The sequence below is a fragment of the Dasypus novemcinctus genome, chromosome 16, assembly GCF_030445035.2.
Source record: "Dasypus novemcinctus isolate mDasNov1 chromosome 16, mDasNov1.1.hap2, whole genome shotgun sequence".
Taxonomy (NCBI): Eukaryota; Metazoa; Chordata; class Mammalia; order Cingulata; family Dasypodidae; genus Dasypus; species Dasypus novemcinctus.
Genome location: NC_080688.1, coordinates 70,748,754 through 70,817,433, shown reverse-complemented (window position 1 = coordinate 70,817,433; position 68,680 = coordinate 70,748,754). Strand labels below are relative to the sequence as shown.

Genomic DNA, 68,680 nt, shown 5'->3' with positions numbered 1-68,680 from the left:
TAGACACTGGCTCAGAAGTGACATTAATTTCAGACCAAAAACATCATTGTCATCCACCAGTCAGAGTAGGTGCTTATGAAGATCAGGTAAATGATGGAATTTTAGCTCAGGTCCATCTCACAGTGGGTCCGGTCAGTCCCCAGACCCATTCTGTGGTTATTTCCCCAGTTACAGAACACATAATTGGAATACACATATTCAGGAACTGGCAGAATCTCCACAACGAATACCTGACTTGTGGAGTGAGGGCTATTATGGTAGGAAAGGCCAAGAGGAAGCTGCTAGAATTGTCCCTACCTACCAAAATAGTAAATCAAAAGCATTACCATTTTGTGTGATTTATGTATCTTTTAAAAATAATTTTTTTTTTTAAAAAGCAATACCAGTTTGGCAGTTTCTCAAAAAAACAGTTTGGTGGTTTCTCAAAAAACTAGCCATAGATTTGCCATATGACCCAGCAATACCACTGCTGGGTATATACCCAGCAGAACTGAAAACAAGGACACAAACCGATATATGTACACCAATGTTCATAGCAGCATTGTTCACTATTGCCAAAAGTTGGAATCAATCCAAATGTCCATCAACAGACGAGTGGATCAATAAAATGTGGTATATACAACAAAATGGAATACTACTCGGCTGTAAGAACAAATACATTACAATCACACGTGATAACATGGATGAACCTTGAGAATCTTATGTTGAGTGAAGCAACCCAGGCATTGAAGGACAAATACTACATGACCTCAATGATATGAAATAAGCAAACTGCCTAAGAAAGCTAGAGTCTGGAAAAGAGGCTTACAGGAAATCGGGAGGTGGAGGAAGGATGTGAGTTAACGTCTGCAGGGGTGGAATCTGTGATGAGTTGGCGGTAAGTATGAGCACAAAGAAGGGACAAAATGGGGGCAAGGGGTTGCCTTTGGGTGGGGCTTTGTGGGTTTGAGGGGGGCTGGGGATTGGCAGAGGGGTAATATTGTCCAAAAATTGGGGGGAGGGAGGGGCAACATACGAACATGGGAGAGTGTCAGGTGTTCGTTGAGAAAATCGTATCAAAGTATAAGTAGGAGGGTTACCTGTTTAGGATGCTCAGGGGATACGGTCTGGTGCAGGACGGACTCCAGGGGAATAGCTGAAGGCTCATTTTGCCAAGGTGGGTTGTACCATTGGGAAGAGACCCAAGAAGTGAGAGTTGGGGTGGACCCACATCCTGGGGAGGACTAATGCCATCAAATAGAGAGAACTGTATCTCTCGTGAGAAAGGATGGCTCCCAGGGCATTAGGGCAGTTGAGAAAATCAGGCCCTGAATACTGCTGCAAGTATCTCTGGACATGGCTTCTTGGGAAATGGAGAGTGGCTGGCATTGTGGGCCCCAAGGGGAGGGGAAAATGGATGTGGAATGGATGGAACCAAGGTAAATGTGGGGGCAAGAGAGGAGTTTTGTGAGAGTACACGAGGATGAATATAAAACATGTAATATTACGCCAAAAACATATAGGGGACGACAGACTAATAATGTAAACCATAAGGCAAAACATAGGATAACTAAAAAATTAGAAAACTGTACAACCTAAAGTATGGACAACATAGTAAGCACAGATGTCACCTTGTTTGAAAGCTATTGTTTCAGAATCTGTACATCAGTTTCAGGAAATATGATATCAATAAGTTAAAAGATTATCGCTGTGGAAGGGAAAAGGTTTTATGGTGGATCTGGGGAAGTACTGTATATTGTATATATGAATTTCTGTGAGCTAAGACTCTTGTGAAGCTGACATTATGTTGGGATTGACTTTACAGGAAGTTTTGTATCACAGAGTGGTTCAACAATGGCAGCAGAGGAATACTGATATAGGATGTTATTGACAGGATATATATGGTTGACAGGGAGTTATACAGGGTATATGCCCAGGGTATATAGTAATGTCTAGATATACTCATAGTGGAAACAATTAAAAACAACAGCTGGGGGGGGGTACTGGGCTCCTGGCCAGGGGGTCACTGTCATGGACCCTGGGGGAGCAGCGCAGTCCCCCAGGTGCAACGGCAAGAACCAGGAAGGAAGGAGGGCCCAACAGTGGGTTCCTGATACTAATGGCTATGCTTTTGAGCCTATACACCTGCAATAAGAACAAGGCCTAGAGTAGCACTGTGCCTGGGAGTTTCCTCCTGACAGCCTTCATGTTACTCAAATGTGGCCACTCTCACAGCCAAACTCAGCATGTAGATGCAGTGCTTTCCCCCCAGCGTGGGACATGACACCCGGGGATAAGCCTCCCTGGCACTGAGGGATCACTACCACATACCAGCTGAAGATGCAACTAGAAAATGACCTTGAATTAAAGGTTCAATACGGATCAGCAGAATATCCCTGTCTACATATAATAACATGACTTCAAAATGCTGTTTGCCCTAATGTAAGGGGGAAATGGAAAGCAGAAATGAGATTATAAGGTTATGAGTCTCTAAAAAAGAGTCGAGGTTGTCAGAAGGAATGCCCTTATGCACAACTGAGCAGAGTCTAAGAGACAGATAAAGTAGATACAACCCCAGTTATTGGTATTTTTGAGGGATAAAGAGACCCACGGGTTTTATGGTCATGGCAGATGGGGTTCACTGCCATGGCAGATGGCCCTTCTTTGGAGCTGGTGTTTCTGCGTGATGGAATTGGACTCAGAGGGGATCTCTTTTCACAAGACTCGCATGCTACTTTACTGGAATTGTAGTTGGTGCTGGGGTTTAAGATATATTTAGGGGATTTGAATCTCTAGACTGATAATATGACACCCAGGCCCAGAGCCTCAACAGACTTCAGCTCCTACACTTTGATTTATTGGACTTACCCCACTCAGCTAACATGGAGTTGAAGAAGGTCAACCACCACACCATGGAGCCTAGAGTGTCTACAACTGAAAGCAGGAGGAGTGCATCCAGTATCCATGTGGAATCTAAGCCCCCACTTGACATAGATGTGCAATGGACACAACCAATCCAACGTCCACAGAGAAAATGTGGAATGGGTGTGGGAAGGGTAGCCATGGTGGCTGCTGGGTTTGGGGAATGGGAGGAAGAGATGCGATGTGGATGCGTTTTTGGGACGTGGAGTTGTCCTGGGTGGTGCTTCACGGACAATTACGGGACATCGTAGATCCCCCCAGGGCCCACTGGATGGAACGTGGGAGAGTGTGGGCTACGATGTGGACCATTGACTATGGGGTGCAGTGATGCTCAGAGATGTACTTACCAGGTGCAATGGATGTGTCACGATGATGGGAGAGAGTGTTGCTGTGGGGGGAGTGGGGGGTGGGGGCGGTGGGGTTGAATGGGACCTCATATTTTTTGAATGTAATTTTTAAAAATAAATAAATAATTTTTTTAAAAAAAAGCAATACCAGATTCCTAGAGGGATTGCAAAGATCAGTGCCACCGTCAAGGATTTGAAGGATGCAGGGATGGTGATTCTCACCACATCCCCATTCAATCCTCCTATTTATCCTTTGTAAAAACCAGATGGATCTTGGAGGATGACAGTAGATTATCAAAAACTTAACTGGGTGGTGACTGCAACTGCAGCTGCTGTTTCAGATGTGGTGTCATTGCTTGAGCAAATCAACACATCCCCTGGTACCTGGTATGCAGCTATTAATCTGACAAATGCTTTTTTCTCAAAATCGCCATTTCTAAGTACCAGTTTGCTTTCAGAAGGCAAGGCCAGAAATATACCTTCACTGTCCTACCTCAGGTGTATGTCAACTCTCCAGTCTATGTCATAATATTGTCTACAGGGACCATGATGTTCTTTCCCTCCCACAAGATATCACACTGGTCCATTATGTTGATTATATCATACTGATTGGACCTAGTGAGAAGTAGCAATTATTCTAGACTTATTGGTAAGGCATTTTCATGAGAGAGAATGGGAGATAAATCCAACAAAAATACAGGGGTCTTCCACTAAGTGAATCTTCAATGTGTCCAATGGTGTGGGGCATGTTGAGATATTCCTTCTAAAGTGAAGGATAAACTGTTGCATCTGGCCCCTCCTATGATCAAAAAAGAAGCACAATGCTTAGTTGGTCTCTTCAGATTTTGGAGATAACATATTCCTCATTTGGGTGTGCTACTCCAGCCCATTTACCAAGTGATCAGAAAAGCTGTTAGTTTTCATTGGGGACTGGAACAAGAGGAGGCTTTGTGACAGGTCCAGGCTGCTGTGCAAGCTGCACTGCCACTTGGACCATATGATCCAACAGATCCAATGGTGCTTGCAAATAGATGCCAACTGGCATCTTTGGCAGGTCCCTATAGGAGAATCACAACATAGAACCTTAGAATTTTGGAGCTAACCCCTTCCATCCTCTGCAGATAACTACACTCCTTTTGAGAAACAGCTTTTGCCTTGCTACTAGGCCTTAGTAGAGAATGGACACTTAACCATGGGCTGCCAAGTTACCATGAGACTTGAGTTGCCTATCATGATCTAGGTATTTTCTGACCCACAAAACCATAACATTGGGTATGCAGAGAGGCACTCCATATAAAGTGGAAGTGGTATATAAGAGATAAGGCTTAAAGTAGATATGACCCCAAATAGCAGGGCTCCTGAAGGCTCTGAAGACACCTAGACACTATAGTCAGGGCAGATAGCTCGGGAGTTTGGTGCCTTGCCAGTTGGTCCTATTTTGGAATTTATGTTCCCCAGTGTAACAGAGTTTGACTCAGGTGAGATTTCCCTACACATGGCTCTTCTGTCCTTCTTTTTGAACCTGTAATTTGTACTAGAGTTGTTACGTGTACATCCAAGAGACTTAAATCTTTGGACTGTCCATGTGCTAAGTGGGCCCTAAATCTCAACTGAGTTGCAACACCTACTCTCTAGTTCATTGGTCTTACCCAGGACAACTAACAAGTAGGTGATGGTGGACAACTACTGTACCAAGGAACAGAGGGAGTCTACAACTGCAAGCAAGACAGTACCATCCATTGGCCCCATGGGATCGCAGCCCCCTCTCAATTAGGGGTGGACTGGACATCACCATCTCAGGATCCTCAGGATTAGGGATTGAACTGTAGACTAAAGTAGACTTACTGGTATCCTACTATAGATTTATTGTGATTCTAGCAATGGAAGAAATTATATCAGTGAGGAGGAGGCAGTGGCCACTGGAGGTTCTGAGGGCAGGGAGAGGGAAAACAGGTGTAATACAGGGGAATTTTCAGGACTTGAGAATTGTTCTGAATGACATTGCAATGACAGATGCAGGCCATTATATATCTGGCCATAACCAACAGAACTGTGTGGGACAGAGGGTAAACCACAATGTAAACTATAATCCATGCTTAGTAGCAATGCTCCAAAAGGTGTTCATCAATTGCAATGAATGTACCACACTAATGAAGGTGTTGTTAATGAGAGAAAATGTGGGAGGTGTGAGGAGTGGGGCATATGGGAATTCCCTATTTTTTTATGTGACATTTGTGTAATCTAAGTATCTTTTTTAAAATAAATTATTTACTTGTTTAAAAAAAGATATAGGGCTTGAGCAAGTCCTGAAGCCACAAGTAAGTTACATTGGGAAGTGGTACAAATGCCCATGGTGACCACTCTTGCCATGTTACCTTCTCTTTCTTAGCCCAAAGCTATAGCATCTTGGGGGAGTTCCTTACAATTAGTTGACTGAGGAAGAGAAAACTTGGGCCTAGTTTACAGATGGATCTGCATGATAGGCAGGTACCACCCAAAAGTGGATAGCTGCATCACTGCAGTCTTCTGGGAAATTCCAGAGGGCAGAACTTTGAGCAGTGCACTGAGTTGTTCATTTTGCTTGTAAGAAGAAATGGCCAGAGGTGCATTTGTACACTGTTACATGGACTCTTACAAATGGTTTGGCTGAATGGTCAGTGACTTGGAAAGAACATGATCAGGGACTTGGAAGGAACATGATTGTGAGATTGATGAGAAAGAAGTCTGGGGAAGAGCTATATAGATAGACCTTTCTGAGTAGGCAAAAAACATGAAAATATTTGTGTCCCACATGCATGCTCACCAGAGGTTGACTTTAGCAGAGGAAGAATTTAATAACCAAGTGGATAAGATGACTTAATCTGTGGCTAGCACTCAGCCTCTTTCCCCAACCACTCCTGTCATTGCCCAATGGACTCATGATAAAAGCGGCCATAGTGGTAGGGATGGAGGTTATACATGGGCTCAGCAACATAGACTTCCCCTCAGCAAGGCCAGCTTAGCTAAAGCCACTGCTGAGTGCCCAATTTGCCAGCAGCAGATACCCACATTCAGCCCCAATATGGACCACTTCCATCATGGAGGGGCAGTGATTTGTTCTAATTGGATAGCATGTGCCATAAATGGGTTTGCCTTCTTTGCTTGCAATGCTTCTTCCAAAACTACCATCCATGGACTTACCAAATGTTTTATCCACCACCATGGCATTCTGCACAGCATTGCTTCTGATCCAGGAACCCATTTCACAGGAAATGATGTGCAAGAATGGGCACCTGCTCATAGAATTCCCTGATTTTGCCATGTTTCCCATCACCCTGAAGCAGCTGGATTGATAGAATGGTGGAACACTCAATTACAGCACCAACTAGGCAGCAATACCTTGTAGGGCTGGGGCATTGCTCTCCAGGAGGCTGTGTATTACCTAAATAAGTGTCCACTCTATGCTGCTGTTTCTTCCATAGCCAGGAATCGAGGGATGGAAATGGGAGTGGCACAACTCACTTTTTTTTTTTTAAGATTTATTTATTTATTTATTTCTCTCCCCTTCCCCCTCCCCACCCCGGTTGTCTGTTCTCTGTGTCTATTTGCTGCATCTTCTTCTTTGTTCACTTCTATTGTTCTCAGTGGCACAGGAATCTGTGTTTCTTTTTGTTGCATCATCTTGTGTCAGCTCTCTGTGTGTGTGGCGCCATTCTTGGGCAGGCTGCACTTTCTTTCATGCTGGGTGGCTCTCCTTATGGGGCTCACTCAATTGCACATGGGGCTTCCCTACGTGGGGGACACCCCTGCATGGCAGGGCACTCCTTGCGCACATCAGCACTGCACATGGGCCAGCTCCACACGGGTCAAGGAGGCCTGGGGTATGAAACACGGACCTCCAATGTGGTAGACGGACACCCTAACCACTGGGCCAAGTCCACCGCCCACAACTCACTATTAACCCTAGTGATCCATGAGGAAAATGTTTGCTTCCTGTCCCTGCAACCTTAAGCTCTGCTTGTCTACAGGTCTTACTTCCAAAGAAGGAATTCTTCCACCAGCAATACAATAATGATTCCATGGAACTGGAAGTTAGGATTGCCACCTGGCCACTTTGGGCTCCTTGTGCCTCTGAATCAACAAGCCAGAAGGGAATTACTGTAGTGACTGGGGTGATTGATCCTGACCATCAAGGGGAAATAGGACTGCACCTACACAACTGAGACAAAGAAGAGTTTGCCTAGAATGCAGGGGATCCTCTAGGGCATATCTTAGTACTGCCATGCCCTGTGATTTAAATCAATGGGAAATTGCAAGAACCCAATCCAGGCAGGATTAACAATGTCCAAAATCTTCAGGAATGAAAGTTTGTTTCACCCCACTAGGCTAAGATCCATGGTCAGCTGAGGTGCTTGCTGAGGGTAAAGGGAACATGGAATGGATAGTGGAAGAAGGTAGTAATAAATATGAGCTTCAACCACATGACCAGTTATATTTCTTCCTTATTTTGTTATGAGTATGTTTGAATATGTACATAAAATGATATCTTTTTCTTCCCTAAAATTTTCCCTATCATATGATATAAGTTGAATTAGTTTCATGTCATAGTATTTAAGGAAGTCAAGTTTAAAAGTGAATATTACCCAGGGAAGTGGACTTGGCCCAGTGGTTAGGGCGTCTGTCTACCACATGGGAGGTCCATGGTTCAAACCCTGGGCCTCCTTGATCTATATGGAGCTGGCCCACATGCAGTGCTGATGTATGCAAGGAATGCCGTGCCACTCAGGGGTGTGCCCCACACAGGGGAGCCCCACGCTCAAGGAGTGCGCCCCATAAGGAGAGCCATCCAGCATGAAAGAGTGCAGCCTGCCCAAGAATGGTGCCGCACACATGGAGAGCTGACACAAAAAGAAGCACAGATTCCCATGCCTCTGACAACAACAGAAGCGGACAAAGACGATGATGCAACAAATAGACACAGAGAACAGGTTGACAACCGGGGTCGGGGTGGGGGGGAATAAATAAATAAATAAATCTTTTTTTTTTAAAGTGAATATTACCCAAAGACTTGCACCCTATTCTGGAGGAGTTTAGTAGATTTCTGGTTGTACACAGGATAGTTGAATATTGCCTAACTATATATATGTGTATGTGTGTATATGTATATGTGTGTGTATATGTGTTATTTTTTTAAATTAGAGACTAAATTTGGTTTAAAGTGATGTGTATGGCTGCCAAGTTGATAAGGAGTGGACTGTGATGGTTAGATAAATGTGTCAACTCAACCAGGTAATGGTGCCCCATTGTTGGGTCAAGCAATCACTGAGCTAATTATAATACAAGGGCATTTCACAGACTTTAATCATCAATGAGTTGATTGCATATTGACTGGTTATATCTAAAATCAACTAAGGAGATTGCCATTAGCAATGAGTGACATCTAATCCAATCAGTTAAAGGCCTTAAAAGGGGAAGTGATTTCAGCATTCAGAGAGAGAATTCCCCCATCTCTATTTCAGACAGCCAGAGTCTCCTGGAAACCCATCAAGGACCTTCATTGGAGCTCCTGGTTTGCAACCTAATCTACAGAATTTGGACTTGTGCATCCCCATGGTCATATGAGACAACTTTATAAAATCTCATACTATTTACAGATATCTCTTTTCGGTTCTGTTTTCCTAGAGAACCCTGACTAAAACAGAGGGCAACTTATAGGACTAAACACCTATGTTAGAAGATCTCAGCTTATATATGAAAAAACTAGAAAAATCAAGGCAATATTAAATTCAAAGTAACCAGAAAGGAGGCAATAAAGATCAGAGTAAAAAAACAATGAAATAGATAAAAAGTAGAGAAAATCAATGAAGTGTAAATCTAATTGTGTGAGAAGATCAAATTGAGAAAACTTTAAGCAGACTGGGAATAAAAAAAAAAGAAGAGAAAAATTACCATTATCAATGGACCCACCACTTTTGTTTATTATAATGCATAATAAATACCTATAGGACTTCCACTAAGATGGAAGACTAGAAAGACATGGGACTCTCTTCTCCTCCAGAAAAATAGTTAGAGGACAAACTGAAACAGTTTCAAAAAAGATCTTCTAAGGGTTAGGACACCAGGCAAAGGCCGAACACCACCCAGAGGAGAGAGAGACAAAGGAGGGAAATTGCAACTACAGAACTGTGAGTTGAAACCAGTGGCTGCCGATGCCAGCACAATCTTCACATTACCACACTAAAGACACTTTATTTTTATTTATTTATTTTTATTTATTTCCCTCGCCCCCCAGTTGTCTGTTCTCTGTGTCCATTTGCTACGTGTTCTTTTTTTTTTTTTTTTTGTCCACCTCTGCTGTTGTTAGCGGCATGGGAATCTGTGTCTCTTTTAGTTGCATCATCTTGCTGTGTCAGTTCTCCATGTGTGCGGCACCATTCCTGGGCAGGCTGCACTTTCTTTTGCACTGGGTGGCTCTCCTTATGGGGTGCACTCCTTGCGCGCATCAGCACTGAGCATGGGCCAGCTCCACATGGGTCAAGGAGGCCCAGGGTTTGAACCATGGACCTTCCATGTGGTAGGCAGATGCCCTAACCACTGGGCCAAGTCCACTTCCCTAAAGACACTTTAGAACTCTTGAAACTCTGGAACTGCAACTACAGACAAAGGTGGCTCCAGGGATCTCCCATCCCAGGAAAGGGGAGAGAGAGGGACACAGCCTAAGGCTGACTTGGCTTCTGACCCACAAATTTGGATTGCTATGTCCCAGAAGCCCTTCCAGGCTAGGTGGTACTGCACCATTGTTTGCTTTGGGAGCTGGCAAGGGGCTAAAGATACACAACCCTCCCAATCTCCTCCTCTACTAACAGGGATTGATTGTTGAGGACTTAGAGAGGAGTGGAAATATTTCCAACCTGGGAAAAGGGAGGGGGCTGCCAGAGAAAGCTGGGAACTGTCTCAAAGAAAGTTTGAATTACAAGGCTCATAGTCTCCAGACAGGAAGCTCTATCACATTGATCCTGTTTGTGTTGCAACAAATACACTCTGACCAGGCATTGAACTGAGAACTGCCAAAGAGCACCATCTGCTGGCAGTCCAAGGAAGTCCATTCAAAAAATTTGACAAGAAGTAGGAGAGGCCTTTTCTAGACCCTATAGCCTCCCTCTCCAAGGCCCTAAGAAAGTGACTCTACAGCCAACCACTGGGTCCAGTGCCCAGTTTTGAGCAACCAGCAGCGCAATCTTAAAATCCAGGTTGAGCCAAGAATCAAAGAAGCTCCTGCCACTAAATCCCTACAAAAGAGAAAGAAATTGAGCATCTGAGTAAACTACATCTTAATCAGATGCCTAGATATCAGCAAAAAATCATGAGCCATACTAAGAAAAGAGAAGACATGGCCCAAGAAAAGGAATATGTCAAAGCCACAGAAGAGAGGCAGAATTTGAGTGAAATAATTAGTGAGATGCACACAAATTTCCAAAATCAAATTAATGAGTTGAAAGACATATGGTTAAGAGATAAAGGACATCAAGAAGACATGGAGCAAGTGCAAAGAATTTGAAATCCTAAACAGAAAAGTAACAGAGATTTTGGGAATGAAAGACAGAGTACGTGAGATTAAAACTAAATTTGAGGCATACAAGAGCAGACTCAAAATGAGAGAAGAAAAAATAAGTGATACCAAAGACAGAAGAGCTAAAATTGCAGAGGAAAAAGAAGAAAAAGAATGAAGAATGGAAAAAATTGAGCAGAGGCTCAGAGAGTTGAATGACAACATGAAATGCAACAACATACATGTCATGGGAGTTCCAGAAGGAGAAGAGGAGGGAAAAGGGGCAGAAAAAGTATTAGAGGAAACAATAGCTGAACATTTCCCAATTCTCAAGAAAGAAATGAACTTACTGTCCAAGAAGCACACCATACCCCAATCAGAATAAATCCAAATAGACATACTCCAAAACACATACTATTCAGAATGTCAGATGTCAAAGATAAAGGGACAACCAGCAAGATGATGGTGGACTAAGGAGCTCCTACAGTCAGCTCCTGCTACCAGGCAGTTAGTAAACACCCAGAGCTATAAGGAACTAGCTGAAATACCTGTTTGGGGGCTCTGAGAGACCAGAAGAGCATCCTGAAACATCCTTGAAGGAATGGAAGAAAGAGACTGCCCATCAGCAGAGAAGACTTGTAAACAAAGCACTCCACACCACTGAGGCCAGTGCCATCCTCCTCTGGAGGCCCAAGCCACATTGGGAGCTGTTCCACAGCTGGAATTGAAAGCTGTATTTCCCAAAAATGGGGAAGGAAGAGATGGTTGGGCACCAACTTCAGTTACTGATGAGTAAACTCAGCAAGCTAAAGTATAATCCTGAGAACAGTTAAAGTTTGAGACTGTCCAAGTCAGAAAAAGGCTGGTAACTACCACCTTAATACTGCGCCTGGCACAAGGGGAAGTAGGGTGGACTGAAAATTCATAGTGCTGGTAGGGACCATCTTTTTTCCATTCAGATCAGATTGCAGCTCTAGCCTAGGCCCAGCCCCATCTCTGGCAGAGAGGAACCTGGGGGAACTGGCACCAGCCTCTCTGGGATATTTCTGGCCAAATCACGGAGGCTGGTGATTATCCTACTCTGGCAGCACAGGCCACCCCAGGATCTGTTCTGTGGCTGGAATTGGAGGTTCCACTTCCCAAAAACAGGGGAGGAAGAGATGGTTGGCCACTGATTTCAGCTACTGATTAGTAGACTCGACTGGCTAAGGTATATTCCTAGGAATAGCTGGAGTGTGAATCTGCACAAGTTGGAAAGGGACTAGTGGCCACCATTTTAACTCTGCCCCCAGCATGAGGGAAGCTGGGCTTACTGAAAATCACAGTGGTGGTAAGAACTGGTTTCTTTCACCCAGATCACCCTGCAGCCCTAGACTAGGCTTCAGCTCCACCTCTGGCAGGGAGAGGCTGGTGGGCTGCACCAACCTATATATGTAACTGCAGGTAACTTTGACTGGTACAGACTGAATAATCAGAAGTCTACTGGAGCAAACACGGTCATCTTGGACTCTCACTGTGCTGCCCATACCTGGAGCTCCATCCCCACCCCAGGTGGGGGAGAAAGGGATGTGAAGCTTCATCAGCCTCTCTGGGCAACTACAGTCTAGGCCTGCATGACTTGGATTATTCCTCACAGCTATGACTCTGTCCCTACCCCTGGCAAAGGAAAGAGTTGGGAAAAGTTTCATTTGGCCCTGGGGCAATGAGGGCAGCTTGAGCCTCCACAGCTTATAATACCAATTACATCCTTGGCTCCTATTGTACAACCAGCAAGGGAGAGAGGGCAGGAAGCACTAAACTAAAGAGAAAAACTGCACCCAGAATAAATACTCTAGTAAGCCAGATGCCAAGACACCAACAAATTACAATCCACACCAAGAAATAGGAAGTTATGGCCCAGTTAAAGGAATAAGATAAGCCTCCAGATGACATAAAGGAATTGAGACAACTAATCATAGATGTTCAAACAAATTTCCTTAATAAATTCAATGAGATGGCTAGAGAGATTAAGGATATTAAGAAGACACTGGATGAGCATGAAGAAGAATTTGCAAGCATACATAGAGAAAGCAGATCTTTTGGGAATGAAAGGTGCGATAAATGAAATTTAAAAAACGTTGGAATCATATAATAGCAGATTTGAAGAGGCAGAAGAAAGGATTGGTGAGCTTGAAGAAATGGCCTCGGAAAGTGAACATATAAAAGAACAGATGAAGAAAGAATGAAAAAAATTGAACAAAGTCTCAGGAAATAAATGACAGCAAAAGACATGCAAACATACATGCCATGGGTGTCCTAGAAGGAGAAGAGAGGAAAAAGGGACAGAAGGAATATTTGAAGAAATAATGGTAGAAAATTTCCCAACCCTATTGTCCAAGAAGCACAATGTATTCCTATCCGAAAAAATCTGAATAGACCAACTCTGAGACACATACTAATCAGAATGTCAAATGCCAAAGACAAAAATTGAATTCTGAGAATGGCAAGAGAAAAGCAATGAATAACATATAAAGGATACCCAATAAGACTAAGTGCTGATTTCTCACCAGAAACTCCAGCCAAGAATCTTATCTCCAGCAAGACTGTCTTTCAAAAATGAGGGCAAGATTAGAATATTTACAGATAAATAGAAACTGAGAGAATTTCTAAGCAAGACATAAGATTTTCAGGAAATGCTAAAGGGTGTTCTAGAGCCTGAAAAGAAAAGACAGAGAGTGGCCTGGAAGAGAATCTAGAAATGAAGATTATATCAATAAAAATAAAGTGTCAAGAGTGGTGAAAATAAAATATGACAGATAAAACTCAAATAGTCAGGAATAAACTTAACCAATGATGTAAAGCCATTGTATTCAGAAAACTGCAACCCAATGTTAAAAGAAAACAAAAAAGACCTAAATTACTGGAAGAACATTCTATGTTCATGAATTGGAAGACTAAATATCATTATGCCAATTCTACTCAAATTGATATACAGATTCAATGCAATCCCAATAAAAATTCCACCAACATTTTAAAAATAAATGAAAACACGATTATCAAATTTATTTGATAAAATTTGATAATTGCCAGAAAATCATACAACTTGATAATTGCCAGAAAATCAAACAAAGGAAACCAAATGTATACTATGGACATGGTAACAATCAGATGATATTATCTTATCTGTAACAAATGTTCCACCACAGTGTGGTGTGTTGATAGATGGATGTTGTTAGGGAATTCTGCACATGTGCATGATTATTTTATAAGTTTACAAAATCTGTCATAAAAAATATATTTAAAAAATAATAGGGTGGGTTAGGGGAAAAACACACCAAATGTAAGATAAGGACTACAATTAGTAGTAAGATTTTGACAATATTCTTTCATAATTTGTAACCAATATCTCACAACAATGCAAGGTGTTGGTGGACTGATATATGGGACCCCTGTATTATGTTATGCATGTTTGCTTTGTAAGTTCACAACTTTTTCTCTACACATAATTGTTTATGTGTGTGCATATATAAATGATATAAAGATAATAATAGGGTGGGTTGGGGAAAATAGTAGTAATATTTTGACAATGTTCTTTAATCGTTAGTTAAAATGGTTTATCAACACTAGAAGCTATTGGTGGTAGGGTGAGTTATGAGAGTCTTGTATGATGTTATATATGTTTGTTTTGTAAATTCACAACTATTACTGTACCCTTTTTGTTTGTGTATGCTTATGTATCAGTGATATACTTCAATAAATTAATTTTTTGAAAAAGATAAAGAGAAAATTCTCAGAGCAGCAAGGGAGAAACAAGCCATCACAAGGGAAGTTCAGTAAGAGTGCAGATTTCTCTTCGGAAACCATGGAGGTGAGAAGATAGTGGTACTATACAATTAGAATACCAAAAGAGAAAAACTGCCAGCTGAGAATTCTTTATCCAGCAAAATTGTCCTTCAAATATGAAGGTGAGTATGAAATATTCACAAACAAACAGAAACTGAGAGAGTTTGCAGGAAAGGATCTACTGTTGCAGGAAATATTCAAGGATGCCTTAGAACCTGAAAAAAAAAAAAAGACAGGAGAGACAGGCTTGGAGGAGAGTATAAAAGAAAGAATAGCAGAAAGGATAACCAAAAGAATAAAAAGACAGACAAAAATAAGATACGACATATGAAAATCAGAGAATAAAATGGAGGAAGTAAATAGTGCATTTACAGTAATATCACTGAATGTGAACAGATTAAATTCCCAAATAAAAAGATACAGGCTGACAGAATGGATTAAAAAACATGAGCAATTCCATGTGCTGCTTACAAGAAACTCACCTTACACCCAGGGATACAAACTGGCTGAAAGTGAAAGGTTGGCAAAAGATACTCCACAGGAATAGTAATCAGAAAAGAGCAGGTTTCAGCAATACAATTATCAGGCAAAATAGACTTGAAATGCAAAAAAGTTATGAGATACAGAAGACAATCATATATTAATAAAAGGGACAATCCGACAGGAAGATATAAGTCATAAATGTCTATTCACTTAACCAGGGTGCCCCAAAACACATTAGACAAACTCTGGGAAAACTGAAGAGAGAAACAGACATCTCTACAATAATTGTTGGAGACTTCAACACCCCACTCACATCATTAGACAGAGCAACTAGACAGAAGATCAAAAAGGAAACAGAAAACTTGAACAATATGATAAACGAGTTAGACCTAACAGACATATACAGAACACTGCATCCAAACTCATTGGGTTATACATTCTTCTCAAGTGCCCATGGACCTTTCTCCAGGATAGGTTACATGTTAAGGCAAAATGCAGTTCCCAATAAATATAAAAAGATTGAAATTATACAAAGCACCTTCTCAGATCCTAATGGAATGAAACTGGAAATAATTAATAGAAAAAAAGTAAATTTTCAAATGTGTGGAGGGTGAACAATACACTCCTAAATAATCAGTGGGTCAAAGAAGAAAGTGCAAGTGAAATCAGTAAAATATTGAGACAAATGAAAATGAGAATATATTTTATCAAAACTTAAGATGGAAATTTATTGCCCTAAATGCCTGTATTGAAAAAGAAGAAAGGGAAAACGGACTTGGCCCAGTGGTTAGGGCGTCCGTCTACCACATGGGAGGTCCGCAGTTCAAACCCTGGGCCTCCATGACTTATGTGGAGCTTGCCCATGTGCAGTGCTGATGCACACAAGGAGTGCCGCACCATGCAGGGGTGTCCCCCGCATAGGGAAGCCCCAGGCACAAGGAGTGCACCCGTAAGGAGAGCCGCCCAGTGCAAAGAAAGTGCAGCCTGCCCAAGAATGGCGCCGCCCACACTTCCCATGCCGCTGACAACAACAGAAGTGGACGAAGAAACAAGACGCAGCAAATAGACAGAGAACAGACAACCAGGGGAGCGGGGGGGGGGGGGGGGATTAAATAAATAAATAAATCTTTTAAAAAAAGAGAAAGAAGAAAGAGCTAAGCTCAAAGATTTAGCTGAACAACTGGAGAAACTAGAAAAAGAACAGCAAACCAATCCCAAAGCAAAGAGAAGGAAAGAAATAATAAAGATTAGAGGAGAAATAAATGAAATTGAGAACAAAAACAATAGGAAAATCAACAAAACCAAAAGCTGGTTCTTTGAGAAGATTAATAAACTTGACAAACCCCTAGCTAGACTAACAAAAGAAAAAAGAGAGAAGATGCAAATAAATACAATCAGAAATGAAAGGGGGGAAGTTACAAGTGACCCCAGAGAAATAAAAAGAATCATAGGTGGATATTATGAGAAACTGTATGCCAACAAACTAGACAACCTAGATGAAATGTACAAATTCATAGAAATGCAACCAACCTACACTGACACTACAAGAAATACAAGAACTTAATAAACCAATCACATTTAAGGAGATTGAATCCATCATCAAAAATCTCCCAGCAAAGAAAAGTCCAGGACCAGATAGCTTCACAGGTAAATTCTACCAAGCATTTTGAAAAGAATTAACACAATTCTGTTTAAACTCTTCCAAAAAATTGAAGAGGAAGGAGAATTACTCAATACATTTTATGAAGCCAACATCACCCTAATACCAAAACCAGATAAAGATACTACAAAAAAAAAAAAAAAAAGAAAGAAAGAAATTTACAGACCAATCTCTCTAATGAACATAGATGCAAAAATTCTCAACAAAATACTTGCAAATCAAATCTAACAGCATATCAAAAGACTTATACATCATGACCAAATGGGATTTATTCCTGGTATGCAAGGCTGATTTAACATAAGAAAATCAATCAACATAATAAACCACATTAACAAATTGAAAGGAAAAAAACACCACAAAACCATCTCAATTGAAGCAGAAAGGCATTTGACAAAATCCAGCATACTTTTTGATAAAAGCACTTCAAAACATAGGAATAAAAGGAAAATTCCTCACTATGATAAAAGACATATATGAAAAACCCACAGCCAACATCATTCTCAATGGGGAAAGGTTGAAATCTTTCCTCTAAGATTGGAAACAAGACAAGGATGTCCACTGTCACCATTGTTTTTCAATATTGTACTAGAACTTCCAGTTAGGGCAATTAGACAAGAAAAAAAATTAAAGTCATCCAAATAGAAAAGAGGAACTAAAACTCTCACTGTTTGCAGATGACATGATCCTGTACTTAGAAAATTCTGAAGTATCCATGACAAAACTACTAGAGTTAACAAATGAGTTCAGCAAAGTGGCAGGATACAAGATCAACATGCAAAAGTCAGTAATGTTTTTGTACATTATTACTGAACAATCTGTGGAGGAAATCAGGGGGGAAATTCCATTTTCAATAGCACCAAATAGACTCAAATACCTAGGAATTAATTTAACCAAAGAAGTACAGGACTTATATGCAGAAAACTACAAAACAGTGCTAAAAGAAATTTTAGAAGACCTAAACAAATGGAAGACATTCCATGTTATGAATTGAAAGAATAAATAACATGAAGATGTCAATCTTACCCAAACTGATTTATAGATTCAATGCAATACCAATCAGCTTACTTTACAGAATTAGAAAAGGCAATTACCAGATTCAGAAGGGAAAGTGAACCTGAATAGCCAAAAGCACTCTAAAAAACAAAAGTGACATAGAAGGAATTTCATTGCCTGACCTTGAAACATATTACAAAGCTACAGTAGCCAAAACATCATGGTACTGGCATAAAGACAGACACATTGATCAGTGGAACAGAGTTGAGAACCCAGAAATAAACCCTCACTTATACAGTCAACTGGTTTTTGACAAATCTAGCAAGTCAATGTTAATGGGACAAAACAGTCTTTTCAACAAATGGTGCAGGGACAACTGGATATCTATAACCAAAAGAATGAAAGATGACCCCTGTCTCACTCCCTAAACACAAATCAACTCAAAATTGGATCAAAGACATAAATATAAAAGCCAGGACCATAAAATTATTAGAAGAAAATGTAAGGAAACTTCTTCAAGACCTGGTAGTAGGTGGTGGTTTCTTGGACCTTACACCCAAAACATGTGTAACAAAAGAAAAAATAGATAAATGGGACCACCTCAAAATTAAACAATTTTGCACCTTCCAGGACTTTGTCAAAAGGGTGAAAAGGCAGTGCACTCAATAGGAGAAAATATTTGGAAATCACATGTCAGATAAGGGTTTAATATCTAGGATATATGAAGAAATGTTTCAACTCAATAAAAAGATAAAAGACCCAATTAAAAACTGTGCAAAAGACTTAATAGACATTTGTCCAAAGAAGAAATACAAATGACAAAAAAAACCACGAAGAAGTACTCAACATCAATGATGATTAAGGAAATGCAAATCAAAACTACAATGAGATATCTTTTCACATCTGTCAGATTGGACACTATTGAAAAGAAAGAGAACTACAAATGTTAGAGAGGATGTGGAGAGATAGGAACACTTATTCACTGTTCTGGGAATGCAAAATGGTACAGCCACTGTGGAGGACTGTTTGGCAATTCCTAAAGAAGCTGAATACAGATTTGCCATGTAACCCTGCAATACCACTACCGGGGATATACCCATAAGAGCTGAGAGCAGTGACATGAACAGACATCTGCACACCAATGTTCACAGTGATATTATTCACAATTGCCAAAAGTTGGAAATAACCCAGGTGTCTATCAGCAGAGGAATGGATATACAAACTGTGGTCTATTCACACGATAGAATATGATACAGCTATAAGAGGAAATGAGGTCATAACTCATATGAAACATGGATGAACCTAGAGGATATTATGTTGAGCGAAGCAAGCCAGACACAGAAGGACAAATACTGTATGATTGTGTTACTATCAACCACATACATTGTGTAACATTGTATGATTCAAAAAAATTTATATGTATCTAGTACATTTAAAAGAGAAATGTATGTTTTTATTCAACTGTTTTCTTTTTAGTTTTTAATTGTTTATATTTTCAATTATTAAATGTACAAAATAAAGTAAAACAAAACAAAACAAAATATATGCTTGTACATGCATAGAATATCTTTGGAAATATATACAACAATTGGCAAGAACTGTCCTCTGGTAAGAAGAACTTGGTGGCTGGGATAAAACTATGTAAGGTAGATCTACTTTTCATTAATTACTCTTTGGTTTCTTTTGAATTTTTTGACACAGTATGCCTTACCTAGTCAAAAAATTTGTAGACTGAAATAAATTTTTTAAATTAATAGAGCATGTAACTGGATCTGATTTTACTGTTAGGGACTTAATCTGTAAATACATATGTATACGGGCAAAATGATATATGCCCAGTTATTCATTGAAGCATTGTTTGTAATCATAACTTAAGACTGAAAATCACCTAAAAATCTATCAGAGTATCTGGTTAAATAAATTAAAAGCACCAATATAATATGTGAAAGAATGAAGACACCCCCTATAGTCTATGGTTTCATATAAACATTTAAGTTAAAAAAGAAACAAACAAAAAAACCAGCAATGGGCAGAAAAGTACATATCATATTACCATTTGTACAAAGAGGAAGAAAATAGAAATATATATACAATTTTACTTTTATACTAATGCAATATTTCTGAAAGGATTCCTAAGAATTTGACAGCACTGGTCAAATGTGGGAAGGGAAATGGTTGGAGGAGGACGAGGTAGGAAGGAAACTTTCACTTTATAACCTTTTATATTTTTTCAATTAGGAAATGAATGTTGAAAACTATAATTTCAAAAAATTAAAATTAAATATTTAGAACCTATAACAAGTCTACTGAATCAGAATCCCAGGAAAACAGGCCCAAGCCTAATAATGCTTTGAAAGTTCATACAACTGAATTCTTCCTGGTGTGGCAATCCCTGCCTACACGTTTCCCAATATTTACCAATATATATTAGCAAAGTTTTGCAATTATTTTAATGTGTTCACTTTATTTAAATGTATTTGATGATTCCTTCCTCAGTCAAATTTTATATTTATTCTTCTGGAATATCTGTGGAATCAGGTATTTGTTACCAGTATGAAGGCAGTTAAGGGGAGGTTGGGGTGGGGCATTGAGAAAATTCTCATTCCTTTGCAAAATAGCTACTTCAGGTTAGACATTACAGAATCTCCAAGTAAGGCAGATCCAGCGTCATCAGATATTAAGAGCAAGAGTTCCTTCTTCCAGTAAGACAGGCTTAACAGAGCTTAGAATTTCAGACTACCAAGATTCATCCAAATCCACCTAAATATTTTCATTCCAATGCTCAGAATTATCTTTCCCAAAATTCCATAACTCTTCTCTAAGAGAGCTGGCAGAGTTGTGAATTCAAACAATGTCATAATTCAGCACTCACCAGCCAAATTCTCCATCTAGATTTTGGCTATGTCAAACCAGCAACTATAGGAGACAACAGATTCTTTAAGGGTTGCCATGGAAGCTTCCTGATCCTCTAATCATGCTTTGAACTGAATTGAAAACTCTCATTTTCTTTCCTTAAACTTTCCAGTGCAGTCAAAAACCTGTCAGTCCTGCAATCTCTGTATTCTTAAATATCAGGATAAAGAGTAGATGAGAGGTTATCTAGAGCTAGGACTGGAGGTTGGTCCTAACTAGAAAGGTGCACAAAGAAATTTTTTGGTGTGATGGAAATGTTCTATATCTTGATTTTGGTACACTGATTTAGTACAACTGATTGTAGTTACACTGGAGTATACCTTTGTCAAATCTCATCTAACTGTTCACTTAAAATGTGTATTTTTATTATATGTAAATTATACTTCAATAAAGTTGATTTAACAAATGGAAAGTTGACAAAATAGTAAGGAATACTAGGATGAATTTGAAAGGAAAATAAGAATATAAAGGGGCAAGAGAACACATAAATGGTTTTGACCAGGGTGCATTTGTCAATCCCAGCAAATTTAAAATTTTATTTATATGGCTTCAAAAGATGAGAGACCAAAATCAGCCTAAAGAATGCACAAGGTAGGGAGTGTTACAGAACCTTCTCTAAAAAAGTTAGGGGATCAACGGAATCAGAAGTAAGCCATTCCTTCTCCAGGTTTGCTGCCCAGACTTGCATTGCCTGAATGGTCCAGGGACTTTAAGTCTTGAAGTTGGATTAAGGTGGTTATGACTTTAAAAGTTAAATAAAATAAATAAAATAAAATAACTCAGAAAAATGCAAAAGCCAATAAAAATCCTTACTAGAGGACGATAGCTTCATCTTAAGCATCAAATTATTCCTACAAATAATTTTTCACATACAATGACAAGCATGCATAGATAAGACACAGAAGACAGACATTATTAGCAAGGGAAACTGCAGATGTAAGACAACAGGAACACTCAAAAAGATTCTAGATATTGGAATTCTCAGACAGTCTTTATAACAGCTTTATTCACTACATTCAAATGGATTTGATAAAAGACAAAATTGAGTAATTCAGCAAAGAACTAAAAACTACAAAAAAATCAAAACAGATTTAACAAACAACTCAAAAGAAATTTTAGCGGCCAACAATATAGCAACCAAACTATGAACTCAGGATGGATTTAAAGTCAGATTAGATATAGCTGAATATAAAATTATCAACCAAAATACTGGATAGAGTTTACAAAATAAGGCAAATAAAGTAAATCAACAGTATAAAATATAAGAAAGAGAATAAATGACATAGAAGATACAGTGAAACGGCCTAATATATTTAAGTAGAGTGCTAAGAGAGAAAATGTCACAACCGATATCTGAAATTGCTACAGAATGTTCCAGAATTGATGAAAGAAAGCAATGCATACATTAAGATGCTCAATCAATCCTAAATTATATAAACAAAAACAAAAACAAACCAAGATTTCTCACAGTTAAACAGGACACTGGAGACAAAAATTAAATCTTAAACACAGCCAGAGGGAGAAAATAAAAAGACTGTCTTAAAAGGAGCATTGACTACATTAACAGCTGATGTCTCCACAACAGTGGAAGGCAAAAGACAGAATATTTTCAATGATCTGAAAGAGAATAACTACCAATGAAAAATTCTGTGTCTAGTAAAAATCATTTAAAAATGGATGAAAAATATTTTTACACACATAAAAAGAAAAATTGATTTTACCATCAGTAGACCTACACAAAAGGAAATTCTAAAGAATGAAAAGCAAAGGAAGTGATGTGGGGAAGTGGATTTGGCTCAACTGATAGAGCATCCACCGACCATATGGGAGGTCCAGGGTTCAAACTGAGGGCCTCCTGACCTGTGTGGTACGCTGGCCCACACACAGTGCTGATGTGTGCAAGGAGTGCCATGCTACACAGGGGTGTCCCCCACATAGGGGAGCCCCACATGCAAGGAGTGCACCCTGCAAGGAGAGCCACCCCATGTGAAAAAAGCACAGCCTGCCCAGGAGTGGTGCCACACACACGGAGAGCTGACACAGCAAAATGATGCAATGAAAAGAGACACAGATCCCCAGTGCTGCTGACAAGAATGCAAGCGGACACAGAAGAACACACAGCAAATGGACACAGAGTGCAGACAACAGGGTGGGGTGGGAAGGGGAGATAGATAAAAATAAATAAATCTTTAAAAAAAAAAAGTGATGTGTATGTAGGTAAAAAAAAAAAGTCCAGTAAATAAAAGAAAAAAATGTCTAATAGAGTTTTTAAAATAAAAAATTAAAACAATGTAACCATTGTATAATATCAAGAGGAAGTAAACTGAGATAACCTATTTTAAGGTCCTTGAATTAAGAAGGTAAAGGCAAAAATTAACTATAGACATGGGTAAGTTAATTTTGCATATTGTAATTGCTAGGGTAGCCTCTGAAAAAAATTTTGAAAAAAAGTGTACAGTTTCCAAAATCAGTGAAGAGGAGAAGAAAATGATAAAAATGTTGTCAATAAAAAAGAATAAAAGAAAATTTAAAAAATAATCTTAGAATAGATGGGACTATAGAAAACAAAAAAGAGATGGTTGATTTAACCCCAAATATGTCAGTAATTACATTAAATTTAAATTGACTAAATGTCCAAATGAATAGGAGAAAAAAAATCTAATTTTACCTTTTATATAAGACACAAAACAATAATAAAGAAGAATTTAAAAGAAAAAAAGAGATAGGCAAATACTGTTACCATGCAGGAGAGGGACTCCATAAAATTCAATATCCATGCAAGATTAAAAACTCTAAGCAAACTAGTAATAGAACTTCATTTATTAGATTAAATAAATGGTGTCTAAAAGAAATCAGTAAATCTGGTAACAGTGAGACATAGAAAGCATTCCTTCTGAGATTAAGTACAAGACAAAGATGACTGTTATTATTTCTTTTGTCAGTTCTGGTCAGTAAAACAAGGCAAGGTTAAAAATAAAAGATAGGTGGATTGAAAAGGAAGAAACTAAATCATCTTTTATAGGCTATTCTTGAATTCATAGGAAACACCAAAAGATGTTTAGCAAGATTACATTTTAGAATATAAGTTTAGCAAGATTACATGACACAAAATTAATATTGAAAAACAATTTTATTTCTAAATGCCAAACATGAATGGCTATAAATGAAATAAAACTATATATAATTTACAATTGATTTAGAAAGGTCTAGCACTTAGAAATAAATCTTTAAAAAATGTGCTGTTTCAATAAGGAAAAGTATTATACCTTACTGAGATTTTTTTTAAAAAGGGTAATTAGATAAATCATGTTACCGAATTTTAAGATTTCTATAAGGTAAGAGATATCAATTCTTTCCAAGTTATTTCCAAGATTTTTTGCAACCTCAAACAAATCTTAACATACACTTGTGTACATATTCATGTCTAACTTGGAAATACAAAAAGTAAAAGAAGAGAACAAATCTTAGGGGAATAAAAAAATAAAATGTGAGAAATATTATCAGACTTCAGGACTTATGATAAAGCTATGGCAATTAAACAGAGTGGTGTTTGCTTAGGGATGGACAATTAAGACCAATAGAGGGAGACAAAAAACCCAGAAACAGACCCACACTTGATAAATGACAGAAGTGGCTATGCAAACAGTGAGAAAATAGTTACTTGTCAATAAATAGTGATAAAACATTTAAAATGTCTGTACGGAGAAAAAATAAAATTGAACCACTACCTCTTACCATTTTAAACATATAAAACTAAGAACTTTTCTCATAAAAAATACCATAAAGAATGTGAAATAGAATATAACTCCATTAAATTGTGGCTATATAAACAACTCATCTAAAGTAGTAAGGCAAAGACAGACAACAAATATAAATGTGGGAAAAATATCTGAATAGGCATTCCATAAGAGAGGAAATTCATATTGCTGATATACATATGAAAAAGTGATTGAACTCATTGGAAATCAGGGGATTGCAAATTAAAACTAAAATCAGCAAATACCATATACCCATCAGATTCCAAAAATCACAGTTTCTGATAATGTAAAGTGTTGGCAAGAATGGAGCGTAAATGGAATTCTTATACATTCTTGGTACAACCGTTTTGGTAAAAGGTTTGGTGTTATCTAGTAAAGTAGAAGATAAGCATTACCTCACAATTCAAAGAGTAATTCCACTCCTTAGGTGGAAAAATGTGTGCACTCATGAAAGAAATATTTAGAGAAGCATGGTTTCTAATTTTGGACTATTATGAATCCAAGTGTCCATCAACAAAAGAAGAGATACATTAATTTTCATATACTCTTATAATGGAATATTCTATAGCAATGAAAATGAATGAATTATGTCTATATGCAACAAAATGGATGAATCTTATACAATGTTAAATGAAAGAAGACACAAAAGAATACATTAAGTATGATTCTATTTGTATGAATTTCAAAAACCAGCAAAACTAACCTATATGGTTTAGAGAAATATAGTAAAACAATAAAGCAAACAAAAGGAAATAAGTATCAAACCCCAGAAAGTGACTACATTTCAGGGAAAGTATGGACATCTTGATTACTTGATATATTTTATTTCTTGACCTGGAAAAATGGTTGAATTTTTGTTACTTATAATTACTTATTAACATTTTAATTTCTATTTATACATTTTCCAATGTGTATATATCACAATAGAAAACTTAATATTGAAGTGAATTCATAATTGATGAAGATATAAATTTGCAGATTCAGAAAGCACCTAAATTCCAAACACTATACAAAGAAATCTATAGCCACTAATGCCCCTCCCACACCCTATGAGCAGACAATTTTGAATTCTCCGGCTTTGGGCCAGGGGCTACAGATGAAAGGGGATGCAAGGATCCACCTCCCCAGGAAAGGGGTCTGGAAATTACATGAGAAAAGCTGCTTTTAGGACTCTCTTAACCTGAACTCTGGGAGAAAATCTGCACCCCCATTAGTGAGTCCCTGGCCTGACTTTGATAATTTAAACTGGGCAATTTTAAAGACTGAGAATAAGTTGAACCAAATATCAAAGAAGAGCTGTGAAACAAGCAAACAAACCTATAGGCAAGAGAGAGAAATTGGCCATCAGAGTAAATCACCAACATATTCAGATGTCTAGGTATCAGCAAAAAATTACAGGTCATATTAGTAGGTCAACAAGGAAACAAAGAACTTCAATATGATAAATGAGCTAGACCTAACATGTACACAGAATGTCACATCCCAAATCAGCCAGAGATGTGAGAGGAATAAAATATAAACATGTAGGCAAATTTAAGCAAACACTGAACTATACAGAATATTAATAATATCCAATTTGGAGGTTAAAGAATTAGAGGAATTAGGTTAACATTAGTATATTTTAACATCCCTGTGTAGTTTGGAAAGAGGGTGTGGATATTTAACACTTTTAAATTTAATGCATGTTAAATTTTAAGGGTAATCATAAAATATCTGTTATAAAATATTTAATTTTTAAATCAGTAGAGGAAAAATATATATTACATAGAAAAGTCAATCAAAAAAGAAGACAGGATGGGAAACGGACTTTGGCCCAGTGGTTAGGGCATCCGTCTACCATATGGGAGGTCCGCGGTTCAAACCCCGGGCCTCCTTGACCCGTGTGGAGCTGGCCATGCGCAGCGCTGATGCGCGCAAGGAGTGCCGTGCCACGCAAGGGTGTCCCCCGCGTAGGGGAGCCCCCACGCGCAAGGAGTGCGCCCGTGAGGAAAGCCGCCCAGCGTGAAAAGAAAGAGCAGCCTGCCCAGGAATGGCACCACCCACACTTCCCGTGCCGCTGACGACAACAGAAGCGGACAAAGAAACAAGACGCAACAAATAGACACCAAGAACAGACAACCAGGGGAGGGGGGGGGGAAATAAATAAATAAATAAATCTTTAAAAAAAAAAAAAGAAGACAGGAAGGATATCAGGTAGGAAAGAAGCAAAGCATAGAAAAAAGTAGAGGGTATATACAAGATGGCAAAAATAAATCCAAAACAGACCCCCACTTAGTATAGTGGGATAGATAACTTGAAGGGTTCTCCCACTACAAAACACCATCTTAGAGAAAACAAACTTTCATTCACTATTGGTGTGACAGTTTGAAGTTAATTTTTAATGAATCCCAAAAAGAAAATGATTATGTTCTTGAACTAATCTATTCCTGTAGGTGTGACAGTCTTTTGGACTATGTCAGTGAGGTGTGACTCAAGTTAAGTCTTCCCCCTCTTGTTGGGTCTTATATAAATGGAGATACAGGAAGACAGACACAGGGAAAGAAACCTACCATTTTTCATCCTGCCATGGGAGAGAAAGGAGAAAGTAGAGAAAGGACTCTAGGTTCACCTACAGCTGCAGAAAGGCAGAAAAACCCTGAAAGACTGAGAGAGGAGGCCTGGAAGGAGAGAAGCCCTATGACTAGTATCCACAGCAGAGTTCTGGGAGATGGCAGAGCCTGGAGGGGATGTCAAGAGCCTCAGAAGAAATCAACCACCATCTTGCTTCACCATATGGCTGGACAACAGGATCACCAGTATTTTGGTGAAAAAGCATCTCTGACTTTGGTGAGAAAGCATCTCTGATGGTGCCCTGATTTGGACATTTCAAAGCTTCAGAACTGTAACATTTTACTCCAAATAAAATTCCCATTATAAAGTCAACCCATTTCTGGTACTTTGCATCAGCAACCTGATAATATCAAATTAACAAATGAAAATCCATAAAAGAGCTCTATTCAAATTGTTAAAAATTAATTATGCAGTTATATATGTGAATAAATATTCCTAGAGCCCAAATTAGACTAAGCAGGATAGAAAGGTCATATAGAAATCTGATTGTAGGGACTATTGGGAAAGGGCCTTCTCTTTGCAAGAGCTTTGAGGGCGGGACTAGGTGTGGCAGATAAAATTAAGAATCAATTAGTTTGCCCCGTAATTTCCCAGTTAAATTTTTTAACAGCATTAAAAGGAGTGGTTAGTGGTTCTGTGGCCAAATTTCAGTAAGTAAAGAAAAGTCCATAAAAGCTATGGAGAGATCTTTCCTGGATTATGTGATTATAATGTGTTTTGGAACCTGGTAGTCAGTATGCTTTTAAAAATTACTGTTTCAGAACATAAACAAAGAAAAGAAGTTTTAGCTTCCTGTAAAGAAAAGAGAACTGCATAAACTATAATGGTTTCAATTTTATTTAGCTTGAGTGTAATCTCCCTTAGTTTATAAATTACCCATTAAGTAAATTAAAATTATATGTACAAAATCTTTGGAGTAATGAAAATTTTAAGTTCATGTTAATGAAATTAAGCTAAAGAAGAAAAATTGTGGATATGTTCTCTTAAATAAATAAACATCTTTGGTTAGGAATTGTATTTTAATGAGTTTATTTAAATATAAAGTAACTAGTCTATGTGGTTATGGTCAACTATAAAAAGGTTGTAAAAACATTTTCCAAACTAAAAACGTTTAAATGGTTCTAGTTCTAAAAGTCATTAACTAAAAACCTGGATTAATATTGGTAGCAAAGAATTTTGTGATAATAAAACTTGTCTGAAGGCGACTGCAAAGTGCATATTTAAGTAAATAGCAATGAAAAGTTATCTTAATTCTACTAGGAATCTTGTGTTTTCATTTTAACAATGAAAAATCGTTTTTTTCCCTCTATTACTAAAGTAAAATACTATTATCTCTGTGGTTAAAAAAAAAAGATTGTATAAGTAAACAAAGTCACTTGATATATGATGCGTTGAATTACAATGTTTAAAAATATATAAAAATAAGAAATAAACTTTAACATTGTTGAACTCTCTTGTGCATTCAAACCAGGTCTTGAATACATTACAGGATGCCTCTCCATGTGACTTATTGGCTAGGCTGGTCACTGACCCCTCAAATAGAAATATTTGCTGTATCAGTCTTTGGTTATGCTCCTGAAGTAGACGGAAACTACGTTGTAATTTCAAGCTCCTGCAGCAGCCAATGATGACTCAGTACAGTCAAGCGTACAATGGATATCGCCTCCAGACTGGCACTGTTCCATAGTGCCAGACAGCACTATGCACCAGACTGGTAGAATACTGGAAATTCTCTCTAGGATCAGTGATGCTGCAACTTGCTCACTGTGTGAAGAACATGCTAACTGGAGCCATGATTACCAGGATACTATAAGTAAAACTTAAACGCAATTGGCATTATGGCCTGCTCCCATGGAGAGATAACATGGAAAGAATTACAAACCTATTAAGTTTTAATACAAACTTAAAACTATTAATTGCAACTCTGAATCCTTATGCATTAAGTAATACATAAATTAAGTGCTGTACTTTTATCCTGTACTAAATATATGCCTAATAATTATAACATTATCTTTTCTATTTTGAATCAGGTACAAAAGTATATTAGACATGTTAAATTCCTGGTAAATTCATTTTATAAACAGTTAATATAAACATGTCTATAGAATAAGGTGGCGGTCTCAGCCAGGCTCAGTCAACTTACTATTCTACTGTACTCTACTGTGTAGCAAAAATGAGGCTTGCTTGCTACTAATGGGTTACCTATTGAACAGTCAAAATTATCAGAAATTGTACAATTAAAACCAAAATGTAAAAAACCTTTATTCTGTAGTTCTGATCTCTCCCACAGCTAAAAACTAAGAAATTTTCCAACTTGGTGCACCAATCCTGAATGAAACCAACTGCCCAAAGGGTGCCAGTTCACCAGGAGCATCTGACAGAGCACATGAGTGCCAATCATTAAACAGCCTGAAATGCATCTTCAAAACAAAGCTAAGTATCTGTTCCAATCCCTCTCCGAAAATAATATATATATATATATATATTCCTACCAGCTTTTAAAAGAGGTGCCATCTTTATAGGCACCTAACCTTGTATACCTCTATAATCCAATGTCCTCTTTTAAAATGGGTATTCCAAAATTTTGATTGTTTCTTTCAAAATGAACATCTCATTAACCATATGAAAACTTCACCCAGCTTCACACAGAATGCCAGATCCATCTTCCTCCAGTTAAAATAAGTTTTATACCTTGTTAGGCAATGACTATAACCCATGGCCAGCAGGAAGCAATTACAGAAAAGAGATCATCTCCCTTCAGCACCCCTTTAAGATTAAAGGTGTAAACTCTTTAAGGGTAAAATAAAATAGATGAATGTGGAGCCTGACTGGAAATCTGCATGAGCGCCAGTTTCCCCAGGATAACTGCAGGGGGGCCCCACCCCAGGATTCTGCTGTCCAGAATGAGAACTTCTAAACTTCTAAAAACAGGATCCTGGATGCTACACTGAAAATTGATAAGTAATCAATCAAAACAACAAACAACCACCCACCTCATAGCTCCAACAATAATTATGCCAAAGTTTAGTAAGTTAAGCTTTGGCATAAGGGGGGAAAATGATGTGAGCTATGGGTGGGAGGCTGTTTGTCCCTTCGTAGATAACCTAAGCAGTCTATGTCCTGATTTGTGGGTGTGGGACAATAAGAGGCTGCAGTCCTGCCTTTGGTGACCATGGCAACGACTCCAGTTCTGGGAGGCAACTTAGCAGTGCAAACTCTATATACATACCAGTCAGTCCAGGGAAACTCTGATGGTGGTGATGCTGAAGCTTAAGGGAACTTGGACTTGGCCTCAAATGGGAAATATAGTCTGTGCATAAATTCAAAATCATCTAATTCTGTATCCAAGTGACCCTAGTCTCTAGAAATCCAGTTAAGTGATATGGGCTTTGAATGTTCAGAAAAGATGTAAGACTAAATGTGTATTCAAAGTTGCATCCAGATAGAATGTGGGCAAGATGCTAATTTAAGCTCACCTGAAATGTGGGCGATATGTTCATTCAAAACCTACCTGGTACTCAGGGAAACACTTAACTAACAAAGAAGTAATTTTCTTTGATAAAAGCACCATTTGCCTCCCCACCCTGTATAAAAGAACTTGAAAATCTTGTTCAAGGCTGGGTTTGAAACAGAAAGCTCCTGAGTCCAGCTGGCTGTCAATAAATCATTTTTCCTTCTCAAAATCATTCTTGAGTCCTGGCCTTTCTATACACAAATAATTGAACCTCTCTGAACCTCAACAATAGCCCTGTGGCAAACTAAGACAGTTGGATTTGTATTAAATAAGGGAAATATCCAAGGCCTTCCTACCCTTTTCGTTCACATAGAAAACAGACAAACAACAACAATGAAATTTAAAAAAACAAAAACAAAAACAAAAAACAGCTGTAAGAAAAGCAGGAAAGGAGCAGAAGTATTATGTTAGAAACAAACTTGAAAGGTGGGGACTCAACGGAGGCAGATGCTGACAGTTGGCTGTGGGAGCTGTGGAAACCAAGACAACAACATTTGGTCTGAACCCGTAAAACAGGCTATAGTGATGCCAAGGCGCTGGTACAAATAACTCAAAGAAGCAAATGTCAATCAAATCTGAAGGGAACCATCCACAATTTAGGTCCCTTGTCTTCCCACAGAACAAAATCAACCACAAACTCAAGGAAACAAGTCACATTAGTACACAATAACAACAAATTTAGACTTAACATATTAAACTTATCAGAAATAGAATATACATTATCTGAGTTATTTTTTTTAATTAGAAACGAACTTATAAGAGACTGTAATAAATAGGAAGATTAGAAAAAGAATCAAAACATATATTGAAAATAAAGCCATCATTTACTTTTTAAATCGCAGATGAGACATTGCTGAAAAACTGAATTAGTAAACAGATATAGCTGATGAATTTACCCAAAATACATCACAGAGAAACAAGATAATTAAAAAATTATGAGACTCAAACTGTGGGCAGGAAAAACTGGTTTGTGGAGATAATGCAACCAGATTTACTTATTGTAAAATTTAACTATAAAATGTATAACATTGTTATAAGCAGATGCCTTCCTTGCCCCACTTAGAACCAAATTTTAGTTATTTCCATTCCTTTACTTATGTTAACTGAGCAATTTGTAACATTGCTGTAAACAAATGCTTGGTCCCTTATTTACAGCCCTTCACAGCCCATTTGCTTATCTTCATTCCCTTGTTTTATCTTAGGCTAAATGAACAACTTACAACACTGCTAAAATCAAATGCTTACTTTTCTTTACATCCCATTTAACTTACTTCCATTCCTTTGTTATCTTACTTTAGGTGAGCAGTTTACAACTTTGTTGTAACCTATAACCAAAAGCTTACCCTCATGTACAGCTATTTAAGTTTACCCCAGCTAGCTTTTATCAGTTTTCAAGGGCTTCTCTGGCCTGCCTTTGCAAACTTCCTATTAACTATACTGAAACATAACCAATCAATATCTGCCAACATAAATAACCCTAACCCTAACCCAAGTGTCCATCAATCAATGAATGGATAAACAAATTGTGGCATATACATACAATGGAACACTATGCTGCAGTAAGAAATGAATTTCTACCTCCCTTTGTTTAAATTCCATAAAACCCCTAAGTGCTTTAGATTCAGAGACAGATTTGAGTCATGGGGGCTCCTGTTTCCATGCTGGTCGACTTCGCAGTAAAGCTCTTTCTTGTCTCCAAATCCCAATGTCATGGCACTGTCTTATGTGCGCATGGGTCAAAGAGGCCTTGCTAAGTTAACAAGGTAAGGGACATGAAGGGCAGGGCAAGACAGACTGTCATTTGTGCAATCAGAGTTCTGGAAGAATAAAAGAGAAGCAATATTTGAAGAACTAATGGCTGAGAAATTTACAGAATTTATATGAATTGAAAAGAGCCAGTATATGCCAAGAATAAAAATCCACACCTTCAAACATTACAGTAAATATGCCCAACACCAAAGAAAAAAAAGAAATTATCTTAAAAGCAAGCAGAGTTAAAGGAACCTAAAAAGTTAGATTCTGAGGCATAATGAGGTTGAAAAAAATAAATCTAAGGCCACAGAGTAAAACAGCACAGATGTGATCTACCCCAGGCATTCTTACTACAGAAACTTTACTTTTAACCACTCACTTTCTATATTATCTTTTCTCTTCAAACTGGTCAAAACCATTAACTTTTTCTTTTTTTTTAAGTGTTGAACAAAGCATGTATCTTACTTTTCAATACAGTTGAGTATGGATTTTCACAGTTCACAAAATGAGATCTGTGTTTAAATTGCAAGCCAATATGCATACATAGCAGAGAATAAAGCATAAATATTTTACTTAATTTTCAAAACTAAACATAATACATTTTTCAGTTTAATTTCCAAAATATAGAGAATGTAGGAACATCTAATCCATTGCCTTCAGATAGTACAAACTGGCTAGAATAAAATGGATTTCTTCTTTTATTCAGCATTTTTATAGGCCCATCATTACCTTGCATTTCTGGTGTCCACACTTCCCTTTATCTCCTTCCATGGAGAGCTCCTTTTAACATGTGTTCTCTACAACATATGCAGTCTCCCCAACCCTTCATCTGGCCAATGACCCACAATTCATTCTTTCAATTTTTTACTGATTGCCCTTCATGAGCCGGCACTGGGGGAAGTACTATGTGTAGTAATTACTATTATCTGAATATACATTGCTTTAGTATGTTAAAAAAAAAAACTACTTAGTAAATGGTATATTGTACTTTAATCAAAGATATCTATACTATTAATAGGTTAGTTGGCAGTAGGATTTATTTGGCTGCCTCATAAAAGACAAAATTCCATGTTTCAAAATTGTTCTTTGCTAATGCAGCAATGATTTGGCTAGTCTACTTTCTTATATGCAGGCATATACATCTTTACCCCAATTTATGAAAAATATCTAATGTCAACCATGATATTTTTTATTGAAAAGGAATATAAAACAGCTTTAAAAATAAGAGGAAGATAATATTTTACATTATTTCTTCTGCTAGGAATATTTTTATGCTTCGCACAGGACTCTACTTCCCCCTAACTATTCTTGTTTCATTGGGAACATTTTACATTAGACTTCTACATTATTGCACATATAATAATGTTTAATTTAGAAGAGCTTAATAAACTGCTAATTGTTTCCATTGTTCTGGAAAGAACAATGTTATTTTCCTTGCTTTTTAGACCTTTCTTTTTTCTGAACAAGGCTATTTATGTGAAATTTGGAAATAAGATCCTGTTCTCTTCCACTCAGTCAACAGTTCCTTTTGTACTTCTTCTGGTAACTCATAGAATACTTCAGGATCAATGTCAGAAGGAAGGGTGATTTTCTCTTCTGCAGAATTTTGCTCTCTGTTTTCAGTAAGAGCTTCATGATGACAGCCTGTTGCTATGGGCTGTTTATGGCTATTAGTAGTGTTTTTGGAAAAAAGCTGCTCACTCTGCAAATCTGAAAATGAATGGAAAACGGACAAAGCAGAATTTGTATTTGAAAAATGGAGTGTTTGAGATTCTTTAGGTCCTTGACTCATTCCTTCACCGTTTAATCCACTGTCTAAATAATATGGATAATCCTTGTGGCCAGACAGATAAGAGGACCTATTGCTATTTAAACCTGATGTACCTGGTTCACAATGAGATACAGAGGATACCTGTTTGCTATTGGGTAAATGATCTCTAGAATTTGAGGGACTATCTTGCATTTGTTTTGTAGAAAAGAAAGACAATATTCCTCTGGAGGCATGTAATGGACAACTCAAACTTCCTTTCCCTTGAAATTTTTCTCTAGAATTTCCAGAAAGAATTTCTTCTTGAATATCTCCTGGAAGCTGTTTAAAAACTTCTGGGTCAATTCCCTCAGGAAGTGAGTATAGTGAGAATTCATCAATGTCTTTTTCTTTAGAAAAATTTGCAGTATCTAGTGGAGACTCCCCTGTTCTTGTACTTTCAATTCTTCTACCTGGTAGAAAATCCCGGCTTGTTTCTTTGTCTTTTGAATACTCTTCCATATGAGTGTCTTTCATTTTCTAGAACAGAGAATAAACAGAATAATTCAGATATCCGGTATTCTGTTTTTTTTTAAGGAAGTACCAGGGATTGAATCCAAGACCTCATACACAGAAAGCAGGCATGTTGTCAACCACTGAGCTACATCCGCTCCCCACTCGGTATCTTTTATCTGACATCATGTTTCTCTCCTATTCAACAACTTCAGTCTTTTGTGGCCAGTTCCAAACAATGAGAGATGATTAAGCCACCACAATCAGTCACACTACTGTGTGTGTGGCTCTTTACTCAGCAGAAGTTTCCTTCCTTGATAGCACTGAGCCAGAAAGTAAGGAAGCATCTGGAGACCTGGAAAGGATCTTAACAATTATGTGTTCAAAGTTCTAATTCTGTGAATAAAGAATGTTGACCCAGAAAGAGTAAGTGATTGACCTAAGGGCATTTTTTAAAAACACAAGCACAGAGGAGCACATGTAGCTCAAATGGTTACGCACCGGCTTCCCATGTATGAGGTTCCAGGTTCAATCTCTGGTACCTCCTAAAAAAAAAAAAACCATGCACAACACAAGGCTGGTTTTCTAAGACTTGCTATTCTGAAGTATAACATTAAACAGAAAGAAAAAAATCCACTTCCATAACACTATATCATATTTACATAAAAATTTAAAAACACCTTCAATTATAATTTGTATAATTTTTCTATGCAAGGTTTTTCACTTAATTTTTCTTCTAGTTCTAAGTTAGATAAAAAATCTATATGCAGCCAAATATAACTCAGTAAAAACAACACAATAGTAACTTAGAAAAAATAAAAAGAGAACTAGAGAATGGGACCTTTACATTTACTGAGCATCTACTGTGTGCCAAACATGGACAAGATACAGTTCTCCAACACCTCCATAAGCTAGGGACCTTGATTTCCATTCTACAGATAAAATGAAAAATAAAAAGGAAATGCCTTTTAAAATTTCATTTAATAAAAGGAATTAAAAGAATCACAGAAAATGTAATTTGAAGAGGGCACTAATTCATTATTTCCAAAACAATATTCCTTTCTCATGTTAAATTAAATTAAATTATATAGAATGGCTAAACAATGAAATATGAAATTATTTTAAATTAAAAGTTAATTATAGGCATGAACAATTTAGTAAAAGGTAATTATTCTATAAAGAATCCTATGCTTACTAAAAACTGTAGTAATGAGAGGTTTGCCGAACTATCATATCTAGGGAATTTCATTTAGTCATTTGAAAAACGTGAATGGCCTTTGCCTCTTCACTGCCATGATCTTAATTTCTACAACTGCAAAGTCAGTAGTCATATTCTAGCAATGTTACCGCTAGAATTCAGTATCATTTCAAATCCAAGAAAATTTAAATATATTTAACAGAAGAAAATTGGGCTTGGAGGGCTTACAATTAATGTAAAAAACACAGATAAAAAAATTTGATTTCCAGTATCTGGAAATATTTTTATATTTATTAATCTATCATATTCCTGTGTACTGTTATACAATGTGTTAATAATTCCAAAACAGGGGACTTCCATAATGGTTTTCTCTTATCCAGGGATGCTTTGTGGGTATATTTAAGGGCAGTAACCATAATATTTGATAGGTACTGTAAACTACTAAATTATCCAAACAATATCACCAAAAAGAATCTCTAAATTACAACAGTTAAACATACACATGGCTTTGTAATCTAACCCCACAATTCCAATAACAATATACTTAGAAAACTTACCAAAACAAAAAGTATACTTACAAAACTGCGCTTGCCAGAGCATGAAGTTATTGATAATGATGGTGTTAAGTAATAATCAATAGGTCCTTTCTTATTAGTATTAAGTGCTTTAAGATTGCAGAAACACACACTTAGCAGGGTCAGATGAAATGGCATCTTCACATTCACCATATTTCGAAAAAGTTTCATAAGTATATCAACTATTGGGGTCATCACATCATAATTTCCTAAATAAAGTGATTTAAAAAGAAAATAAGCACATTATATAATAATTAATACTATAAGCTTAATTCTGACTTAATATTGCTGATTAGAATTAGGTAAGAATAAGGGCTTAAGATCTTAAATAGATATCACTGGGCCATCTCAACATTATAGACTAAACCGGTATATTTCAACATTGATACTAAATACCAAATGAGCTGCAATATTCAAAAGATCCGAGAAATGGGACTTCTGGCTATGATGAATGAAGAGCTTGGAAAATCTCCCCAGAAAACTCTAAAACTAGACAAAATTAGCAAAAACAACTATTTTAAGGAATTTGGAAATAAGCCAAAGGCAAAAAAAGTGAAAAGTATTTAAAAGTGTTGATTTATGAAAAGCTGCTAGAACTTAGAGAAGAACAATGCGAGAGCACAACCCTATTAGCTGGTACTAGTCATATCCCCCTAGACCCCAGTACCTCAGATGTCAGGGGACAGGCTTGATTTCGGACAGAGGGCAAAAAAACCCACATCCAGCAGTGTTGTCAATAAAATTAGCAAACTTTAGGAAAAAAATAGGGAAATCCCACAGGACTGCTAGCTGAGGCTGCCTTTGTGGACAGGGTGGCAAAAGATCAGTAGAAATTTAACCAGTTCTGAAAATGTGAGAGCTATAAAGGGACTAGATAATCTCCTCACAATGCCAGATGACTAGGAGGCTGCAACCACATGGAGGAAAAACCAGGCCAGAGAAGGCTCAAGCTCTCGGCACATCACTGACAAGGGTGGTTATGTTCACCACAGGGGAGATGGAGAGGCAAGAGAGCCCAGTGGAAAGTAAAAGCCAAGGCAGACTTGATAATGGCCTGAATTTTAGAAGTGCTTTGGAATGCACACACAGATTCCATCAGCAGAGGCTGGAAGCCTTGTAGATTCTGGGTATTTGAGCAACTCCTTTGACCATCATGGGTTGATCACTAAGCTACACAGACAAAGAAGACAAATGAAAAATAAAAATAAGAATTTTTTAAAACTGGGCAGAAAAATCAGTGCCTACATATCACAGGTAAGGTAGATTAAATCCAGACAAGTTAAAAAAAAGCAAAACAAATCAAACACCCACATAAAAAAAATCCAAATCCAGAACTGCCATAGTATGTTATCTAAATTTTCCAACAAAATATTAGAATATATGCAAAGAAACAGTAAAGTGTGATCCTAATTCGTGGGGGAAAAGGAGTCTACACTGGTAATTCTGAGTGGGCACATACGCTGGATTGAGCAAAGACTTCAAAGTCAATATTAATTCAAAGAATTAAAGAAAACCATGTTTAAAGAAGTAAAATAGGACAACATTTGTTCACCATGTGCAATAAGTGTGCCACAAAGATAGAAGAGATTGTTGGTGTGGGAGGAGTGGGGTGGGATGGGGTGGGGGGTATACGGGAACCTCTTTTATTTTTAATGTAACTTTTTTTTGGTGATGTATATATATATCTTCAAAAAATATAATTTACAAAAATGATGGGGTACAGGGGTAGAGAGTGGGGTATACGGGAACTTCATGGTTTTTTAAAAATGTTTTTTAATGTAATGTTCTTTGTGATCTATTAGCTCAAATTTAAAAAGTGTAAAAAAAATAAAGGAATCTCTTTTTTATTAGAGAAGTTATAGGTTTACAGAAAAATAATGCATAAAATACAGAGTTTCCAAATATCACTCTATTATTAATAAACACCTATGGTATACTTGTTAAAAATAACAAAAGAACATTTTTTATAATTGTACTATTAACTATAGTCCATGGTTTACGTTAGGATTCATGGTGTTGTACAGTCCTATGTTGTTGGTTTTTAAAAAAATTTTTATTCTAGTAACATATATACAATCCAAAATTTCCCATTTTTAACCATATTTACATATATAATTCAGTGCTGTTAATTACGTCCACAATGTTGTGCTACCATCACATCTATCCATTACCAGAACCCTTCCATCACCCTCAATAGAAAATATACAATTTAAGCATTAACTACCCATTCCCTGCCCCCACAAAAGGGAATCTTAATAAAGAAATAGAACTAAACATATAAACAAAAAACATACAGAAATTCTAGAGTTAAAAAGTACAGTAACCAAAATGGAAACTAAAAATGACTAGATGTACAACAGGAGTTTTTAGATAACATAAGAAAGAATTAGTGTCTTGAAGATATTTCATCAATAGAAATTACGCAATCTGAAAAACAAAGAGAAAAAGGACTGACGAGAAACAAAGCTGCAGAAGCCAATGGGACAATACCAGGCATTCCAACATACATGCAATGGGAGTCCTAGAAGGAGAAGAAAGAAAGACTATTTGAAAAGATAGCCAAAAGCACTGTCAAGTTTTATTTAAAAACAACATTAATCTACAGGAAAAAAAAACTTAAGGGAAGATCAACAATGGGGATAATCACAAAGAGATTCCACACTTAGACATATCATAGTCACAATGCTAAAAGCCAAAGAGAAAAAGACAAATGACTCATCACATATAGAAGCAAAATAATACAACTTGGAATGTTAACAATTTATTGCTTTTCAGCTCCAAATGCATCCTTCAGTACTAGCTCTGTGATAATGGGATGGACTCTAAAATATTTTTCACTGTGAACATAATATTAAGATTTGTTCGTAGAGAAAACTAGAAAAGCACTGCAGGAAGAAGGGGGCTTTTCTTCATGGTTCCAATATATTGCCATTAACTTTTTCTTGGTTCTAGTACACAGTCTGTTCACAGTGCACATGTGTGGGGGAAATCCACAGAATTCATATCTGAAGTCCACAGTTCACAGGCAACCTCACAGTCCCAGCCCAAGCCTAGTAACTACTTACTATGACCCTACCAACTGAAATACCACATGCTCCAGGCTAGGGAGCACAACCCCCTAAACACCTTGACTTGCCCACAGCCTAGAGTGTTGTTTCCTCTAGCCCTTTAGATGTAAACACTATGCCCTCCACTTTTGCACTGGCAGCAGAATACAGATTCTTTCTGCACAATCGCCCACCAGCTCAGCCTTGCTTGCATCCAGGAGAGCTGTTTCCAGAAGTCCTCAAACATGAATACTGCAAGCCCCAGCTCATGCACTCCTTTGCCAGCAAGCAAGCTCCCAACATCCTGACTCCTTCTGCACACCCACTCACCAGCCTTAGCTCACTCAGAGATCAGGTGGTAGTTTTCTCTTTGTTCAGCAACTTTGGACCAGCTCTAAGACAGGTAACTCAAAGGACTTCTCCACCATCCAGTGTTCTGCAAGCACACCTTCTCCTTAGAGAAGGGGGAAAGAGTATCTTTCAAAGTTTGTCCTTCCTTGGGCACTTCTCCTCAGCCCTAATGTACTCTCAAAAGTTCTCTTTATGCCTTTAGAGTCATTCCCCTCTAGAAATTTTTTATCTGAAATTCCCTTGCTCAAATTACTGTGTAGTTATTGTCTCCTGAGTGGAATGAGACTCACAAAACTATTAACAGCAGACACTTCATCAGAAGCAATGGAAATGAGAAGGCACTGAAATGACATATTCAAAGTGTGGAAGCTATGTCAAAGAAGAATTATATATGCAGCTAAATTATGATTCAAAAATGCTGTGGTTGGGGGGAGTGTTCTATAAATTTAAGTTAAGTAGAACTGTTTGGCAGTGTTGTTCAACTTTTCAAGCTCAGATGAAACATTCTCCAGACAGACCACATATGCTAGGTCATAAAATAAGTCTCAAGAAATTTAAAAGGATTTAAATCATTCAAAGTATTTTCTCCAATCAAAATGGAATTAAATTGGAAACCAAAGCAGAAAGAAATTTGGGAAATCCAGAAATATTTGAAAATTATACAATAAATTTCCAAATAATTTTAGGAGCCAAAGAAGAAATCAAGGGAAATTAAAAATTATTTTGACCTTAATGAAAAAGAAAATACAACATAAAAATTTATGGGGCGGGGGAAGTAGATGTGGCTCAGTGATTAGGCTTCCATCTACCACATGGAGGGTCCCAAGTTCGATTCCTGTGGCATCCTGGTGAGAAGCAAGCTGGCCATGGGGCACGGAGAGCTGGCTCGCCTGCACAGCACAAAGAGCTGGCTGGCATGTATGGTGTGGAGAGCTGGCACAACAAGATGATGTAACCGAAAGAGACACAGAAGAGAGACAGTGAAAGACACAACAACAACAAAAAGAATCTAAGGTTGCTCAAGTGATTAAGTGCCTCTCTTCCACATCAGAAAGTCCTGGGATCAGTTCCCAGTGCCTCCTAAAGAGCAGACAAGAAGAGAAGACAAGCAGACACAGAAGAATGTGCAGTGAACAGACACAGAGAACAGATAGAGCAAGTGGTGGGGAGTGGAGGAGAGAGGGTGGGATAAATTTTTTTTTAATTTATGGAATGTATTGCTTAAAAGAAAATGTATAATTTAAACTTCACTTATTAGGAGAGGTAGGCCTAAAATAAATAGTCTAAGCTTCCATTTAAGAAAAGAATAAGGATCAGAGAAAAATCAGTGAAATGGAAAGCAGAAATACAATAGAGAAATCAATGAAACCAAAAGTTAGATATTGGAAAAGATCAACAAACTAATAAACCTTTAGTTAGAATGACCAAAAAAGGCAAAGAGGAAATACACGAATTACCAAAATCCAGAATGAAAGAGGAACCAACACTACAGACCCCACAAAAATTAAAAGGATTATAAGGAAATATTAATAACTTCATGTCAACAAAATAGACAACTTGGATGAAATGCACAAATTCCTAGAAAGACATCAATTAACAAAACTAACACAAAAAATAGAAAATCTGCATAGCTGTTCTAAAGAAATCAAATTATTGTTATTTAAAAATGTTCCCACAAACCAAGGCCCAGGACCATTTGGCCTCACTGGTGAATTCTACCAAATATTTAAAAAGAAATAATACCAATCCTACATAAATTCTTTCAGAAAATAGAGAAGGGAGCATTTCCTAACTAATCTTCTGAAGCCAATATTATGCTGGTATCAAAGCCAGATGAGGACATTAGGAAAAATTAAAATTAGATGAATATTCCTCATCAACACAGATAAAAAATTCTTAACAGAATATAAGCAAAATACATTAGCAATATTTGAATAGTATACACTGTAAAAAAGTGGGACTTATCCCCAAAATTAAGGTTGGTCTAATAACTGAAAGCCAATTTATAATATATTGGCTTAAACAGGATAAAGAACAAAAACCACATAATCATCTCAAAAGACACACCATGAAAAAGCATTTCACAAAATTCAGTTTGCTCTCAGAGTAAAAACTCTCAACAAACTAGGAAAACAAAGGAACATCTTCAATGGTATGATAAAGGGCAGCTACAAAAATCCCTACGACTAACATCATACTTAATGCTGAAAGACAGAATGCTTTTTTCTAAGACTGGGAACAACCCAAGGACAGCCACTCTCACCTAACATCATACTTAATGCTGAAAGATAGAATGCTTTTTTCTAAGATTGGGAACAACCCAACAACAGCCACTCTCACCACTTCTACTCAACTTTGCACTGGAGATGTAGCCAGTGCAAGAAGAGAAGAAAAAGAAATTGAAGATGCAGAAATTTAAAAGTAAGAAGTAAAACTCTCTTCGGTCACAGATGCCAAGATTCTCTCTACAGAAAATCCTTATGGAATCTAAAACAATAACTCACTAGGAAAAAGAATTTAGCAAAGTATCAGAGTAAAGGATCCATTCACAAAAATCAATTTTACTTCTACATCCTAAAAATGACCTATGAATTAAATTAAGAAAAGTTTTCATTCACGATAGCATAAAAAAGAATAAAACACTTATGAATACATTAACAAAAAGAAGTGTGAGCCCTGTGCACTGAAAACTACAAAAAGATTGTTGAGAAAACTTAAAAGTCTACATAAAAAGATATGTGGGAAAACCCAATATTGTTTAAGAAAGCAATTCTCCTCAAGATTGAGGAATTAACAAACATAAGATGGAACTGCAACTATGGACTAAAGTAGATATTATTATTCTAGAGATGGAAGAAGTCGTAACACTGACATAAAGACATTGGTCACCAGAGGTTCTAAGGGCAGGGAGAGAGAAGAAAAAGTGTAACATGGGACACTGAAATTGTTCTGCATGACACAGCAATGACAGATACTATTATACATTTTGTCAAAACCTATAAAATTGTGCAGTGCAAAGTGCAAACCATGATGCAAACTACAGATCATTCTTACTGGCAATGCTTCAATATGTGTTCATCAATTGTAACATATGTATCACACTAATAAAAAAGATGTTAATGAGGAAAAGTACAGGAGGGGGGAGGGGTTTATGGGAATCCCTTATAATTTTGATATAACATTTATGTAATCCAAAGCTTCTTTAAAAACAAAGAAAAAAAATCTTTAAGAGAAATTCTTCCTAAATTGAGCTTTAGATTCAACTCAATCCCTACTAAAATTCCAGCAGCTTTCTTACATAAATTGACAAGCTGACCCTAAAATTTATAGTAAAATGCAAAGGACCCAGAATAACCAAAACAATTTTGAAAAAAAAGATAGAAGTTGGAGAACATATACCACCTAATTTCAAATTTTACCATACAGGTACAGTATTTAAGACAGGGTGGAATTGGAATATGGATAAATATATAAACTAATGGAACAGGATGTCAAGAAATAAATCCTTATATCACGGTAAATTGATTTTCAACAGAACTGCCGTAGCAACATGGCAATGCAATGGAAAATGAATAATCTTTTCAATAAATACTGCCGGAATAACTAGATAACCTCATGCAACAGAATGATTCAAGACCCTTACCTTATACCATACATAAAAATTCAAAATGAACCAAATGTAAAACCAAAAATTAAAAAACTTCTAAAAATAAAACACAGGAGAAAATACTTAGGCAAAGAGTTTTTTGATATGCACCAAAATTACTATCCATAAAAGAAAAAAAACTACAATGAAATATATCACTACACACCCACTGGAATGAAAATAATCAGAGATTGACAATAGAAATGTTGCTAAGGATATGGAAAAGCTGGGACCCTCATGTATTTTTTGAAAAGTTTGGCAGTTTCTTAAATTCAACTTACTAAATGACCCATTCAAATCCACTCATGTAATCTACCCAAGATAAATTAAAACATATGTTCATCAAATGATTTACATGTGAATGCTCACAGGAACATTTTTTATAACAGCCAGAAAGTGGAAATAATCTAAATGCCCATAAAAAATTACCTTCTACTGCCTAGTTAATGATCATAGTTTCATTCTCTTTAAATTTGGGAAACATTTTTAACTAACTATTTTTATGGAAAGGAACAAGAAGGGGAAAGAGGGAGAAAGGAAGGGAGGAATGACAGGAAGGAAGAAGGGAGGATGAAGGAAGGGAGGAAGAAAGGAAGAAAGAAAAGAAAGTTTGCAGTGAAAATTCCTGATGGACTGAAGATCCTTAATTGCTTGATAACTCTCCGTGAAGATTTTCCATATTTAGTGATTATTTCTAACTCAAAGTTCTTTTTTTTAAGAGTTCAATTTGCCAATTGACTCCTAAGAAAATTAGCTCATACCTTTCCCTAATTTCTGAATTACGTGGGATGGAATAGGACACTGACGACTCTCACGACTACAGTGCTTTTCAGATGAATATCTACGGATTATTAATCTTATAGTATGTGGCTTCCTTCCATCTTGGCGTACTCTAAAAATAAAGAAAAAGTAGAAACAAAGAATTATAAAACGTATTACTTAACGATTTTTTAAATGGTGTAGTACTTCAGTTATCTAAAGTTGCCGGATTTTGTAACTATAACAATTATAAATATAGTAGATAACTAAGTCATAAGCAATAAGAACTCCTAAATGGACCAAATAAATATCACAAAGTCTATCCAATAAAGTGCTAACATTTTAAATGTGAAGATCTCAGGCCTCACTCAGTACTGAGTGCTGTCAGAAGTAGAAGAGAAATAAGACAGAATTATAACAGTTATTTTATAATCCAAGTCCAGGGCCTAACTAGAAGCACCATACTAAAATCTAGAGGGAAGTTAAGAAACTGAGAGAAGCATTCACTATCAGAAGCAAATAAATAAAAATGAAAGAAGAAAATTTTTTACAAAATGAGATTACAAAAAGAAAAAAAAATTTTACAAAGGAAGATCACTACTATCAAAGTAAAGAGCACTGCCCAAACAGATACAGTACGGCATATTACAACAGTAACTTGAAAGTTCAATTATATACTGTAATCAGGTAGGTGAGTAAATGCCCATCCATCTTAAAAAGAATTCCATCCAAATGGTGTTAGATTTTGGTATTAAAAACAAAAGTTTTAATGATATGGAAAATTCATTAAAAAAGTATAAAATCGAATTACTGGAGAAGATAAATGTCATTAAAGGACAACATTTTTCTTTTAATATGTATGGCAATGTATATAAAATCAAATCACAAACATAAAATGCAAATAGTGTACACTGTTAAGCATATTCAAATTGAAGACTGTAAAGTAGAAAAATTATATTTTTGTTGTAAATATTTTTCTCTATTTCTTATTGCTTTATCACAAAACTTCTTGATTGCTTTTACTAGGGTAATAAAATGCCTTAAATGGTTTCTATAAATATCTTACCAATTTAAATATCTTCCAGTTAAACTTTCTACTAAGTAATTAATCAATTCCCAAAACATGATTTAGTTCATAAAACTAATTAAGACATGCTAGAAAAACATTACATTCTAAGCAATATTAAAGCGGTTCCTGCTTAGTACTAAAAATTGTATGCCTATACTCTTAACCTTCATAAACTATAGATGGAAAAATACCTTAAGCAAATAAATCATACATATATGGTTATTTTTTTGACAGTCACTTAGAGATATTAAACCTCAGTCATGAAAGTAAAAGGCCATGGTTGGAGGAAGCAGATTTGGCTTAAGCAACTGAGCTACTGCCTATGATACGGGAGGTCCCAGGTTCAGTTCCCAGTACCTCCTAAAGAAGATGAGCAAGACAGTGAGCTGGCGTGGTGAGTTGACCAACAAGATGATACAGCAAGAGACACAATGAGGAAAACAGAATGAGAGACACAACAAAGCAGGGAGCGGAGGTAAATCAAGCAATTAGGTGTCTCCCTACCACATTGGAAAACCTGGGTTCAGTTCCTCTTAAAAGGAAGATGACCACATAATGGAACACACAGCGAGCACAAACAATAAGGGAGTGGGGAGAAATAAATAAAATAAATCTTAGGGGAAAAAAGGCCATGGTGGGAGGAAAGGGAGAAAAAGAGAATAGCAAGCAGGGGTATGGATCAATGTTTAGTTAATATCTAGTATTTCACAGATTCTGCATATATAGTCTTATTTTGGGGTTGCTTCTTAAAAGAGAAACTATAAAACTTGTATTTCTTGTGGTTTTCCCTGTGTGTAGAACTGTTTCCAATGACCATACATTTCATAGTAGTCTCATATTTAGCTGAAGCAGAGTAGAATGACCCAGGTCCCACTGGCACAATTACAATATCAGCCAGCATAATATCACTGGACATAGGTCCTATTAATTACACTTGGCTGCACGCAGCAAGAGATAAGCTTCATGGCTCTACTCGAGACATGCTGCATGTGACAGCAATTTACAATTTAGTAAAAAATTCCACTTCATCTGAGTCTTATAGAGTCATCCAAAAGTAGCTAGCCCTGCTAGCATCATTATAGAAATATTCCTACCCTAAACTGTTAGCCCCTGACAGCCCATTAGAGAAGAAAAGGAGCACAAGAACACTAAATGTACTGTTCAGCTTATACTATGCTAGTCATATATTTATAATCTTAGTTGACACTCTTAATGGACTTAGAATCAGTAACCCTGCATACATCTGCAATCACTCACACTGCTCACACATAACCCCATTTAGCTATTCCTTCCTTTGTCCTGACTCTATTTTCTTTCATGTTGAGACAAAGGTGATAAAAGATTCTTCTGCTTCTTCCATCATTATTGCTCTTAATAATGTTCTATCCTTAACTGCCACAAATATATATACCTGTAAGGAAATTTAAAATTGTGGCAAAATTACTCCTTTCTGCCTTTTTTCTTCTTTTTGAAAAGAAAATTACTATTAGGTTCAGGGCAAAGACTCTGCAAGTGCCACAGGGAAATATTCTTTCTTCTTGCTAAGGACTAGAACAGGTTTAGGAATCCCAGAGATAACCATAAACCCCATTTAGATAACTGTCAGCAACTTAAGACCAAAGGAAGTAAATGGATTAAATTTAGTTAAGAGCCCTATTCTATCTTTGCAATAGTGTATAATTTAGAGAAATCCAATGAAAAATGATCTATCTTCACATTGTTTGTTTAGTGTCCAGTTAACCTGAAAATTCCAAGATGGAACATCGAGTTTTCTTTCCATATACTATATGTAGAATGGACATATAGATGACTTGGTAAAATGGAAATTCACCTGTTCAAAAGACTAACAAGTAGTTCTTCAATCTTTTTTTTAGCTTCGACTTCTGATGAACACTTTTTAAATGAATCTTCTTCACTAAAGGACTACCAAAGAAGCACAAATAAGGATTATTATAAACCCAAATAAGAATATAGAATTATCAGCATATAGGTCAAGTAAATATTCAACACATTCTTCACCAACTTACCTCTTGGTGCTTAGTTTGAGCCATTAAGTTCACTTTTATATTAACTCTTTATCTGCAAGTTATTGTATTCCACTAGAAAGTGCACTGGAAGTTAAGAAAATTGTAAAGTTCTAATACCAACTCCAAGCTTTACTATATCATTACAATGAGGCTCTTAATTTCCTGGGAACTGAATGTGAATTCAACCTTGGACGAGTTACTTAATCTTTCTATAGTACAGTATCCTACCGCAAAAGGAATGGATAGGCTAGGGATAAGTAAAGAAGAAGACTACCTACCTCAAATGTTTGCTGTGAAGATTAAATAGGCTAATGTATATAAAGCACTTAGTAAAGTGCTTGTTACATAGGAAGAAAGAAATCAGTGTTAACTGGGCAGTTATACCTTTTCGCATTTCCTAAATCACTGAACTACTCTGAAAACAAATTTTTTAAAAAAAGTAAAGTATTTTGCCTCATATATAATATAGGCTATTAAAGTAATTTGTATTCAATCCAAGTGGCTAGTTTGAAACTTTAAAATATATTAATGTCTAGATTCAATTTAAGAATATTAATCTAATCTAATTAATCAGACTCCCCATAAGAAAGGGATTATGTACGAACCTAATAAGCAAAGCAAACTATAACAGTAAGAACATGGTATTAAAACTAGAAATCGTCATCTCAAAAAATGTGATACCAGTACTTAACTAAAATAAATATTATCATGTACCTGAGGTGGTCCTGAGGGCGTCACAGGAGAGTTATCCTCTCCAAAACTGAGCTTCTGGATATGCTGAGCAACTGAAATTCCTAATTCCTTTTCTAATATCTTGGATGAAAATGTTTGGAGATCATGCACACTACTGATACCCAGCGCTTCAAGACGTTTGGCAGTTTTATAGCCAATACCTAAACAGAAAAAAATGTATACAGTGTTACAATAACTTTTCTCCTTAAAATATATATATAAGTTAATTAAAATATAAATACTTCAACCTCACATTTAAATTCGATAATTAATATTTTGCTAAGATCAAACTTTATTGCAAATTGTATAGTTCTGCTCAGGGCTCTGAGTTATATGAACCACTCTGAAGCCCTCGTAACATCTAGTATAATATAATGAATATACAGACAGCCAATATATCTGGTCATGATAAAATGACAATTTTACCACCTGTTACATAACATTATGGAAGTATTCGGCAATCATGGTTATTATTCATGCAAAGAAAGATTGTAATTAAAGCAATTGAAATTAAATAGCATAGTTTTATTAGCTAAGCTAAGTGATTCCCATACACATTTACCTACAAGTCATATTTGGCTTCAAAAATACCCAGAATAAAATCATCCAGGACAAAACTAAGAACCAGAAAATGACAAAAAATGTCAGTAATAGAACTGCTATCATAAAAGTTCTTGTACTAAAACTCAGTCATACTATATTCACAGGAGATATACTCAGGCCATTTAAGTGCCCCCTTACACCTCTCTCTCTTTTTTAAAAATTAACTATAATTTTCTGATATAATTAACTATAAATTATCTGATTTCATTGCACAGTAAAAGCAGTAAATCAAAGGAGATAGGTATATAGAGGTGAATTATTAGAGTGGCAGATATTTTCACAGCTGAAATAAATGACAGCTGACAAAATGGCATAAGGGAGAGAAAATAAAGCCTGTATAAATCCGACAGTAACTCAGAAAGTAGAGGTAAGAATGTTTTGTATCAGCATACAGTCTTTATTGCAACCTGACATAGTAACTGTTGTTCTAAACACAGACTCTCAGTTATTAAAAAAAAAAAAACCTTCAAATTAGCCCTCTCTCAATTAGAGGTAGAGTGGCATTACCATCTCAGAATCCTCAGGTTGGGGAATGAACTATCGACTAAAGTAGACTTACTGGTATTCTACTACAGACTTATTGTGATGCTACCAATGGAAGAAATTATATCATTGATGTGGAGGCTATGACCACTGGAGGTTCTAAGAGAAAGGAGAGGGAGAAACGTGTAATACAGGGATATTTTCGGGACTTGAGAATTGTCCTGAATGACATTGGAATGGCAGATAAAGGCCGTTACATATCTTGATATAACCTATAGAATTGTGTGGGAGAGAATGTAAACTATAATATAAACTATAATCCATGCTTAGTGGCAATGCTCCAAAAGGTGTTCATCAATTGCAATGAAATGTACCACACTAAGGAAGGATCTTGCTAATATGGGAAATATGGGAAGTGTGGGATGTGGGGCATATGGGAATCCCCTATAATTTTTTTTTCTTTTTTTTCCCTCCTATAATTTTTATACAACATTTATGTAATCTAAGTATCTTTTATATATATACATTTTAAGCTAAAAAACCATACTACGGTTTTCTATATTAAAGAATACAAGGCAGACTATAATACATTTTGGAATCATGCGAACATGAGTTAAAAATTTGAAGTTAAGACAACTACAGAGTTAAGTTTTAGTTGTCTTGGCAATTCACTTCCACAGAATTCTTTTATTATAATATCATATTCCCCAGCTATGCCACAGAAATGAAGTTCCCATATACATTATTGATGTTCTCTAAAACAATAAGTATTTGATCTTCAAAGATACACTTGCCCATGACCTGACTAGGTCAAGGAAATCAGTTTCCTTATCTTTAAAATGAGCACTTGACTTAGATGACTTGGAAGATCCCTTCCACCAATAATATTTTAAATATAATCCCAAAACAGAATAAGTGAAAAAACAACTCCTCTCTCTACATGCAATGAATAGGGTAAAAATATGAGCTAGGGACGGGAAATGAATAAAGTATCTTATGTTTCCAGGTTATAATTTTTATGATAACTATATAAAAGTATGTAAAACTATAAAAATACTTTCATGTATTTCCTAACATAGTCACTCCAGAATATATGAGGTTATTTTGTTTTCTTTTTTTTAATTATTTATTTTTAAAAATTACATTAAAAAAATATGAGGTCCCATTCAACCCCACCACCCCCACCCCCCTATTTTGTTTTCTTGAAGAACCAAATATACACTCTAAGAATTAATTACATTGCATCCATACTTTTTAAAATTAAAGAAACACAATAAAACCAACATATATTTTCTAAATATATGCATCTTACCAGGCATTTCCTTTATGTGGTTCAAACTATGAATGAGATCTTGACAACTTTCAGGTAATAAGACTGTTTGTTGATTTGGTTTAAAGACGCCAGAAACTAATTTTGCCATTAGTTTATTAGAAGCCACTCCAGCACAGCCGGTGAGACCCAACTGATTATATATGGCCTCCCGCATTTCTGCTGCAATCTGAGATCCAATAAGTAGTCTGATGTGTAAAATATCATGCAGGTTTATAGCTATAAAAATAGTTGATATCATTAAATGTTACAACAAAACATTTTAATTTGCTTTTTCACAAGAGCCTGTATCCATACCACTACCACCACCATACTACTCCCACTTGACTAATCTTTCATTTTTCACAGGAATACTGTAAACAAATACTAGTGAATTCCATTGGCCTATGATAATAGTATATACAGATTATGAAAAGTGATCTCTCATAATATATTCCTACTGGCAATAGTACAACCTTTACCCACATTTACCTGCCAGTAAGCATAAAAGTATTATTATATAATACGAAAACTTAACAGCTTAAAAGACATAAATCTAAACTTTATACACTAGCTGTATATAAATACTAAAAACATTTTTTGATCTATACGTATTTAAGAGATATTTTATGAGAAGTAGAATTGGAATTGAGAAATTATATAGAAATAAATTTTTGAGGGGCGTGCCAGGGTACTAGAATTATAAAAGACACTCATTATAAGACTCATATTAGAAATATTTCCTGATGAATAATCACAATGTCTGCAATTTACTACTAAATGGCTGATAGATCAATCAGTAGGTAGTAATATAAAGTAAATGTGGCAAAATGATAAAAACTGGTATATCTACAGGCAGGGCATAATGAATATATTCAATATACTATTGCCACCTTCTCCAGGTTTGAAAAAAACACTTTAAATAAAATCTTACAGGGAGGAGTGAAATTTATAGCTCTCAAAGCTACATTAAAAAAGAGGAGGGGAAACGGACTTGGCCCAGTGGTTAGGGCATCCATCTACTACATGGGAGGTCCGCAGTTCAAACCCTGGGCCTCCTTGACCCGTGTGGAGCTGGCCCACGTGCAGTGCTGATGCGTGCAAAGAGTGCCCGGCCACGCAGGGGTGTCCCCCACGTAGGGGAGCCCCACATGCAAGGAGTGTGCCCCGTAAGGAGAGCCGCCCAGTGCGAAAGAAAGTGCAGCCTGCCCAGGAATGGCGCCGCCCACACTTCCCCTGCTGCTGATGACAACAGAAGCGGACAAAGAAACAAGACGCAGCAGATGGACACAGAGAGCAGACACCGGGTGGGGGGGGCGTTAAATAAATAAATAAATAAATAAATATTTTTAAAAAAAGGAAGAAGAGCTAAAATCAATGACCTGACTACACAGTTGAAGAAACTAGAAAAAGAACAGTAAACTATTCCCAAAGCAAGCAGAAGGAATGAAATAACTAAGAATGGAACAGAAATAAATGAAATTGAGAACAAAAAACAACAGAGAGAATTAACAAAATAAAGAATCGGTAATATGAGAAGATTACCAAAACTGACAAACCCTTAGCTAGGTTAACAAAATAAAAAAAAGAGAAAGAAAAGAAAAGACGCAAATAAATAAAATCAGAAATGAATACAAGGCCATTACTAATGACTGCACAGAAATAAGAGCGCATAAAAGGACACTATGAACAACTGTATGCCAACAAACTAGTCAATGTAGATGAAATGGAAAAATTCTTAGGAAAATACAAATGACCTATACTGACCATAGAAGAAATAGAAGATTTCAACAAGCCAATCTCAAGCAAACAGACTGAATCAGTCATCAAAAAGCAAAGAAAAGTCCAAGACCAGATGGCCTGTGTGTTAGTCAGCCAAAGGGGTGCTGATGCAAAATACCAGAAATTGGTTGGTTTTTATAGAGTGTTTATTTGGGGTAGAAGCTTATAGATACCAGGCCATAAAGCACAAGTTACTTCCCTCACCAAAGTCTATTTTCACGTGTTGGAGCAAGGTGGCTGCCCATGGCTACAAGGGTTCAGGTTTCCTGGGTTCCTCTGGGCTCAACTACTCTGTTTTCTCTACAACGTCAGCTGTAGAGTATGAGGATCTCTAGGCTTTGCCTCTCTTCACAAGGTCAGCTGTAGGCTACCAGGCAAACAGCTCTCTCTCTCTCCCTGGGGCTCCAGCTTCAGCATCAAACTCCAACATCAAAAAAAACTCCAACATGAAAAACCCTCAACTCTGTCCTTTGCCATGCCTTTTATCTGTGAGTCCCCACCCACCAAGGGGTGGACACTCAACGCCCTAATGATGTGGACCAATCAAAGCCTTAATCATAACTCAGGTACAGACCAGATTACAAATGTAATCCAATATATTTCTTTTTGGAATTCATCAATAATATCAAACTGCTACAGCCTGACAGGTGAAATCTACCAAACATTTTGAGAAGAATTAATGCCAATACTGTTTAATCTCTTTCGAAAAACTGAAAAGGATGGAAAATTACCCAACACACTTTATGAAACCAACATCAACCTAATATGAAAGTCAGATAAAGATACAAGGAAAGAAAATTACAGACCAATCCTCTAATAAAGTAGATGCAGAAGTTCTCAACAAAATACTTGCAAATCTAATCCAACAACATATAAAAACAATAAAACATCCAAATCAAATTGGTTTTATTCCTGGTATGCAAGGGTGGTTCAACACAAGGAAATCAATTAACATAATACACCACATTAACAAATCAAGGGGAAAAAACACATGACCATCTTGATTGAGGCAGAAAATGCATTTGACAAAATCCAGCATCCTTTGATAAAACCTCTTCAAAAGACAGGTACAGTAGGAAAGTTCCTCAACATAAAAAAAGGCATATATGAAAATCCCACAGCCAACACTGTATTCGACAGGGAAAGGCTGAAAGATTTCCCTCTAAGATTAGGAATAAGACAAGGACGCCCACTGTCACCACTGTTATTCAGTATTGTGCTAGAAATTCTAGCTAGAGCAATTAGGCAAGATGAAGAAATAAAAGGCATCCAAATTGGAAGTAAAACTATTAGCAGATGACCTGATCCTAAATTTAGAAAATCTCAAAATATCTACATCAAAGCTATTTGAGATAATGAATGAGTTCAGCAAAGTGGCAGGATACAAAAGCAACACACAAAAATCAGTAGCATTTCTACACAATAGTAATGAGGAAGCTGAGGAGGAAATCAAGGAAAAAAATCATTTACCATAGCAATAAAAGGACTCAAATATCTAGGAATTAATTTAACCAGGAATGTAAAGGATCTGTATTCAGAAAATAAAAAACACTGCTAAAAAAATCAAAGAAGACCTAAACAAATAGAAGAACATTCTGTGTTCATGGACTAAAAGACTAAATACAGCTACAATGTCAATTCTACCCAAATTGATTTACTGATTCAATGAAATTCCAATAAGAAATCCAACAGCCTACTTTACAAAAAGAGAAAAGTCAATTACCAAATTTATTTGGAAGGGAAAGGGGTCCCAAATAGCCAAAACATCCTAAAAAATGAAAGCAAAAGTGGAGGACTCATGCTTCCTGACCTTGAAGTCTATTATAAAGTTTAGCATAAAGACAGATACATTGTTCAATGGAATCAAATGGAGAGTTAAGAAATAGACTCTTACCTCTAGGTCTAGCGATTTTTGATAAGCCTACCAAGTCCACCTTTCTGGGACAGAATACTCTCTTCAATAAATGGAGCTGGGAGAACTGGATAGTCATAAACAAAATTGTGAAAGAGGACCCCTATCTCATTCCCTATATAAGTATCAAGTCAAACCAGATCAAAAACCTAAACTTAAAAGCCAAGCTAGAATATAAGTCACTAGAGAAAAGAATGTGGTTAGAGAATGGAAAGCTGAGGTTTAATCTGTGCAGAATTGGTAAAAAGTTGTAAATGTTTCTAAATGAACAGAAATGGGGAAAGCATTAGTAGCATTAGCATAAGGGTATGATAGTGGGTTGGCTTTGTGTGTGTGTGTGTGTAATGAAAATGCTCTAACATTGATCGAAGCAATGAATGCACAACTCAGGGATTATACCAAATGTTACTAATTATACACATTAGATAAACTGTATGATTTATGAACAAAAAAAATAGGGTTGGCTGGGGGGAAAAATATGCCAAATGTTAAGATACAGGCTACAGTTAACAGTAATAATTTGATGATGCACTTTCATAATTTGTAACAAATGTTTCACAACAATGCAAGGTATTTGTGGGAGCCCTATTTGATATTATGTATGTTTGTTTAGTAAGTTCACAACTTTCACTGTACACTTATTGTTTATGTTTATGTATGAATGATACTTTAACAAATTGATTTTAAAATGAAAAAAAAAAGGAATACTACCACACTCATTCTATGAAGCCCATATCACTCTAATACCAAAGCCAGAGAAAAATACTACGAAAAAAGAAAATTACAGACCCATTTCCCTAATGAATACGGATGTAAAAAGCCTCAACAAAATATTCACTAACAGAATCCAACAAACATTAAAAGAATGATTCAAGGAAGCAGAATGGCCCAGTGGTTAGGATGTCCGTCTACCACAAGGGAGGTCCGCAGTTCAAACCCTGGGCCTCCTTGACCCGTGTGGACCTGGCCCATGCACAGTGCTGATGGCGTGCAAGGAGTGCTGTGCCACGCAGGGGTGTCCCCCGCGTAGGGGAGCCTCACGCACAAGGAGTGTGCCCCGTAAGGAAAGCCGCCCAGCATGAAAGAAAGTGCAGCCTGCCCAGGAATGGTGCCACACACACGGAGAGCTGATACAACAGGATGATGCAACAAAAAGAAACACAGATGCCCATGTTGCTGACAACAACAGAAGCAGACAAAGAAGAATACGCAGCAAATAGACACAGAGAACAGACAACAGGGGTGGGGCAAGGAAAGAGAAATAAAGAAATAAATCAATCTTTAAAAAAAAAAAAGAATGATTCATCATGATCAAGTGGGTCTTTTACCAGGTATGCAAGGATGATTCAACAAAAGAAAAATCAATCGGCACAATACACTACATTAATAAATAAAAGAAGAAAAAACACTTGATCATCTCTACTGACATAGTAAAGGCATTTGAGAAAATACAGTATCCTTTCTGATAAAAATGCTCCAAATGATAGGAATTGAAGGAAATTTCTCAACATGATAAAGGGCATATATGAAAAACCCACAGATAACACTGCACTCAATGGGAAAAGATTGAAAGCTTTCCCGTTGACATCAGGGAAAAAGAAAAGGATGCCCACTGAAAACACTGTTGTTCAATATAGTGCTCAAAGTTCTAGCTAAGGCAATCAGGCAAGAAAAAGAAATAAAAGGCATCAAAATTGGAGAGGAAGAAGTAAACTCTTGCTATTTGAAGATGACAATGTCCTATACCTAGAATGTCATGAGAAATTTAAAATAAAGCTGCAAGAGCTAATAAACAAGTTTAGCAAAGTGGTAGGAAACAAGACTTAATACATAGAAATCAGTAGTGTTTCTACACATTAGTATAATAAGCAATATGAGGAAATCAGGAAAAATATTCCATTTATAACAGCGACTAAAATAATCAAATATTTAGGAAGCGACTTAACCAAGGACATAAAGCACTTGTATTCAGAACACTACAAAGCATTGCTAAAAGAAATCAAAGAAGACCTAAATAAATGGATTGGAAGACTAAATATTGTTAAGAGGTCAATTCTAACCAAATGATATACAGATTCAATGCAATCCCAATAAAAATTCCATGAACATTTTTTAGAGAAATGGAAAACACAATCATCAAATTTATTTGGAAGGGTAAGAGGCCCCAAATAGCCAGAAACATCTTAAAAAGGAAGAATGAAGTTGGAGGATTCTTACTTTCAGACTTTAAATCATATTACCTAGCTGAAGTGGTAAAAACAGCATAGTAATGGTATATAGATACACACTTGGACCCATGAAAATGAACGGATGGTTAAGAACCAGACCCTAGCATCTATGGTCAAGCGATTTTTCACAAGGCTGTCAAACTCTCCCAGCTAGGTCAGAAAAGTCTCCTCAACAAATGGTGCTGAGAGAACTACATAGCCATATCCAAAAGAAAGAGGAGTTTTATCTCACTGCTTACATGAAAATTAACTCAAAATGGATCAAAGACCTAAGTATAAAAACTACAACCATAAAACTTGTAGTAAATTTTGAGAAACATCTTCAAGACCTGGTGTAAGTGTAAGAATTCTTAAGCCTTACACTTAAAGCATGAGCAATAAAAGAAAAAATGGACAAATGGGACCTCCTTATGCTTAAAAACACTTTTGTGATTCAAAGGACTTCATCAAGAAGGTAAAAAGGCATCCCACTCAATGGGAGAGAATATTTGGAACCACAAACCTTATAAGGGTATATAAAGGGATTATAAACTCAACAATAAAAAGTAAGCAATCCAATTTTAAAATGGGCAAAAGCCTGAAACAGACATTCCTCTAAAGAGGAAATATAAATGGCAAACAAACCTATGAAAAAAATGTTGAGTATCACTAGCTATTAAGGAAATGCAAATCACAAGTACAATGAAATATCATCTCACACCTTACAGAATAGCCGTTATAAAAACACACACACACACAAAAACCAATACATGCTGGAGAGGATGTAGAGAAATAGGAACATTCCTTCACTATTGGTGGGAATGTAAAATGGAAGACAGCATGGAGGTTTCTTGGGAAGCTAAGAAATGTTGTATGATCTGACAATCCCTCTACTAGGAATATACCCAGAAGAACTGAAAACAGTGACATGAACAGACATTTGCACACCGACGTTCACAGTGGTGTTATTCACAATTGCCAAAAGATGGAAACAACTCAAGTGTCCATCAACAAAGAATGTATAAACAAAATGTGGTATATACATACCATGGAATACTATGCTGCTCCAAGAAAAAATGAAATTGGGACACAAGGTAACATGGATGAAACTTGAAGACGTTATGCTGAATGAAATAAGCCACACACAAAAGGACATATATTGTAATGTCTTTACACTAATAGGAACTAAATACAAAGAATAGAGTTGAAAACATTCTATAGAAGTGTATGTGGAACCTTCTTTCTACTTAGTCCTTGTGACAAAATAACAGCAAAAAAGACACATGAAAAGCTTCATTTCTTCTACAAGAGAATTATAACTCTACTCCTTTTCTTTTTAAGTCCATGGAGGTAGAGATTGATCACCAACTCTCAAAGAAGGGGGATAAAAGGAAGCACATGCTGAATACAGGATCAAGAGGGTCACGGCAAATATCACAAAAAAGCAGAGTAGCTTATCTTCTAAGTGGTATGACATAGAGTCACCAGCAGAGTCACTAGATGTTTGAAAGTTGAATCAGATATTCATTGAATCTTGTTGCAATCTATTTTTAAATGCAAATATCATAGGAATGCTATCAATCATTAACACCTTCATATGTGAAGAGGAACCATTTTGCTAAGTTTTGACAGAAATTATTTGAATTGATTAAACAGGAGTTTGGAGAAAATACTGGAACATGGCAGGTAGGCCTGGATAAGATTCCACAAAAGTAAACAGGGAAGTAAGAAAGCAACATGAGGATCTTGGTGCCTCAGGGGAGGAGAAGGGAACAAATAAAAGAGGCAACACAGGCAAATTTGGCCTACCTCAAAATGTTGCTCATAGGTAGTTTTAGGAGGAGTGAGGATCAAAATATATTCTGAAGAGCATGTTATCAGCCTGAAACTTAAGGATGACATAAAGCACTATGGTGCTTAAAACTGGTAACAGGTAGATTGTGCCAGAGATGAAAGCTACACAGGGCATTGAGGTATATGTCATCAAATTAACCAGACTATGGAAATCTCATCTTATTAATGAGATTATGAAAATTCATAGTCAGAAACAGAAAACATTTTACTAGGGTCTGGGGCAAAGAAATGCTTAATCGGTAAAGAGAGTTTGTTTTGGGTGATATGAAAGTTTTGCTAATGGATGGTGGTATGATAGCATAACATTGTGAATTTCATTAACACCACTGAATTGTAAATTTGAAAATGGATAAAATGAGAAAAGATGGGCTATATATATGTTACCATTTGTTAAAAAACAAAGAATTGTATAACATAGATAGTAAATCCTAATGTAAACTATGAACTTTAGTAGTAAAAATACCATTTTCTGATTACTTAATATGGAATAGCAACACTTAATTTTAGTTATCCTAGACACATTACTGACTAAATATGGCTATACCGTCAAGTCATAAAACTTTCAGAATAACACAACCACCTCAATGAATAACAAGAAATGTATGTACTTTTAGTTACTAAATACAATAAGTAAGAGCTCACTCACACTGATTATTATATATATGACCTGACACAGTCATTGCAGAATGTTCATCACTTTGAAGCCGTTGTAGTCTCTTCTTGACCATTTCACTTAGATCCACAAAATTTTCATCAAATCCAAGTCTTTCAACAACTGGGCTAAATGCTTCCAATAACTCTAAATTGAAATAATATAGGGGCACAGATGAAACTGAAATTACAACTGGAATAGATAACTATTCGGTGCTTAAAAAATATATCAGGGCTATTATTTTTAAAATGGAAAATAACAGGTATTGGTGAGGATGCAGAGAAACTAGAACCCTTAAACACTGTCAGAGGGAATGTAAAATGATGTAGCCACTATGACAGTTCAGCAGTTCCTCAAAACTTCAAACACAGAATTACCATAGAACCCAGCAATTTCACTTCTAGGCATATACACCAAAGACGTGAAAAGAGGGACTCAAACAGATACTTGCACTCCAATGTTTATAGCAGTATCATTCATAATAGCCAAAAGTGAAAAAACCCCAGTGCTCCTTAAAATGAATGGATAAAGAAATTGGGGTATATCCACACAACAGACTATTATTCAGCTATAAAAAGGAATGAAGTTCTGATACATGCCAAAAAGATGAAACCAGAAAACATTATGATGAGTGAAATAAGCCAGATACAAAAGGACAAATGTTATATGGTTTTCCTTATACATAATATCTAGAATAAGCAAATTCATAGAGACAGAAACTAGAGGTTACGAAGGGCTGGGGGTAGGGAAGAATGGGGAGTTATTGCTTACTGTGTACGGAATTTCTTTTTCAAGTTATGAATAAGTTTTGGTAATGGATGGTGGTAAAGATAGCACAACACTGTGAATGTAAATACCGCTGAATTGCACATTTAAAAATGGTTAATATAGGAAGTTTCTTATACGTGTTACCACAATATTGTTTGAGGGAAAAAAATTAATCAGAGGGAAGTGGATTTAGCTCAAATAGTTGAGTGCTTGCTTCCCATGTACAAGTCCCAGGTTCGATCCCTGGTACCTCCTAAAAAACAAAAAACAAAACAAACAGGCAAACAAATGAAAAAGTCAACTTGGGGGAGAAGGTATAGTTCAATGATTGAGTGTTAGCTTCCCACATATGCGATCCTGGGTTCAATCCCTGGCCCCAGTACCTCAAAAAAACAAAAACAAAAACAAAAAGACCCACATCAGATACCTTGTTAAAGGTTTTAAATAAATTCACAGTTCCACAATATAATATATAATAAAATCCTCAGTTAACTAAGATTTCTTTTTCTGTACCACATTTGGAGTAGAGGCAATATTTCTCCCCCACACCCCTCAAAAAAGTCCAAAAATGAAATTCCCAAGGCAGTTATTCATGGCATTAAATTTGGCTCAATTATTTCTATATCTGTAGTTCATTAAGCTAATTATGATCTTAAAGCAGTATGTCAAAGAATAAATTATAATCTGCTTTGAAAAGTCAAAATGTGTACAAATATATTTTAACTATTTTTCATAAGAGTTTAAAAAAGTTAAAATAAATTTTTAAAGTCCAATTATTGCTCAGTCAAACAGAAGCATCATTTAATCTTTAAAATACACTATAATGCAGTGTTTTGATTAGTTATCTCCCAGTGATTCCTTAAGGGCAGAGAGGTAAAGATTGATCATGACTTATGTATATTTGAATGCTCAGCATTGAGCACATTTACTCCTTAAGTTACTTATTTCTAAATTGAACTGATCTTGGGAAGCGGATGTGGCTCAACTGATAAGAGCGTCCGCCTACCATATGGAGGGTCCAGGATTCGATACCCAGGGCCTCCTGACCCGAGTGATAAGCTGGCCCATGTGCAGTGCTGCCACATGCAAGGAGTACTGTGCCACGTAGGGGTGCCCCACACGCAAGGAGTATGCCCCCCAAGGAGAGCCACTCCACGTGAAGAAAGCACAGCCTGCCCAGGAGTGGCACCACACACATGAAGAGCTGATGCAGCAAGATGATGCAACCAAAAGAGATGCAGTTTCCCAGTGCTGCCTGATAATGCAAGCGGATGCAGAAGAACACACAGCAAATGGACAGAGAGAGCAGACACGTGTGGAGAAGGGGAGAGAAATAAATAAATCTTAAAAAACAAAATAAAATAAAAACAGAGAATCTAGAAATACAAAGGTAGAATAAATAAATTGAACTGAACTAAGATTTGAAAAAAATCTGAAAGCACTATCAGTTTTCATATATTAGGATGAAGATTAATAACATCTTTGAAATCACTGAGAACAACTTTTCACTTTCCTCTCAATCACTTCCTACTGTTATCAGCTGAATTACAGGAAAGAGATCATTAGTCTCCTGGTGTGGGAAAAATGTACAGCTTCCTAAGGTTCTGTAATCAGAAAGTTCAGAAATAAAAGGATTATTTATTTCACAGATTTACTTTTTTACAAAAATACAAAATAAAATTTTGTTTCCCGATGCCAGCATTTACAGTATCAGGGAATAGTAATTTAGAAAGATAACGTGGTTATGTTACACCACTTGTGATCCTGTGAGTACTTAGAGAAAAACATTGTCTTCTGTGAAAGGAAACAGTATCAGACAATATGTAAGGATTCTTTCCATTCCCCCCATTAATTCCTAAATTTTTTTTCAAAAGTATATCTCTGATATCCATGAGTAACGTGTGGAAAATAAAGCAATTTATCAAAAGTATATAACATAAGGAAAATACAGGACAAGGTTTTAAGTACTAAGCAGAAAAGCAAGTTCAATACAGTATCATGTATAATGTTGGTGCATCATTAAGTACTGATTGACTATTTGGTTCTGTTACTCGGTTAGTGGGACAAATTACTGAAGTATCCCATTACTGAAGTTAACTTTTATTTCTTTTTTTGCTGTCAACTTCATAAACAAGATGTGTTTATTAAATATATAACTATGGAAGGCTCAGAGAGAGGAGTGTGCAATTTAGAGAAAATATTATTAATACTTAAACAAAAAAGTATATACACTATAAAAAATATGAAATCTATAATAAGGTTATAAATCATAAACAGGTCAGATAATTATACAGTCTAGTAATAACAGTCTATGTTCTTATTTCAACTCATAAAAATACTATGAAAAAAACTACTATAACTTTTTATCAATGCACGAACCATGTTTAGAATACTTCCAAATATCATATTAGTGCATTAATTCTTTCAAGATAACTTTAGACATTAAGAGGAAGTGTAGGCGGCAGACTTGGCCCAGTGGTTACGGTGTCCGTCTACCACATGGGAGGTCCACGGTTCAAACCTCGGGACTCCTTGACCAGTGTGGAGCTGGCCTATGAGCAGTGCTGATGCCCGCAAGGAGTGCTGTGCCCCTCGGGGGTGTCCCCTGTGTAGGGGAGCCCCACGCAGGGAGTGCACCCTGTAAGGAGAGCCGCCCAGCGCGAAAGAAAGTGCAGCCTGCCCAGGAATGGTGCCACACACACACGGAGAGCTGACACAACAAGATGACACAAGAAAAAGAAACACAGATTCCTGTGCCACTGGGAACAAAAGAAGCAGACAAAAAAGAAGACACAGCAAAAAGACAAAGAGAACAGACAACCGGGGTGGGGGAGGGGCGAAGGGGAGAGAAATAAATAAATAAATCTTTAAGAAAAAAAAAAGAGGAAGTGAAAAAGGCATATTTACTCACTAAATTTCAGCATGATATTTTCACTGTGAAAAGGTACAGTGGCACATAAAGGAAAGGACTGGTAAGTCTTATACAAAGTAAAAACATAAAAGTGCAAAAATACTTCTAACACATGGCCCTCAAAGGGCTAATTTCTTTTAACTTCAAAAAAAAGAGACAAACCAATTTGATAAATATGAACAATTCAAATAAAAACAGGTCCAGATTGATGGAGAAAATATAAATAAATATAAAATGACCAAAAATATAAGAAAATATAGATATATAAATCAAAACAATGATTTACTATTTTTTACCTATTAGGCAAAATCTTTACTGTTTGAGAATATCTAACAATCTCATACATGCCAATTTATGGAAAGAATACTACATAAGAAAAAAAATGCGAGACAAGATTTTAAGTACTAAGCAGAAAAGCAAGTTACTTTTAATGTTAGCAAGTATCATAGTATTAGCAAGTATTGTGGTATAACCTCAAATGTACATGTATCAAACTTCAAAATTCTAAATCCAGCAATTAACCTTCAGGAATTTATAATATGGATATAGTTATAAAAGTATGCCAAAATTTCTATAAGAAAATGTCTACCATATCATATATTTGTCAAATTGGCAACAGACTAATAGCCTATAGTTAAGGAAGAATATCATATAGTTTATCATCTAAAACTAAACAATTTTGAGTGAAAGAAGGTACTGTTATTAATTATGCAGGTACAAAAGGCATAAACTGGGACGTACTGTCATCTTATCACTAAGGGACAGCTTAAGTATGGAACAACAATACAGTGGGATAACAGGCAGGAATTAAAAAGAATGAAGAAGAGTTATAACAACAATATGAAAGGTCAAGTACAAAGGCAAGATGCATAACTGTATGTATTATATAATCACTTCTGTGAACATTAAAAATTAGCTCCTTAATATTCAGACACAACATATTGCATAAATCTATATGGGATATCTTGAGAGTACTGTCTTTTCTGTTTGGCTTCCCTTTCCTTCCATTTCAGCACTGCCTCTTCCCCTCCACATTTAGCCAATGTTAAAAATCTGGTATATATCCTCTGTTTTTCCTTCCTGTTCATATTTTCTTCTTGTTCATCTATAGACATATACCTATATGGCATAGTGGGGCTTGGGGCATTGTTTTACACATACAGGAAAATTAAAATTAAAGTTAAAGGCTTTGCACCTTGCCTTGAACTCAGTCAACAAGGCATATCTCTAACAGTATACTCTAAAGCCTTCTTTTTAATTACTATAATATTTCACTGTACCTAAGTATTAGTTTATTTAGCTATTCTCCTAATGATGAGTGTGTTTTTCATTCCATATTTTGCCAGTTATGAACCATGCTACAATAAACACCTTTGCACATATGCACTTATGATTTTATTTCTACTTGATAAATTCCCAGCAGTGGGAACACTTGGTTGAAGAATATTTTTATCTTTAATTTTAATCAATGCTCCTAGATTGCTTTTCTAAAAAGGTTATACTTAATACTCTATGTTTCTACTTTTTCTCACATCTTTTTTTTCCCCAAATACAATGGATCTAAAGCAATGTCTTACTAATTCACATTTCCTTAGCCAGGAATGAATTTGAACATTTTAAAATAAGTCATTACTGGACATTTGGGTTTGCTCTTATTTTGAATTGCCTGTTCATATCCTTTGTCCATTTTTGGGGGGTCTCTTTTTCTTGTTAATTTAAGAGACCTTTTGTATTTCGTAGATATTTACCCCTTACATCTAAAATCTTCTACAATTAATCAAAGAAAAACAAAAAACAATAGTAAAATAAATAAATCCAAAAGTTAATCCTTATCTATTTTAACTGATAAACATTTTCACGTCAGTATACATGGCTTTTCATTTTTCTTCTACTTTACTAAAACATCAAATAAGTCAAATCCAAATCTTATCATGAAAGGGTTGAGCTGCACTGTAATATTTACTATACACTAGGAAAAGATTAATATACCCATTATTTTTGTTAAACAGTTCTTAGCAAATCAGTTTTTAAGTAGTTAATCTAACATTACAGAAGCCATTCCAACTATTAATGCATTAGAGAACAGCATATTTCTTCAAAATTCACTTAAACTTGGTCTTTAAATTTAAAATTCAAAATATTTAGTTTTTTTACAGTACATTTCCCATTTTTCACTTTAATTTTACATTTTTCCCCCCGGTATTTATATAAACACCAGTCAGAACTGAGTTCAAAATACTTCCAGCTATACATTTTCTTGTCAGTATCACTTAAAACATATAAAGTCATCCTCACATATTCCCCCCCCCCCAAAATGGACAAGACTCAAAAGTTACTAGTAAATCAAAACTGAATTGAGGCATTTTACATTTATTAAGATTCATGTAGTATATACACATTCTATATAAAAATTAATGTTAAGAGTATACCACCCATAATTTGTACCTGTAACCTTATATGACATTTCTCTATAACGGGTCAAGTCTTCTCCATTAACTAATACCAGCTGTGGACACTTTTCTTTTGCATCTCTGACATTCATAAGTTTCTTAACACCAAGTTTCCTGGCTTCATAGTTGCAGGTAACTACCAAAGATTTCTGTTGAACACCTATAAAAATAGTAGTTTTATGAGAAAACTGAGCAGGACTGAAGAAACATCTTAAGATATAATGTACTACACTTCATATTATACTTGTGTAAATTATAATGTTATCTCTTATGGGTTATTAGATACCAATATATTACTTTCCATACCCCATTTTAAATTTTAGCTTGTTTTAACTACTTGGGAAAGGAGAAAGGTTATTTAAAAACAAAGCACTAAATAGTAGGAATTACATATTATAAGATGGGCCAGTTATTTCATATCTGAGGCAATCTGTGTATTTCTTGAACTAAAAAATTGACATAAATCAATAGTCTTTGGAGTCTTCAGTGCTAAGCAAATCAAATGCTTCTCAGATTTTTTTTCAGACAATACAAATCCAGATTAATTTTTATGGCAATATACAACAGTAGATGTTTTAACCTCCGCCCCCCCCACACACACAGATGAAAATGGAGTACAATTAATTACTGGTTTCTAGTCTTCTGAGTAACTTGCCAGTGAATATAAAGCAACGTTCTGTTACAAATGCTGTCCTATAGCAATTGTTGGGGTTCTTTCCCTCATAAATGTCCTAATTACTGAACTTGTTCTTCATAGTACTTTGCAGCAAAGAATAGGGAGAGGCATTATAAGCCTGTATGATCACCGACAAACTAAAAATTTCAGGGTATTGGTCTATAAACCTTAAGAATTGCTTCCAAAATTTTTATGTCTTTGTTAACGTAGTTAATAAACCACATAATACAAACATAAATTGCTATTAACTGTCATTATACAATGAAAATATGAACATCTAGAATTACCTAAAGGTTTGCCCTTTAGTTCTGGATTTGAGATCATTTCTACTTGAGCGTAAAAGCAATCCAGATCCAAATGTACTATGACTCTGGATGAGGAACTTCCTGTGGACACCACTTGATCACGAACTGATGCATAGTATGCAAAGAAATAAAAAAACAAACCAGAACAAAAAAAACATTCAGGCTGCTTATGATGGCTGAGCAACTGATAGCTCCATAAAGCATGGCAACTGACAAGTGAGAAAGGAGAAGGCAAAGTAGTTTTAAAAGTTCATTCCTCAGATTTATTATATGTCAGAGCATCTCAAAAGTACAAAGCCATGATAGATACTACTACTTCGGTAGGATCTTTGATAGCATTTATTTGTGAACTGCATTTTTCTCAGTAGAGTCGTAAATTTGATGGAAAAAAAGTCTTTCTCCTTATGGATGATGCAAATGTTAATACTATCATTTGGAAATTTACAGTAACGTTTAAAGTATATGGAAGAGGCAAAAAAGTCTCAAGTGACTTAATAATTATTTTAAGTGGCACATCTTTCGATTTAAAAAGATCTGAAAAGCGAAATGGCAGAACACAGAACGCATTGGTTTCAGTGGACTATATTTAGCTACCATGACAGAATTTATCTGGCTCAACGCTGAATCCTCTGTGTGTAAAACAGTGCCTACCAGAAACTACCAATAAATATTCACTAAATTGAAAGAATGAATATTTGATTTTAGAAAGTAGTTTGTCATTGGGTGGGGGAAAGGGATAAGACAGAAAGGATGTTCCTGTTCTTAATGCCAGTTAAAAACAAGGTAGGCTAAATGCAATGTGGTGTTCTGGATTGGTTCCTGGAACAGAAAAAGAATCTGGTGAAATCTGAATAAAGTCTACAGTTCACCAAATAACATTATACCAATGTTAATTTCTTAGTTTGACAAATGTACCATGGCGACGTAAGGCATTAACATTAGGGGGATCTATTTATGGAACTTTCTGGTAAATCTACAATGATTCCAAAATAAAAATTAAAAAAAAAAAGGCAACGAAGGTCACCCGGAGGTCCCTCCTCCTCCGTCCCAGTCCAGGCTGCCGCCCTGACTTGAGGTGAGGTCCTAAACTCTATAATTCCAACTTGAACCTCATCGGGAGTCTCTTCAGTTTTCGTCTGGCAGGTTGAATAAGGGACAGTCTTCCCTCCCCCGTGGGGATGGGGGGTAAGGCACGTGTACCCTCGACTACCAAGTTGAGACGCCCCACCCGACTCACACTAGGCGAAACCACCCCTCCCAGCAGAGACACAAGGCAGCGAGGGGCGGCCCTCTCATCCGGACCCGGTCTGGGCACCACAAGGTGACCACGGGAAGACGAAGGGTGCCGAGTGGGGGCGGGGACGGCCGCGCCCCAGGGGCCACAGCTCCGGGAACCCGCCCGCCCGGGCCTTCCCATTTACACTGAGGGTGGCCGCTGGGCTCCTCAGGGCCCTGCGCACCCAGCTCGCCGCCAGTCGCCCCGGCGTCCATTTCCCGGGCTGCGTCCGTGCCCCGAGCCGCATCCTCTTCCTCTTCTCCGTCGGCTTCCTCCTCGAGCCCCACCCCCAGATTCCCCATCCCACCGCGGCCTGCCTCACCGCAGCTTCCGGTCGCTTCCTTCCAGTCTCCATGGAAACCCCGGGCCAACCACGCCGCAGGCGCCCAGCCCCTTGCGCCTGCGCGGTCACGGCCGACCGGTCGATTGCACGGAGGACGTGCGGGCCTGAGAGTTGTCGGGGTCGGTGTGCTGGACTCCGTCCCGCCGGCTCGAGGGCCGCTGCAGTCAGGGATTAAAATCCTAAACCAAGTATTTTTAACTTGAGGTCTTCGAAAGTAGGCCCAAACCACAAATTTAGACTTTTTATCTGTGCTCTGAGGCCAGCTGGTTCTCCCTAAAATCCGTTAACAAAATTGCTATCTTAGGTACTGAAGACAGCTCATGTTTACGGGGGTGAGGGAAAGCGTGTAAATTACAGTATCAGCAACGTAGCCATGTGGAATAATGTAATTAACAAGTATATTAAAGTTAGTGCGTTTTGTTTCTTCGTTGTTGGAGTTAAAAAGACTGTAGCAAATTGGGCCCCTGAACTTTTAAAAATCATCAAAACTGAATAGGATTGTGATACAAAAGCTTTGGTGTCAGATAAAATCTTCAATCCAGACCCTCTCACTTGCTAGCTGTGCAGTCTTGGGTAAGTCATATAACTGCTCTGAGCCTCACTTTCTCTATTTAAAAAAAAAAAAGTCTTAAGACTAAATGAGTGGAAGAAACCATTTAATATTAAGATGTAACCAAAGTAAATGGGGGGTAAGAGAAGAGTTTCTTGAGAGTACACAAGGATGGATATAAAACATGTAATATTACACCATAACATATAGGAGATGACAGACTGATAATGTAAACCATAATGTAAAACATAGGATAACTAAAAATGTAAAGAACTGTGTATCCTAAAGTATGCACCATAATGTAAACACAGATGTCACCTTGTTAGAAAGCTAATGTCTCAGACTCTGTACATCACTTTAAGTAAATATGATATGAATAGGGCGTAAGAGTATCACTGTGGAAGGGAAAAGGTTTTCTGGTGGATGTGTGGGAGTGCTGTATATTATATATATACATTGCTGTGGTCTAGGACTCCTGTGAAGAAAAGCTGAATAATTAGGGGGGGGGAAAAAAAAAAAAAAGGAAAAAAATAGGATGTGGAATTTTTTCAAGTCAACATTCTTTATCTAAGTTCTTTATCTAACTTTATCCAAGTTCTTTATCTATCCTTTAAACTCATCGCTATATGCCATTCCCTAGTAAGGGACCATGAC

At 36.6% G+C, this 68,680-nt stretch overlaps 1 protein-coding gene across 4 annotated transcripts; it reads right to left on the bottom strand.

Moving 5' to 3' along the window:
- Positions 1-31,334: 31,334 nt before the first annotated feature.
- Positions 31,335-67,515, bottom strand: POLI (DNA polymerase iota). 4 transcript variants are annotated; one of them, XM_058277751.1, is made up of 10 exons: positions 67,318-67,473; positions 65,840-65,962; positions 64,872-65,036; positions 58,742-58,894; positions 50,344-50,580; positions 47,928-48,106; positions 47,018-47,109; positions 44,120-44,250; positions 36,318-36,523; positions 31,335-34,568 (listed from the first exon to the last, which is right to left on the bottom strand). In XM_058277751.1, the coding sequence occupies exons 1-10, from the start codon at positions 67,433-67,435 to the stop codon at positions 33,750-33,752; spliced, it is 2,223 nt and encodes a 740-aa protein (XP_058133734.1). In that variant the 5' UTR covers positions 67,436-67,473; the 3' UTR covers positions 31,335-33,749. The 4 variants fall into 4 exon arrangements, with proteins under 4 accessions (XP_058133734.1, XP_058133733.1, XP_071064662.1 ...); XM_058277750.2 differs by having other exon boundaries at positions 67,279-67,435; XM_071208561.1 differs by lacking the exon at positions 65,840-65,962 and having other exon boundaries at positions 67,456-67,515.
- Positions 67,516-68,680: the final 1,165 nt, after the last annotated feature.

Bases quoted from the DNA above. Each gene is read 5' to 3' on its own strand.
- POLI (XM_058277750.2), bottom strand. From the start codon at position 67,435: ATGGGGAATCTGGGGGTGGGGCTCGAGGAGGAAGCCGACGGAGAAGAG. The intron at 44,251-47,017 runs GTGAATTTCCAT...CTTTATTTTTAG, and splicing joins CTTGTTAGTCTTTTGAACAG to AGTACGCCAAGATGGAAGGA. The intron at 34,569-36,317 runs GTAAGTATACTT...TCTCTGTTCTAG, and splicing joins GCTCTGGCAAGCGCAGTTTT to AAAATGAAAGACACTCATAT.